General features: G+C 39.4%; 5 protein-coding genes across 11 annotated transcripts; 3 read left to right on the top strand and 2 right to left on the bottom strand.

The window, feature by feature from the left end:
• Positions 1-24,464: 24,464 nt before the first annotated feature.
• LOC107829605 (uncharacterized) lies at positions 24,465-29,818 on the bottom strand. Of its 4 annotated transcripts, none has more exons than XM_016657057.2 (5): positions 29,696-29,818; positions 28,244-28,348; positions 25,940-26,651; positions 25,759-25,845; positions 24,465-24,875 (listed from the first exon to the last, which is right to left on the bottom strand). In XM_016657057.2, exons 3-5 carry the CDS (start codon positions 26,649-26,651, stop codon positions 24,799-24,801), a joined length of 876 nt encoding a protein of 291 aa, XP_016512543.1. In that variant the 5' UTR covers positions 28,244-28,348; positions 29,696-29,818; the 3' UTR covers positions 24,465-24,798. The 4 variants fall into 4 exon arrangements, with proteins under 4 accessions (XP_016512543.1, XP_016512557.1, XP_016512550.1 ...); XM_016657071.2 differs by having other exon boundaries at positions 25,759-25,842; XM_016657064.2 differs by lacking the exon at positions 28,244-28,348 and having other exon boundaries at positions 29,696-29,809.
• Positions 29,819-31,524: 1,706 nt separating this feature from the next.
• LOC107829597 (uncharacterized) lies at positions 31,525-37,175 on the top strand. Its single transcript, XM_016657048.2, has 10 exons — positions 31,525-31,693; positions 31,803-31,861; positions 31,974-32,014; positions 32,641-32,672; positions 32,974-33,002; positions 33,162-33,198; positions 33,371-33,427; positions 35,750-35,826; positions 36,148-36,221; positions 36,875-37,175. Exons 1-10 carry the CDS (start codon positions 31,610-31,612, stop codon positions 36,892-36,894), a joined length of 510 nt encoding a protein of 169 aa, XP_016512534.1. The 5' UTR covers positions 31,525-31,609; the 3' UTR covers positions 36,895-37,175.
• A 1,126-nt stretch (positions 37,176-38,301) lies between these two features.
• On the bottom strand, positions 38,302-44,089 carry LOC107829590 (uncharacterized). 2 transcript variants are annotated; one of them, XM_075218244.1, is made up of 7 exons: positions 43,934-44,073; positions 42,673-43,830; positions 41,591-41,671; positions 40,443-40,571; positions 39,169-39,231; positions 38,934-39,058; positions 38,302-38,675 (listed from the first exon to the last, which is right to left on the bottom strand). In XM_075218244.1, the coding sequence occupies exons 2-7, from the start codon at positions 42,898-42,900 to the stop codon at positions 38,483-38,485; spliced, it is 819 nt and encodes a 272-aa protein (XP_075074345.1). In that variant the 5' UTR covers positions 42,901-43,830; positions 43,934-44,073; the 3' UTR covers positions 38,302-38,482. The 2 variants fall into 2 exon arrangements, with proteins under 2 accessions (XP_075074345.1, XP_016512525.1); XM_016657039.2 differs by lacking the exon at positions 42,673-43,830 and having other exon boundaries at positions 43,934-44,089.
• Positions 44,090-45,060: 971 nt separating this feature from the next.
• Positions 45,061-47,860, top strand: LOC107829581 (SEC1 family transport protein SLY1). The gene is made up of 3 exons (XM_016657029.2): positions 45,061-45,301; positions 45,412-45,750; positions 46,096-47,860. Exons 1-3 carry the CDS (start codon positions 45,271-45,273, stop codon positions 47,586-47,588), a joined length of 1,863 nt encoding a protein of 620 aa, XP_016512515.1. The 5' UTR covers positions 45,061-45,270; the 3' UTR covers positions 47,589-47,860.
• Positions 47,861-61,477: 13,617 nt separating this feature from the next.
• On the top strand, positions 61,478-65,292 carry LOC107829572 (putative flavin-containing monooxygenase 1). 3 transcript variants are annotated; one of them, XR_012693719.1, is made up of 7 exons: positions 61,479-62,136; positions 62,779-63,016; positions 63,117-63,292; positions 63,983-64,341; positions 64,458-64,846; positions 64,984-65,087; positions 65,208-65,292. XR_012693719.1 is itself a non-coding variant. In XM_016657022.2 (5 exons), exons 1-5 carry the CDS (start codon positions 61,681-61,683, stop codon positions 64,798-64,800), a joined length of 1,572 nt encoding a protein of 523 aa, XP_016512508.2. In that variant the 5' UTR covers positions 61,478-61,680; the 3' UTR covers positions 64,801-65,008. The 3 variants fall into 3 exon arrangements, 1 of the variants encoding a protein (XP_016512508.2); XR_012693718.1 differs by having other exon boundaries at positions 65,203-65,292; XM_016657022.2 differs by lacking the exon at positions 65,208-65,292 and having other exon boundaries at positions 61,478-62,136; positions 64,458-65,008.
• The last annotated feature ends 5,314 nt before the right edge of the window (positions 65,293-70,606 follow it).

Genomic DNA, 70,606 nt, shown 5'->3' with positions numbered 1-70,606 from the left:
GCCGGATCCCTAGTAGGAACGCTTATTTGCATCACGTTGCATTTGACTTAGGGGACTCAACACAGGGGTTGAGTCCGTCTAGGACTAGCAACCTGATATGAAAAAACCATCCTGATGCATCCTATTTGTTTTCTGTGCATTTATTTTGTCTCGCTGACCGGTGTTTGAATATTATGAATATTGTGAAATTGAAAAAAAAAGAAAAATAGCGGTTAGGGAAGTGATTGTTTATTTTGAATGAAACCAAATGCCCAAATACTGTCAAAACTCTGCCGAAATTTGAAGAAAATGAGAAAAAAAATGTTTAGTTTGTTTAATTAAAAGGAAAAATAGAAAAAAAAATCATCATTGTTCTATTTTGTTTTTCAAAAAAAAAAATAGTTTGTTTTTCCATGAAAATGAAAATGAAAAAGAGTCTTATTTTTTAAAATGTTTTTTTATTATTACTTATTTGTTTATGAAAATGCGAAAAAAAATAAAAAATAAAAGAGTCTTTCCTTATTTGTCACAAATATATATGTATATATATATAAATCTAAAAAGTTTTTTATTATTTTTCAAAAAAAAATATATATATGTCTTTATTTGTTGCAAAAATATTTGTCTTGCCAAAAAGTCTAGAAAAGTTTCTAGACCCCTCAATTTTCAAAACAAAAAAAAAATCTTAAAAATATTTTCCATTATTGACTTCTTTATAAAAGTCTTTCTAATTGTTTTAAAAAAAATAATAATAATAATAAAATAAAAAATAAAAAAAATAAAAATAAAAATCCGAAAATATTTTGATTCTTCTTTCAAAATTGAAAAGAAAATTCAAAATTCAAAAAAACATTTTGAGAAGCATTTCTTTTATTAAAGGTAAAATTCCGAAAAATATTTTCTTCTTCTCTTTAGAATAAAAAAAAAAGCAAATGAAAATTCAGAAATATATCTTAGAAGTGTTTCTTTTAAAAAGAAAATCAATCAAAAATCCAAAAAATACTTCCTTTCTTCTTTTAAAGTAGTTCTTTCACAAATTCACAAAAAAAAAAAAAAAGAGAAGAGAAGTTAGTTCATCTACTTATTCTTAGGCCCGAACTACGCGGATTTGATTCTCACCGGATGTGAGATACGTAGGCAACTCTCATCGGGTCCAACCCCCATTTTGCTAAAAAGCCAAAAAAAAAGGAAAAAACAAGTAATAATATATATATATATTAGAGTCATAAATAAATCAGGTGATGCTGTTCTGTCATAAATAGCCGAATGTTCCCGAAAGGGACACCGGAAGGCTGACTTTGCATAAACAGCCACCTTTGGGTCATTTTTTTTTAAAAAAATTTGGTCCAGTTGACCCACACACCCTTAAAAGTCTTCGTCCCTGAAGTGCTGAAAGGCCGTATATGAACAACCAAGTCCTCCATCTTCAAAAATCAAGAATAAATAGTTCTGTTTTGAGTCTAGTAAGAGCTTTCTTTAATTACCTTAATAAATGTGCAGGATGAGCACAAAGCAAAACGAACCGTTCTCGGCCCTCAGCGAGGTCCCTCTACAACTCCACATGTGGTGGAACGATTTGGAAGCCGACAACAAAGAGATAGTGGGAAGAGTATTGGGAGGTTTTGTCAATTTGCTGGGTATTAAGCCAAAGACAGATATTCTTGAAGCTCTAATACCATTTTGGGACCCAACCCGCAATGTATTCCGTTTTGTTGACTTCGAACTGTCACCGACACTAGAGGAAGTCGCCGGATATGCGGGATTGAATGGAAGGTTAAGAGGACAATACCTACTTTCGCCAAGGCCGGTATCTCCGCATGCATTCCTAGATTTGTTAAGCATCAGTCGGAAGGTACAACATGACGATTTATCGAGAGGATGTTGTGCTCTCCAATTCTTGTATCAACGGTATGGCACTCCGCAAGGTTTCGAGGAACCAAACCTTGGACTAACTCATGGCGGGAACAGAAACAAATGGGAAGCAAGACGTACTTTGGCTTTCATCACAGCATTCTTGGGAGTCATGGTCTGTCCACGGGAGGATAAAAAGATAGAGATAGGCCTTGTAGGGATGGCCGACGTTGCAATCAAAAGAACCGACAGTACTGTTGTTCCTTTGATTTTGTCCGAAATCTACCGAGCCTTGACGATATGCCGAGAAGGAGGCAAGTTCTTCCAGGGTTGCAATCTGTTACTTCGGCTATGGATGCAAGAGCACCTCCATCACCGAGTAGGATACATGAACCACGGGTTGACCGGGAGGAATTGTATCAGCGGCTTCGAGAAGCGCATGACAGGCGTCAGATTTCCTGAAGGTGTCGAAACATGGTTTACACGATTAAGGTCAACAATAGCTGACCAAATTGAATGGGCATTCGGCTGGTTGGTTGATACAGAGGTAATATACATGGCAGCTGAAGAATGTCATGTTCTCTTAATGGGACTTCGCAGCATCCAGCCATATGCTCCTCATCGGGTATTGCGCCAGCTGGGCAGGTTTCAAGTAATCCCTACTGATGAAGACCTGAGCAAGCACGCCATTGAGCTAAGCCCGGGAGTCATATTTCCCGAGGGAAAGATTAGAAAGCTGTGGCACGAATGTAGATTCTTGGAACCCAAGACCATGGTGCGAGAACTAGCTAAAGGTGAGGTAGACCCAAAGTACGATGCTTGGTTCGAAAGAAGATTCCAGATTCGGCAGAGACCTGCTAAAAGAGCTCACATCCAACAATTCACGGATGATTCACATGAGCAATGGGGATGGTTAAAAAGGGAGGAAGGTTACCGGGTTGAAATCGGGAGGCTAAAGCAACAAGTTGAAAGGCTTATATTTGAGAACAATGTGCAAATTGCCTCGGAGCAGAGCGAAAAGAACAAGCTAGCCCAAGAGAACCAGACACTAAAAGCCCGCCTACATCAAGCCAGCAAAAGTAACATTGACCGACAGAAACGTCGCTCCGACGAGAGGTTGATAGCAAGCTTGAAAAATCAGGTCGTCCAAAGCCAAGAAGAATTAGAACAATCAGAAGCTCGCGTAGCAAGGATGAAGGTCAGATGGGCAAGATGCACAATGGCCCGGAGGCAGCGTCTGCAACAGGTCATAAGGGATTATGAAATGAGCATCGGGATATTAAGGGAAACGAACTCCACTTTACATGATCGGATCATCAAACAAGCACGAGATGCCCAGGCCGACAGAAGACATTGTTACGATACGATGGCCTGCATGGAAAGACAAATGGAGTTGTTCCAGGATCGACTTGCCGACAATGCTCAGGCATTGGGATTGAAGAACCGACAAATCAGGCAATTGTTCATTGAAAGGGACAACATTCGAGGAAGGATTGACGAAATTGGGCATTACATCTACATGAAATTCCTAGCATGTGAGCGAATACCTCGAAAGACCCTCCTTGTTTCCATCATGGGCTGCGTCCACCGGATTATGAACGAGTTGAAGAGCTTGCAGAGGGACCTCACACCAAGGGTCGCGGAAAGGCCGAACGATGCCTCGCGGGCCCCTAAGTTGAAAAATTAATCTTTGGTCGAGTCCTATTTATTTGGCTTTGTTGCTTTCCCATATGTTGATTTCTTTGCTTTTAGTCAAATCGGGTTAAGAACTGTGGAGTCTGTACTATTGCTGTTCCTTGTTTGAAGTAATTTGTAATAGCAAAATTTTGAGAATGAATTTAATGATTCCAAAAGAATTTTGTGTTCCTTACTTTATGGCAGAACTACGCCCGGTCTGATTCGCGCGGGGACGTGATACGTAGGCAATCCCCATAAGATTCGACCGCCTTTAATAAAGAAAGAAAGAAAGAAAGAAAAAGAGAAGAAAATACAAAAATAAAATAAAATACAGGGTTTTCAAAGTACTTTAAAAAGGACAAATGAGTAAGCTGGGATGATGCATGTTGTTTGAAGCATAGCATGTTAGAAATGGTTAACTGCCTAGGAGCATTACATCCCCAAGGTGTTGTTATCAAATCTGTTGATCTCTAACGCTAACAAAGTTTGTTGTTGGCTGTTTCCGGACAGTTAGTTGTTAAAGAGTTTTGGCAACACACCCTTACCAAACCAGATCCAAAGGACCGGTTGCAGCAAGCATGACTACTTCAGAGAACAGTACCGAGGAGGAAAGGCCGATGAGCCAGTTGTTAAAGGAAGCGATGGAAAAGATTGAAAGGATGGGACTAGAGATGAATGCAATGCAGCTAGCCCTAGCCAAAGCACAAAAGAGCCCTGAGCCACTGGGGCACATGCCGGAATACCCTCACCCCGGCCCTTCAACAAGCCTCCTAAATACCCGTTATCATCAGGAGAGAAGCTCTCATGATTCCCAAGCTCCACCACCCCATCAACCTCTCCCAACACCAAATGTTCCCACCTTTGTGGGACCCACATCAGCCACCCTGCAAAGAACGACCAGCGAGTGATTATTTCATGCTCACGATACGCCATACTATCCCCCTGAGCCTACATTCCATGCCCCCGAACCACAGGCCTACAATCTGCACTTTGAGGTACCGGCAGAGATTGAAAAGCCGGTTAAAGCCCCTGAACAGGATGAGGTATTGAGGAAGTTCAAAAGCCTGGAGCAGTCCTTCAGGAACCTGCACGAATTGGGCAACCAAGTCAGCGTGGCTTACAAAGATCTATGCCCTTTCCTGGATGTCCAACTCCCGGCTGGTTTCAAGATGCCTAAGTTTGATTTATATGAAGGGCACGGTGATCCCATGGCACATTTGCGGGGATTCTGTAGCAAAATGAGAGGGGCAGGCGGCAAAGATGAGCTGTTGATAGCTTATTTCGGCCAAAGTCTGAGCGGATCCGCACTAGAATGGTATACCAGGCAGGATTCCAGTAGATGGTACACTTGGGATGATCTGGCGCAGGCTTTCGCGGGTCATTTCCAATACAACCTCGAGATAGTCCCTGACCGTCTCACGTTGTTGAGGATCGGGAAGAAGCCCGGGGAAAGTTTTCGTGAGTACGGGTTCCGTTGGAGAGAGCAAGCGGCCAGAGTCGATCCTCCCATGAGAGAGGGAGAGATGGTGAACTACTTCTTGCAAACATTGGATCCAACCTACTTTGGTCACTTGGTGACGACAGTTGGAAAATCCTTCAACGAGGTAGTGAAGATAAGGGTCATGATAGAAGAAGGTCTGAGGTCTGACAAAATCTTGAATTATTCGGCACTCAAGGCCACGACCCAGGCTATTCAGAGCGGCACGGGAGGTGCGCTGGGAAGAAGAAAGAAAGAAGAAATTGCCACGATCGAGGCAGGCAGTTGGTCCAGGGCTGGCAAGCCACACTACAACCAACCCAGACCTCACAGGCCAAACTACCCATATAACCCACCGCAACATTGCTATCCGCCTCAAGAACCACATTGCTCCGTACACCAGGCCCAGACATACACTCAGCCTCCGGTTCGCCCACAATGGCGCGCGCCGGCTCCCCAGAACACCTATACACCACCACAAAACACCTATCCTCCACCAAGGGCGTATAGAAACCCGCCAGGGGCAGGCTTTCGGGGAAATCCAGATGCTAGGAATGACAGGCTGCGGAAACACAGAACTTTCATGGAGTTGGGAGAAACCTACACCGCTTTGTTCCACAAATTGAGGCAACTGGGTTTGGTTAGTCCTGTCCAGACTCGAGAACCAAATCCCCCACCCCAGAATTTGGATCGATCAATAAGTTGTGAATACTGCTCAGGGATGCTGGGGCATGATATCGAAAAGTGTTGGAAACTAAGGCATGCCATACAGGATCTTATTGACACCAATAAGATCGAGGTCCAGACACCGGAGGCTCCTAACATCAACCAGAACTCACTGTCGGCGCACCACGAGACTCACATGATTGAGTTAGTGTATGAGGGAGGAGAGCTGAGAAAACCCTCACAGACAGTGATGATGATCCAGGCCGCCCCGAAAGAAGGATCAACCAATGGGGGAACGAGGGTACAGTCGCAGAGAGAAGGCGTCAAGCCAGTAGTGATATTGGGAAAGAGCCCGTCCGCCATAACAAGCAAACCCGAGCCAAACAAGTTGGTAATATCAGGGACTCCGCCCACACCTACAGTTGTGTTGAAGGGGGTATACAGAGAACTCGTCACCATAAAGCCTGTAGTCCAGCTACCTATGATTGATAGCAAGGCCGTGCCTTGGAAATACGAGAAGGCAGTGGTGATGTACAAGGGAAAACAAGTGGAGGAGGTTAGTTGTGAAGCGCAAGGGCTGACTCGATCAGGACGGTGTTTTGCTCCGGTGGAGCTGAGAAGAACCAACCCAGATGCAACCAAAAAACCTGTGTCCGAAGAAGAGGCTGAGGAGTTCCTGAGGAAAATGAAAGTGCAGGACTACTCCGTGGTCGAACAGCTGAGGAAAACACCGGCCCAGATCTCGCTGCTGTCATTACTAATCCATTCCGAGGAGCATCGTCGGGCCTTGATGAAGATATTAAACGAAGCTCACGTGCCCAACAAAATTTCGGTAAACCACCTGGAAACCATTGCCAACAAGATTTTCGAGGTGAACAGGGTAACATTCTCAGATGATGACCTACCGATGGAAGGTACAGAGCATAATAAAGCTCTCTACCTAACTGTCAAATGTGAAAACTCGGTAGTTACTCGGGTATTGGTGGATAACGGTTCAAGTGCCAATATTTGTCCATTATCCACTTTGAACCAGTTAAAAATCGACCACGAAAGAATCCACAAGAATAGCATCTGCGTCCGAGGGTTTGACGGAAACGGAACAGCCACTGTGGGGGATGTTGTGCTTGAATTGACCATCGGTCCAGTCCTGTTCACCATGGAGTTCCAGGTGTTGGATGCCACAGTATCTTATAACCTTCTGTTGGGACGACCGTGGATTCATGCAGCCAAAGCAGTGCCCTCCACCCTACATCAGATGGTGAAGTTCGAGTGGGATAGGCAGGAGGTCGTACTACACGGCGAGGACACGGCGTGCACCATGGGTGGCGCCATTGTGCCCTTCATAGAGACCGATGATGACAAAGGTTCGTGGATCTACCAGATTTTCGATGCAGTGTTGGCAAACAAAATTTCTGAAGGAGAAATCCTCCCGCACCCTAGGGTAGCTGCCGCAATAGTCGTGATGGTATCTGAAATGCTGGGTAATGGATTTGTGCCGGGAAAGGGCCTGGGAGTCGAGCTTCAGGGAATTGTCTAACCTGTCTCCCTGCCTAAAAATCTGGAAACTTTCGGATTGGGGTTCAAACCAACCGCGGCAGATAGGAAGCAAGCGCGAGTTTCGAGAGGCTATTCGCTGATGTCAGTATGGTAGAAGCTGGAGAAGGTTCCAGCAGAGCAGAGATACAGTTTGTGGGGCCTGAGGCCAAAACCAACAATTGGACAGTTACTCATCTTCCTATCCGAGGGGAGTCTTGGTAGTAGGCTTTGATTTATGTTTTGTTTGTTTTGTTTTGTTCGGATTATTCCAGGGTGTAATCAAAATTTTAATTTTGTTTTAGTGTGAACCCTTTTATCCCGCAAGTTTAATAAAGTTCTCTTCTATGTCTCATTTTAATTTTGTTTTGTTCTTTTTCTTTCTGAACAGTTCTCTTTTTACTGGTTCTAATGACATGGCATGCACAGCGGATCTTCGACCTAGTCTAATGAATCAATCTGAGCCCGACTTAATAATACGAGAGGTCGTTAGTGATGATGAACCTGAATATGACGAAGATAAGGCCTTCGAAGAGATAAACCGAGAACTGTGCCAATTTGAAGAGAAGCCCAAGCCTAACCTAAATGACACTGAGGCTGTGAATCTAGGAGACGCTGATAATGTCCAAGAAACCAAAATCAGCATCCACATTGAGCCGAATGTCAGGGAAGAATTGATCAAAACCCTCATGGAATTCAAAGATGTTTTTGCATGGTCATATGACGATATGCCGGGATTAAGCACCAATTTAGTGGTTCACAAATTGCCCACTGACCCGGCATACCCTCCAGTCAAGCAAAAGCTAAGGAAATTTAAAACAGAGATGAGTGTAAAGATCAAAGAAGAGGTGATCAAGCAGTTGCAGGCGAAGGTCATTCGGGTCACTCGATATCCCGAGTGGTTGGCCAATGTGGTACCAGGTCCAAAAAAGGATGGGAAAATCAGGGTGTGCGTCGACTACCGCAATCTCAACAAAGCAAGTCCCAAGGACAATTTTCCACTGCCCAACATCCATATCCTGATCGATAATTGCGCTGGACGCGAGATCGGATCCTTTGTAGATTGCTATGCGGGATATCATCAGGTCCTAATGGACGAGGAAGATGCGGAAAAGACAGCTTTTATTACGCCATGAGGAACTTACTGCTATCGGGTAATGTCGTTCGGATTAAAGAACGTCGGGGCAAAGTACATGCGAGCAATGACTGCTGTGTTTCACGACATGATACACAAAGAAATTGAGGTGTACGTAGATGATGTGATCATAAAATCTTGGCATCAGGAAGATCATGTAGCAGACCTAAGGAGATTTTTCCAAAGACTCCGAAGGTATGATATCAAGCTCAACCCGGCCAAATGCGCATTTGGGGTTCCATCAGAAAAGTTGTTAGGATTCATCGTCAGTCGACGGGGGATTGAGTTAGACCCATCCAAAATTGAATCCATCCGAGATTTGCCACCGCCAAAGAACAAAACAGAGGTAATGAGTCTGTTGGGTAGACTCAATTACATTAGCAGGTTCATCGCTCAACTCACAGCAACTTGTGAGCCCATATTTCGGCTGCTGAAAAAGGATGCTGCGGTAAGTTGGACGGCAGAATGTCAAGAGGCTTTCGACCAAATCAAAGAGTACTTGTCTAATCCACCCGTGTTGGTCCCGCCTAAACCAGGGAAGCCTTTGATCCTTTATCTGACGGTACTAGAAAATTCATTTGGTTGTGTGCTGGGTCAACATGATGACACAGGAAGGAAGGAGCAGGCCATTTACTATCTTAGCAAGAAGTTCATAGTATATGAGGTAAAGTACACCCAACTCGAGAAAACGTGATGCGCCCTAACCTGGGTGGCTCAGAAGATGAAGCACTACTTATCCTCGTACACTACTTATCTCATATCCCGTTTGGACCCCTTGAAGTACATCTTTCAGAAGCCTATGCCCACAGGAAGGTTGGCCAAATGGCAAATTCTGCTCACAGAGTTCGATATCGTCTATGTGACGAGGGCCGCCATGAAAGCCCAAGCGTTGGCCGACCATTTGGCAGAGAATCCCGTCGATGAAAAATACGAGCCTTTAAGAACGTATTTTCCCGACGAAGAAGTGATGCATAGAAATGAGCTGGAGTTACCCGAAGAACCGGATTGGAAGCTTTTCTTCGATGGAGCTGCGAACGCGAAAGGGGTTGGAATAGGGGCAGTACTCATTTCTGAAACAGGACGCCATTATCCTGTCACGGCTCAACTACGCTTCTATTGCACCAATAATATGGCCGAGTATGAAGCTTGCATTTTGGGTCTGCGATTAGCTGCAGACATGGATGTCCAAGACGTCTTGGTCTTGGGAGACTCGGACCTCTTGGTACATCAGATTCAGGGTGAATGGGAAACACAGGATCTGAAACTCATACCATATCGACAATGCTTGCACGATCTGAGCAAGCGATTTCGATCGGTGAAATTCAAACATATCCCGAGAGTTCATAACGAGGTTGCGGATACATTGGCCACTTTAGCATCAATGTTGCACCACCCTGAAAAAATGTATGTTGATCCTCTGCACATCCAGGTTCATGATCAACACGCTTATTGCAACGCGGTAGAAGAGGAAGCGGATGGCGAGCCTTGGTTTCATGATATCAAGGAGTACCTCAAAATGGGGGTATACCCAGAACAGGCCACTGGAGACCAGAAAAGAGCCCTCCGGCGTTTGTCGAATGGTTTCTTCCTCAGCGGAGGAGTGTTATACAGAAGAACCCCGGATTTGGGATTGTTAAGATGTATAGACGCCAGTCAAGCCACGACGGTTATGGTAGAGGTACATGCTGGAATTTGTGGGCCGCATATGAGCGGATATGTATCGGCAAGGAATATCCTTCGAGCAGGGTATTATTGGCTTACCATGGAGCATGACTGTATCGCTTTTGTGAGGAAATGCCATCAGTGTCAGATACGTGGAGATCTGATTCATTCTCCGCCGACAAAGTTACATACGATGTCAGCGCCCTGGCCGTTTGTGGCATGGGGCATGGATGTCATTGGACCCATCGAGCCGGCAGCATCCAACAGTCATGGGTTCATTCTAGTAACCATTGACTACTTCACCAAATGGGTTGAGGCTAAAACCTTCAAGTCGGTAACTAAAAAGGCAGTGGTGGATTTTGTGCACTCCCATATCATCTGCAGATTTGGGATCCCAAAAGTAATCATCACGGATAACGATGCAAATCTTAACAGCAGCCTGATGAGAGAGGTATGCCAACAATTCAAGATTACACACCGCAATTCCACCCCATATCGTCCCAAGGCGAATGGAGCGGTCGAAGCAGCCAATAAGAACATCAAGAAGATACTGCGGAAGATGGTGGAAGGGTCCAGACAATGGCACGAGAGATTACCCTTTGCTTTGTTGGGTTATCGCACTACCGTCCGGACTTCCATAGGTGCAACTCCTTATTCGTTGGTGTACGGAACTGAGGCCGTAATACCAGCGGAGGTCGAAATTCCATCCCTACGGATTGTTGCTAAAGCCGAGATTGATGATAATGAATGGGTCAAAGCTCGATTGGAACAGTTGAGCTTGATAGATGAGAAAAGATTGGCAGCAGTGTGCCATGGTCAGCTGTATCAGAAAAGAATGGCAAGAACATATAATAAGAAGGTACGCCCAAGGAAGTTTGAAGTAGGGCAACAGGTACTAAAAAGGATCCTCCCGCATCAGGTCGAGGCAAAAGGCAAGTTAGCCCCAAATTGGCAAGGGCCTTATATCGTGACCAGAGTATTGTCCAACGGTGCCTTGTGTTTGACGGATATCGAGGGAAGATGTGTTGACATGGCTATCAATTCGGATGCGGTCAAGAGATATTATGCGTAATTTCTTTGATTATGGCAATTATTGGTTCGTTTGTTTGTACTTGGTACTTATTGGATAATGAAATGACGGAGGCAATTCTTTCTTCTATCCAAACACTTTTTACCCTTGTTTCCCCCTTTTGAGCCTTAAGTTATTCTTTCATATCCCTCTTTTGGAATCACTAATAAAAAAAATAAAAAAATATATGAAAAAAAGAGAAGGAAAAAGAAAATTGTAAAAGAAAATGAAAAAAAGAGATAAAATCACAAGAAAAACAAAACCGGTAGGAACTACGTTTGACCTGATTCCTCAAAGAGGATACGTAGGCGCCTCACGGCTCGGTCATAGTGTTCATAGTGTTCATAGTGTGCATAATGTACATAAGTGTGCATAACAGGCACAGTGTGCGTAATACACATAGCTCAACATAAAAAAAAAAAAATCCCCCGAGCAAGAAAACTGGGGCAGAGGTTATGTTTTAAAGTTCCATCAAAGGATTGATTCCAAAAGTTGTAGTGGATCGCCCATCAAGTTATTTCATTTTTGATAGCCTTCCTTTTAGCCCCACACCATAACCAACATCGACGTCCAAAAGACCTCCCGATCTATATCCAAGAGGTGCCAAGTCATGCAAATAAAGCCGAGAATAATACACTGATCCCCGGCAAAGAAGAGGATCATGAAACTGGGAATGAATTGATAGTCCAAAGGGATCTCCAGAAGAGAGAGTCACATCGGCAGCACTCCAATTCTCCTTTGAAGAAATAAAATGAGAGAGTCTTGGCGGTGAAAACCTTCGCAGGCACCACAAGACGACGAAAGATGAGAGATATGAAATGAGAGAGTCTTATCGGTGAAAACCTTCACAGGCACCATAAGACGCCGGGAGCTGAGAGAAAAGAGAGAGTCTCATTAGTAAAAACCCCTCGAAGGGCACTATGAGACGACAAGACAGATCAACAAAAGGGTCCACGTTCGCAAAGAAAGGAACACCCGTTTATCCCCAGCAAGTAAGGTCATCGGGCAAGTTGATTGATACAAATAGACTGGGTCGGGAATCTATGGTGCAAGTCATGATCACAAGGACCAGTCATGTCATCCCGATAAGTTCTTCTGAATTCCTTTTTCCACCAAGTATTGGTTCAGAAAGATTTTTCTCCTTTTCTATCTTTTTCATTTTTCTTTCTAAAAATTTGTTTTGAAAAGGATTTTTCAAAGTTTACTACCAGAGACCGAAGGGAATTCATCCGAGGCGAGATAACCCCAACCATCCTAAAAGGCTAGCCCCAGGCGATGCATTGTTGTGCCTTGCAATTCTTAGGAGGAAGTAAACTCCTAAAGGGAGTGGTTTCGGGAGTAAAAGCAGACTCCCACAGTTGGTTCCGTAAAGAGAAAAGCAGAAAAGGGGGATAAATGGAAAACAATCCCCGTCAGATGGGTCGCCCCAGCAAGCAACTTTGTCCACTAACCAATTGTGGGGGCACAGAGCAAGAGAGAAAAACCATCGCCTACCGGAAAGACACCTCTTCCCACCATGATTAAAACTAACTAAATCCTTTTTGTCTGCTGCAGGAAAATAAAGGTTGATGATGGCAGTAGGGCGCGAAGCCAGGGAAATCACCAAAACCGGGGCAGAAAATTTTCTGCCGTTGTCAAAAAATTTCTCGGAATAACGAGGAAACAAACTCAATACATTCTGTTCTAGGTCGCCCACCAGTATAATGCGGGAATACTTTCTGTTCTAGGTCGCCCACCAGTATAATGCGGGAATACTTTCTGTTCTAGGTCGCCCACCAGTATAATGCGGGAATACTTTCTGTTCTAGGTCGCCCACCAGTATAATGCGGGAATACTTTCTGTTCTAGGTCGCCCACCAGTATAATGCGGGAATACATCCATGTTCTAGGTTGCCCACCAGTATAATGCGAGAATACTTTTTGTTCTAGGTCGCCCACCAGTATAATGCGGGAATACATTCATGTTCTAGGTCGCCCACCAGTATAATGCGGGAATACTTTCTGTTCTAGGTTGCCCACCAGTATAATGCGGGAATACATTCATGTTCTAGGTCGCCCACCAGTATAATGCGGGAATACTTTCTGTTCTAGGTCGCCCACCAGTATAATGCGGGCATACATTTCATATTTTTTCATTCAGGCGCCCACATGTATAACAAGAGGAATACTTTTTAGGCTTATATTGCAGATTTTGAAATCAGTAACCCCACCGGAAGGTAGAAGGTTACAACAGGAATCCCCAACAGGAAACAATAAAAATCCCCAGCACCGGGAAGCAAAAGGTTGCAGCGAGAGGTCCCAACACAAATTCAAGCGCCTGAGTCAAAAGGAAGAAAGGACGCGTTTTGAAAGAAGTGGCATGTGAACATTAAATCATGCCCAGCATAACAGATCTGATGAAGAGAGTCGTACCCCTAGAGGAACCGCCGAGAAGCTTAATGAAGAAAGCCATGTCCCCAGCGGACCAAACAAAATGACGAAAACTGGTATTCAGAAAAGCAAAGGGCCAGTATCATTCCCAAATTCAAGGAAGAAAAACACCAGAGGAAACACAAGCCGACAAGAAAGCAAGGCAACAAGAACAAATTTTCAGTCTAGCCTAGCTTCTTGTTTTCTTTTAAATACGGTGTAATAAGGAGATCGGTAAGCAGTGATAACAGCATGCAACAACAGTAACATTGCAGTCCCACGGTAGTCCCAGCTACCAAAAACTTCCCGAACTACATTAACCTGATTCCCCTTTAGCCAGGGATATGTAGGAAACCTTTGAAGCAGAGGTTCGGTTAAATCTTTTTCAAAGAAATGCTTCACACGGAGTACTCGGATGGGCAAAAATCGCTCGCTTTATCTTTGCGCGAAAACCCTTCGTGTCTTCGGGCAAAGAGGGGCAGCTGTAAGCACGTGATTTTTGCCCTATATGAGAAATACTCCCAAAAATGCAAAATAAACTGATTTTCCTTGGTGTGCAATTTTGAGTATTTTTGTGACATTTTTGGATAATTATTTGTATTTGTCTATGTTTGCTTATTTGTTAAATTAATAAAAAAATATAAAAATATGTCGCATTTTGCATGTAGAATTTAATTCTACAATTTTTAGTAATTAAATTAGTTTTACAAAAATGAAAACTACAAATATAGGCATCTTTTGCATTTTTAGCATTTAATGTCCAAATATACAATTTTATGCTTAATTATTACTTAATTGTGCGTTAATTGTTATGTGGAGTTAATTTGCGCTTTTATAACTTTATTTAGTTCTTAATAATAATTTAAGTATTTTTATAATTTAGTTTTAGAAAATAAAAGAAGAAAAGAGAACAAAAAATACAAAAGAAAATCGGATTGGGCCACTTCTTCAATTGTAAGCCAAAGGCCCAAAATATTGCCCAATCTTCTCCATGACCCAGTCCACTTCAGACCGGGTCGACCCGGTCCGCCCGATTGACCCACTAACCCAACAACCCCTCTTCATTTTTCATCCAACACAAAACAAAACAAAGCAAAAAACCATAAAAAAAGACCTAAGCCTACCCGCCACCCTCCATCTTCTTCCTCTCCAAAACTAAACCACCCCAAGCATCCATGGCTGCCCTTTACCTTCTTCTTCGACACACCCTAGTCGTCCAAACAACCCGCTGCTTCTGCTCTTTCACGTCCAAACAGCTGCTGCCCAAGCACTTCATCTCCTTCGTCCACCATGGTTGCTCCAGTTCGTCGTCGTTTGGTTGAGCTTCATCTTCTCCGTCAAAACAGTCCGTCGCCACCACCAGTTGCTTCTGCTTGCTGCATCTACCAGCCCGCTGTTTGCTCCTTCTATTGTTCGAGGCCCTGTCGCCGCTGCTTCGTCACGACCAAAACCTGCCGCGCCACCGCTGCTGCTGCCCCGACGCTGCTGTCCCAGCTTCGTCGAGGCTCATCGCCATGGCTGCCTTCCTCCGAGCTGCTTCTTCTGCCTTCATCTCCTCCATCCAAACAACCAAACGTGCCCCAGCTGCTTCACGTTCAAGGCCCAGGCGACGCTGCAGCAGCGACCACTGTGTCTCCGGGGTGCTGCTGCCTTCCGCTTCATCCATCTTCTTGTGACGGGTTGCCACGCTTCTTTGGTCGTCCTTTCTTCGGTCGTCTTCGACGTCAAGTTATCTTGGTACGAGAGTCATTTCCGAACAGATTGTTTCCACCCAGGTTCATCGTCATTCGTTCGATGCTTTGGTCGTCAAAATAGTCCGTACGTATGTTGTTCATCTCCGGTTAGTAATTTTTTAGTTTTATTTTGTCCGTATTTTGTTTTGATATTTTCGAATCTAAAATCGGCAAATGTTTGTTTTGTTCATGTCTATGGTTAGATATTTGATTTTTATTTTGTTCATGTTCATGTGTTTTTGTTGAATTAATTTTCAGATTTCAAATGGAAGTTAATTAGTTATTTTTCATGTTTATTTCATGTTTGTATTATTGTTTAAGTGAATATTTGTTAGTTTAATATTTGTTAGATTCAAATTGAAATTTAATTAATTATTTCTTCAATTTGTTTCATGTTGTTATGTATTTTCCAGAAAATATTAATGTTGTTTGAGTCATATTGAATCCGTCATGTTTGTTGTTCAAAAATATATTTAGGTCATGTTCATCTTTGTTTGAAGTTCATGTTTAAGTCCAGTGATTTAATGTGAGTTTATGTTTGTTTTTGATTTGTTAATTTAGTTTGAATCATGTATTTTGTTGTTTGTATTGTTGTATTCTTGCTCATACATTCATGGTCTAAATTAACCAGGATTGGTTCCCGATATGATTGATTCATTCCATTAATTTTGAGATTGTGTTGTTCATTATGTTCATATGATTTGTTGTTGAAGATTGTTGAGAAATTGGTCATCTTAGCTATCTTTTGGTTAAGTTACGATTAATTGAGTGTTTAGAGCTGATGAGGGTAGTTTGGTAAATTGCAATCCGTTCAGGGGTAAAATGGTAAATTGCAATAAGGTCGGAAGGGTAGTTTGGTAATTGAACATTATTTTGATTCTTTATGTTAAGCATGGGGACAAAATATAATGGGGTGGAGTTTTGATGTACTTGTTTAATATAATGGGGGACAAGACAAAACATAATGGAGAGGAATCTTGTACTTGTTTAATGTAGGCATGGGGGACATATTGTAATGGGTTGGGAATGTGGTATTTATTTAATGTAGGCATGGGGGACAAAGTTTAAAATAAAGAAAACATTTAATAGTGGGACAAAGCATGCCATTGGGGGAAGAATTTGGGGTTGGGAATTGAAGACTTGCCTTGCTATATATAGGGTCATTCTTGACTAGGGGAGGGGAGGAGAGTTGAACATTATTAAGGGGATTCTGGAGAGAGGTTTTAGAAAACTTGAACATTAAGAGGAAGACTTAGAGATTATTGGGAGAATATTTTCGAGAGTAATACATTCTGGAAAATTTCAAGAGTGTTAGAGAGTAAAAGAGAAAGACAACCTGAACTTCTACTTGAATAAATTCCGTTTGTCTTTTCTCGAGTGTTATTGAAAATCAGTAAACTATTGCATCTTGTATCAGTCTCTCTTCTGCTTTGACTACAATTGCACTTTGGTATTGCTGAGTTTTCAATCTGTTACTGGGGTTATTCTACTGGTTGTTACTGGTTTGCGGTGTTGCTGAACCTGCTGTTGCTGTAGTATTATTGCTGCTGACTCCTACTTCTTTTGTTCTTGTACTGCTGTTTCCAGGTACACATTTGTACAATCTCAGCTTGAAGCAAAAATGAAATATTAATCAGGCTTTGCTCCTGTTGAACTCCTCCTGTTTAGATTCGTGGTTGAATATAATTTTTCTTTCTTCATATAAATATGTAGTTGAATGATTCATGAATAATGAGGTTGCATATGTATACTTTCTTCATCTAATAATGTTAGTTTAAATTAATCGGAGAATAATTAATCTGTTTTTGATATTATGGTCAATCTCATGTTCTAGTATTATTGAATAACAGAATATAAAATGAAAGCAGTTTTTCTTTGCACAAACTCGATCGCAATTTTCCATTCGCATTAGCCGTAAACTAATAACTAATAAGTTACGTTTTTCAGCATGTAAATAATTAAGAGATTTTCTTTTATTTTAGAGACGAACTTAATAGAAAATATAGTCATTGTAGGTTTATCCTTTAAAATAAAAATGAGACGAGCCTCGCCAAATAAAACGTATAGATTGTGGGGCCCTCACAAAACGTATGGTTTAATTAGAGTTCGGAAGGACCGTTTAGCGAATTTCACGGTATTCCCAAAATAATAACGCGATAGTCTCTTTAGGCGCGTGCTTAATATTTTACTTTCTTAAGCCTGGGTGTGCATTTCATGCGACCCGAATCCAAATCCCAAAACATCAAATAAAACGTGTTCCGGATTGTGGGTGCATTTCATGTGACGCAGTCCAAAGACGTGTTTTAAGCGATGTTCACATTTCTTTTAAAAACAATAATAATAAAGCGGTTAAAAGATAAAATTTGCACATAAGTTCATATTTGTATTAAATCAGATAATCAAGCCGAATATAACAGTTGAGCGATCGTGCTAAAACCACGAAACTCGGGAATGCCTAACACCTTCTCCCGGGTTAACAAAATTCCTTATCCGGATTTCTGGTATGCAGACTGTAATATGGAGTCATTCTTTTCCTCGATTCGGGATTAAAATTGGTGACTTGGGACACCCTAAATCTCCCAAGTGACGACTCTGAAATAAACAAACCAATCCCGTTTCGATTGTCCTTTAATTGGAAAAAACTCCTTTGTACCCTCTCGGGTATGTAAAAAGGAGGTGTGACAACCCTCGCGCCGTCGTCGTCGCTCGCTCGGATTTGGATTTGTCAAATGATCGATCGATAAGATTATTTTTGGACAAAATTTATTTAATTATTTAATAATTAATTAAATGCCAAATCACTGCTGAACGTTCAGAGGGCCTCGCTGGCCGCGGTTCTGCCGCGACCGCGGTAGAATCGCGGCAGTCAGATTCAGAGAGGCTCTCTGGCCGCGGTTCGGCCGCGATCGCGGTAGAACCGCGGTAGGCCGCGTATTTTCTGAAAAGGCACCTTTCCAGACACATCTTCTGATATTTGCCTATAAATTCTGAGGCAAGGCTGCATCTTCCAAATACAAAAAACACTCTATAAGTTCTTTCTTTCTGAATATACTGCATCCTAATTCGCAGTCTCTCTCTCTCTCAAATTCGTAAGTGTGTTTTTGCTCCGTTCTTTGAGTTCGTTGGTATCCTGCAGTTTGTATTGCCACTGTTGTAGGAAGGTTTATTCCGTTTTATCCTGGGAGGATTTAATCCATTACCTTGGCAACGTGTGAGGGGGTTAAAATTCCTTAAGGACGCACAAGAAAATTGTGGACTCGGAATATTTCTGATTCTTTACTATTTTATATATTTCTTTATTCTTCTAATATTTTTCTGATTTTTGTTTCAACTCAGTAACGATCACAAGCTTAAGGAATTTTAATTTACTTACGTTTCTGTGTTGATTATTAAACTGTTTTCTTTATACTTTGTTGGAGACTAAAGCCTTGTTGCTTTCTACTCCTATAATTGTTTCTGTCCGGTTTAAAGTACATAAAAACTGTGTCGGAATAATAAACGTACGGGTTTGAAGTATATAAAAACTTCACCATTGTTATGTGTTGTATGGTTGGTTTGGTATTCAGTTTGAAGATATCAAAAACTTCACTGATTAACAAGTTCTGTATTGTTTTCAACTTTACAGAAATATGACGAATGAAAACCAAACTAATGGAAGTGTTGCGGGAACGGTTGCTGCTGTTACAAGCTGTTCTACTCCTGCTCATGCTATGGCACCGGCAGAAAAACCCGGAAAGTTTTCCGGTATTGACTTCAAACGTTGGCAAATGAAGATGTTCTTCTATCTTACTACGTTGAGTTTGCAACGTTTCATCAAGGAGGATCCTTCGGTCATAGCTGAAAATACTCCGGATGATGAACGACTTGTTGTAACTGAAGCATGGAAACATTCTGATTTCTTGTGCAAAAACTACATATTGAGTTGTTTGGAAGATGGCTTGTACAATGTCTATAGTGTCATAGAAACTTCAAAAGCATTATGGAATGCACTTGAGAAGAAGTACAAGACTGAGGATGTTGGACTTAAGAAATTCGTGGCTGCAAGGTTTTTGGATTTCAAGATGAATGACACTAGGTCCGTCATAACTCAAGTCCAAGAATTACAAGTCATTGTGCATGACCTCCTTGCTGAAGGTATGACCCGAATCAATAATTTTATTAATAAGATTTATCTTATTATTAATTATGAATTTGTTATTGAAGGTATGGTTATAAATGAGGCCTTTCAAGTAGCTGCTTTCATTGAAAAGCTACCTCCGTTGTGGAAGGATTTTATGAACTATCTTAAACACAAGCGGAAGGAGATGACACTAGAAGACTTGATTGTTCGTCTGAGGATAGAAGAAGACAACAAAAATGCTGAAAAGAAGTCACGTGGAAACTCGACAATAATGGGGGCAAACGTTGTTGAGGAGGCGCCACAAAATAAGAAGAGGAAGAAGGCTTCCGGACCAAAGAATTACCCAAGCAGGAAAAAGTTCAAGGGTAATTTCCACAACTGTGGAAGATCTAGGCATAAGGTCGTGGATTGTCGTGCGCCCAAGAATGATAAGAAGAAAAAGAATCAAGCTAACATGGTTGAAGATGAAATGGAGGACTTATGTGCCATGTTGTCTGAATGCAATTTGGTAGGAAATCCAAAAGAATGGTGGATAGATTCTGGAGCCACTCGCCATGTTTGTGCTAACAAGGAGTTATTTTCTTCTTATGCCCCCGCAGGACCCGACGAGACAATCTTCATGGGAAATTCATCTACGGCCAAAATTGAAGGAGTTGGCAAGATTGCGTTGAAGATGACGTCGGGAAAAATAGTGACTCTAAATCAAGTCCTCCATGTTCCAGAAATTCGCAAGAATCTTGTGTCTACCTCACTTCTTGTCGAGAATGGATTCAAATGTATTTTTGTTTCTAATAGTGTTGTACTTAGTAAGAACGATGTATATGTAGGAAAAGGTTACTTAAATGAGGGTCTTTTTAAGCTAAATGTAATAGCAGTTCCTATCAATAAAGTGAATGTTTCTTCTTACTTACTTGAGTCAAACACTTTATGGCATTCGCGTTTAGGTCACGTAAACTTCAAAACATTGCGGAAGATGATAAATCTAGAAGTATTGCCAAAATTTGATTGCATTAATTCCAAATGTCAAATATGTGTGGAATCAAAGTATGCTAAGCATCCTTATAAATCCGTTGAAAGGAATTCAAGTCCTTTAGACTTAATTCACACAGATATTTGCGACATGAAGTCAACACCATCTCGCGGTGGGAAAAAGTATTTTATTACTTTTATTGACGATAGCACGAGATGCTGCTATGTTTATTTACTTAATAGTAAAGATGAGGCAATTAATGCTTTCAAGCAATACAAGAGTGAAGTTGAAATGCAACTAAACAAAAAGATCAAAATGATAAGAAGTGATAGGGGTGGCGAATATGAATCTCCTTTTGAAGAAATTTGTTTGGAAAATGGCATTATTCACCAAACAACTGCCTCTTACTCTCCACAATCTAATGGAATTGCGGAGAGGAAGAATCAAACATTGAAGGAGATGATGAATGCATTGCTAATAAGTTCTGGCTTACCACAAAACTTGTGGGGGGAAGCTATACTTACAGCTAACCGGATAATCAACCGTGTACCTCATAGTAAAACACAGTCCATTCCTTATGAAAAGTGGAAAGGAAGGAAGCCTAGCTTGAAATACTTCAAAGTGTGGGGGTGTTTAGCTATGGTACAAGTTCCTAAACCTAAAAGGGTTAAGATAGGTCCAAAAACGGTTGATTGTGTGTTTATTGGATATGTAACCAATAGCAAGGCATATCGTTTTCTGGTTCATAAATCAGAAAATCCTGAGATTCACATTAATACAATAATAGAATCAGATAATGCTGAATTCTTTGAAACTATTTATCCGTATAAAAAGGAAAGTGAAGTGACCTGCCAAAAGTCAAAACGACCTCGGGAGGAAATAACAGATGGTATGCCTAATGAAGAAAATCCAAGAAGAAGTAAACGTCAAAGGATATCTACTTCATTCGGTCCAGATTTTCTGACTTTTCTGTTAGAAAATGAGCCTCGTACCTTCAAGGAAGCAATGTCTTCCTCAGAAGCACATTATTGGAAAGAAGTTATCAATAGTGAAATAGAATCCATATTGAGCAACCATACCTGGGAATTGGTTGATCTTCCTCCAGGTAACAAAACATTGGGTTCTAAATGGATTTTCAAGAAGAAAATGAAGGACGATGGTACTATTGACAAATACAAGGCAAGACTTGTTGTCAAAGGATTTAGACAACGAGAAGGTCTTGACTATTTTGACACATACTCGCCGGTAACAAGAATTACATCTATTCGGATGCTAATAGCGTTAGCCGCCTTGTATGATGATCTTCAAATCCATCAAATGGATGTAAAAACAGCCTTCTTAAATAGTGATCTTGAGGAAGAAATTTACATGAACCAACCTGAGGGGTTTGTGGTTCCGGGAAAAGAAAAGAAGGTGTGTAGACTTGTTAAGTCTCTTTATGGACTAAAACAAGCACCCAAGCAATGGCGTGCGAAATTTGACCAAACAATGTTGCCAAATGGTTTTAAGATTAATGAATGTGATAAATGTGTTTACATTAAGAACGTTCCAAATCATATAGTCATTGTTTGCTTATATGTTGATGATATGCTAATAATGAGCAAAGACATTGCCGACATTCAAGCTACTAAGCATATGCTTGCTAGTAAGTTTGATATGAAAGACTTAGGAGTTGCCGATGTAATTCTAGGAATTAAAATCCAGAGGACTCCTCAAGGTCTAGCTTTGTCTCAATCACATTACGTGAAAATGGTACTTGAAAAATTCAAATACTTGGAATTTAGAAGTGCAAGGACTCCAATTGACTTAAACCATCATCTTATGAAGAATAAAAGCGAAAGTACGTCTCAATTGGAGTATGCTCGTGTGTTGGGAAGTCTAATGTACATCATGAACTGTACACGACCCGATATAGCTTGTACAATAAGTAAACTTAGTCGATTCACAAGTAATCCCAACAAGCATCACTGGGTGGCTATGAAACGAGCTCTGGGATATTTGGAGTATACCCAAGACTACGCTTTATACTACAATAAATATCCTGCGGTTATTGAAGGATATAATGATGCTAATTGGATAACTGGCTCATCAGAAACAAAGTCCACAAGTGGATATGTGTTTATTGTTGGTGGAGGAGCAGTATCTTGGAAGTCTTCCAAACAGACATGTATTGCTCGCTCTACAATGGAATCAGAGTTTATAGCATTGGATAAAGCCGGTGAAGAAGCTGAATGGCTTCGGAATTTTTTAGAAGACATTCCGTTCTGGACGAAACCTGTGGCTCCTATTTGCATACATTGCGATAGTGAGGCTGCAATAGGATGGGCAGGGAGCGTTATGTATAACGGAAAGTCTCGTCATATACGACGAAGACATAATACCGTTAGACAACTACTTTCTAGTGGAATTATCACTATTGATTATGTAAGATCAAAGGATATGTTGCGGATCCACTTACAAAAGGCTTAACTAGAGAGGGAGTTGAGAAATCATCTAAGGGAATGAGACTATGGCCGAGGACAAGTCAACATGGCGGTAACTCTACCTAGAATTTTGGTTGTTCCGAGATCTAGGTTCAAAGAGCTCAAACAAAGTTATGATTGACCGGTTCAACATTGTCAAAATAAAAACTTTGGTCCATTCTCGTGATGAAGACAATGTTCAGTAACAAGGATAGAACTTTACACGTTCTTTAATGATTACCTAAGTTTGATGAGGTATTTATCAAATAGTGTCAATCTAAAGGATTACACGTTTAGGAATCACCTATGTAAGTGTGAAGTAGAAGCCGCTTCAATGAGAATTCTGTAAGGCCAATTCTCTACGCATTTATGAAACCAGGCGGTGTTCATGGCTAAAACGAACACAACAATGAGAACCAAAAGACGGTTAAGGGTTGGTTGTGTGACATATGGCTGTCTAGGTATACACTAAAGTTCGACGGTTCAAAGATATCAAATCTACCGATTGACCGAGTATATCCGATATATATTCACTACAGAAAGTTCAAAGGGAAACCTACTTATCCAGATGCAATAAATCCTTACTTGCAAAATCACATAGCTTTCATCTATGATCTTTCTTGATACAGCCATTCCCATTCATGTGGGGGATTGTTGGACTTTAAGCTATTGGGCTTTAAAAGAGAAGAAGTGTGAATTGGAAATGGAGGGAAAATGAAAATTTGAAGAAGTGAACTTTTGTCTTGCACTTTATCCCTCATTGGTGAGGGACAATCACATTTATGTGCTTATATATAGATTCACTTCTTAAAGCTCTTAAAAGGAGTTGAAGAGAATGAACCCTCGCACCGTCGTCGTCGCTCGCTCGGCTTTGGCTTTGGCTTTGGATTTGTCAAATGATCGATCGATTCACTTCTTAAAGCTCTTAAAAGGAGTTGAAGAGAATGAACCCTCGCGCCGTCGTCGTCGCTCGCTCGGCTCGGCTTTGGCTTTGGCTTTGGATTTGGATTTGTCAAATGATCGATCGATAAGATTATTTTTGAACAAAATTTATTTAATTATTTAATAATTAATTAAATGTCAAATCACTGCTGAACGTTCAGAGGGCCTTGCCGCGACCGCGGTAGAATCGCGGCAGTCAGATTCAGAGAGGCTCTCTGGCCGCGGTTCGGCCGCGATCGCGGTAGAACCGCGGCAGGCCACGTATTTTCTGAAAAGGCACCTTTCCAGACACATCTTCTGATATTTGCCTATAAATTCTGAGGCAAGGCTGCATCTTCCAAATACGAAAAACACTCTAGAAGTTCTTTCTTTCTGAATATACTGCATCCTAATTCACAGTCTCTCTCTCTCAAATTCGTAAGTGTGTTTTTGCTCAGTTCTTTGAGTTCGTTGGTATCCTGCAGTTTGTATTGCCACTGTTGCAGGAAGGTTTATTCCGTTTTATCCTGGGAGGATTTAATCCATTATCTTGGCAACGTGTGAGGGGGTTAAAATTCCTTAAGGACGCACAAGAAAATTGTGGACTCGGAATATTTCTGATTCTTTACTATTTTATATATTTCTTTATTCTTCTAACATTTTTCTGATTTTTGTTTCAACTCAGTAACGATCACAAGAACAATCAATCAACTACATCTCAATCCAATATTGGCTGGGGCTGATTATATGGCCAGGTATTCGCAAATTCATCATGAAAACAGATTGCAACCCCACAACAAATTTCTGCCAAAATCTTGTCCACATGTGAGTAACAGATTCTTTTTTCTTTTCGATTAAGTTCTAGAACTAAGCATAGATAAAAAGAGATTTACATGATACATAAAGCACAAGAATTCAATCTCAACTATTGTAGATGGACCTGAGGAATGCCATTACCATTTCCTCATTACAAGGCACTATAAGTTAGTATTAACAAAGAATAGTACAACACATTAACTGGCTAAGACCAGACAGAGACTCTAACTACGACACTAGTGAATATCAGGTTACAAAATGTACAAACTCTGTTTTACAGTACAGTCACATTTCCTTCCTTCGGAAGCTGTTCAGGACGTCAAGCTACAGAGCTATTGGGGTTCATTGGATATTTCCCCAAAACATCCGAGACTCTTACTCGTTGCACCTCTTTCGCTGAGAAATTTAAGAAGAAAACAAAAAAAAAGAAGGTGAAATTTAGAATCAATACCAGCACCAAAAAGGTCTTTAGGACTAATTGTGCTAAAATTCTATAGATTAGGAAATCCTCAATTTAATAAATTTTTTTCTGGGTTGAAAACTGCAAACATGAGACGATCTTTCTTTTTTTTCCTTTTCTATTCACCATCACACTGGAACAAAGAGGGGAGAGAGGAAACGAGTCAAAAGCACAATAATTAAAATTAGGTCCGGTATCAAATGTGGCCGTGATTCTCTTTCAGATGCCACAAGGAAGGACCTTGATTGCATTGGATTCAAACACCTAGTCCTATCATATAGCAGTCAATGCAACAATATTATATAACCACTCCAAACTTAAACCAAGAGTAACTAACAAAATGTTAATCCATACAATGCACCATTCATCCTCTTTTTAGGATTCAAATTTACCAAAACTTAGTCAGAGGCCATTCCCAGGACTGTGAGAATGGCTTACCCGAAAAGATTCTATAGAGAAAAATGCACAATTAGCTTGTAGTCCAATTCATAACTATCTTCTAGGTCATCCCTTTCATTAGAACCAAGGCAAATACAGACACAAGACTTTACGAGATATCAAACACCATCCTGTATCATTTCTTGCCAAGTAAAATACTAAACGGACAGGAGTCAATTCTTGAAGCAAAATGCATCTTATAAGATCAACCAGAAAAATCCAACTCATCAAAAAATGGAAAAAGATACTTCAAGGCAAATCCAAGAGTACAACAATAGAGTCTGCAGGTTTACTTACTTTTTCATTCAAATTTCTGTAGTAAAATTACACATATCTCTAGGGCTATAATAAAGCAACAATAAAAGCAAAATCACAAAGTACCTTCCTCCAATGCAAGCCGGATGGACCTCTTCTCCAGTTCAACAGCATGTTTGCTTAGGTCAACAGAGGACAGAGAACGAAGCACTGCTAGATGAGATTATATTTGAGCAAATGAGTGAGAAGAAGGATTACTACAAACAGATAATTCAGTGAACAAGCCTCAAGAAATTTGAATACATACTCTGGATATAATCCTCTTGCTTTGATTGCTCCAGTTTGTGCAATAAGTTCTGCAATTGGAAATACCGCTCTTCCCAATGCTTAAAATTAACCTTCTTGGGATTATCCAACAATAGGCTGGTAGAAGTTACTTGATAGTTGCTAACATTAACTGAAGCTAAATTGTTGTTGGACTCTCCTGTAGACGGAGGAACTGAAGGTTTCATGGACAAGGAGCCCCTCGAAGGAGTCCTTGACATTGATGAAACTTCTGGAACGTAATATCTAGCTTCTTTTATCTGGATTTCGGTCTGAGCTTTCTCATCATGTTGACTAAGCTTTTTCAGTTGTGAATAATCAGTAACACCACTTTGGTTGTTACTAGCAGCAGTCTTGCTTAACTCTCCGTCAGGTCTTCTACGAACATAGACAAGATGCCCGCTACCAGAATTGTTTGTTGAGCATCGGTTGAGTGGGTTCACTAGGCATTCAGGAGTAGGTCTTTTGGAGCCAGTTATATTAGAAACATTATTGACCATATTGTTCGCTTCAGGAAATAGTGGGCTTTCAATTGATTTGGAGGCTGCAACCACATTCTCGCTCTGCGAATCTTGTACTGCAGTACCCATTACAGCTTCTGGCACTGATAGCGGTTTATCATGCTTGGGTACACCAGATTTAGTATTAGCCTTCCCGTGGTCACTTGTTTTTGAATCTACTGTTTGTTGACCCATCTAAGAGAAGGTGTATGTTAGACAATTAAATAGATCTTGCCTTTTCTAGTAAATATGAACAAATCTTAAGTGTAAAAGTTAAAAAATGTCTTCTTTATCATATAACAGCAACCACTCCAAATCAATATGCTCTTCTGATACTCTCTAAATTCATCTACAATTTGGAAATGAGACAATAACTATAAGAAGACAATAAAAAGCATTACTACGTATACCTCATTTTTTTTTCTTTTTGCAAAAACACATTTAACGTGTTTTTCACTGTAGGGGTAAGGTTTGCGTACTATCTACCGTCCCCACACTCCACTTATGGGACTATACTGGGTTTGTTGTTGTTGTTTTACATTTAACGTGTTTTAAACAACGTTATTAAAAGTCTATCTCTTCTTCGCTTAAAAGGATGAGCAAGGTGAAGCGAGGGATTATCGCTTCATGAGTCTCACGCGCTTCAAACAATAATGCACAAAGTGATCCAAACACAAAGTTGTTGGTTCTTTGAATCTCAAATTTGAAGAGTTCGATTAATATCAGTATTACTGTATATTGGATGATGATAAAATTAATCTTGCAATTGCAATTTGATCATTATATAGTACTAAATTCATATATGTTTGGTAGCTTGTAATTTTCTGTAAGTTGTGCGCTTCATTTCTTGCTTTTCGCTTCAAACCCTGCACCTTGTTGCTTCTTTGCGCTTTTCTTTTAAAAATATTTGCTTTTAATATTAAAGCCCTGGCTTGCTATAATTCATTCACCATTCACGGAAAAAAAAGTGATACTCAACCATTAGAATACAACTCTTCAATCTTCACCATGATAAATTCAAAACCACTTTTTCTTATGCACTGATTATAATAGAAGGAACAAGCATATACTAATCAATAAGCTCCTTAAGTGGAACAAATCCATCAGCTCTAGAATTATCTCAGAGAAGGTAACTACTTCCAACAGATTTGCAACATCAAGTCCCAAACTATAAAAACTAGCACAAGTTAGGTGTAGATAGCAACCCTGCCACACTCAATGAGCGTGTTTAACTTTTGAAAGGTTCTTTTCAATTTTTTCTTTTGGAAAGCTGTGTCTTAATAACTGAAATCATTTTCTTTTCAGAATATTATAAGGAAAACCCGAAAAATTTAAAACAGAAGTTAAGAAGATAACCATTTTGAGCCGCAGTGTTGTAGAGGGACCAATTCATCCCAGCAGTTGTTCAACAAAGTAGTGGTACTTGGGAGATAATCAGATAATTCTAGTTTTACACATCTAGGAGAGGCCAAAGAAAGATACTCTAGGGTGTTGGGGCTTCATAGGTAGCAGTGATCTTGACCCTATTCGAGATTAATGTAGGATTTTATTTCAAATGTTCACAGCAAGGAGTGGTGTAGGGAAAAATAAATAGGACATGATTTACATAAAACAATTGCATGGATGAAAAGAAACTTGATAAATAATGAATTTAGAACAAATGCAATGTATGCCTACATTTGATTGTCAAGTACATATGTATGTCCTAAGCAAAGAAATCATGCAGAAAATGGACTAAATGTATCTCATGTGTGATGGAGTCGGGAATATTACTCTCACAGTCTCACCTCATAGGCTCACCGCGTCGAGATGATGGAGCATGACATGAGAAGAAGAAAATGTTCCATTCGAGGTGGTTCCATTCCAAGACATAATGAAAATTATCTGCAGCTCTGAAAAGAAGCAGCAACTCAGATGAGAACATATTCCCAGTTCAGCATTTTTCACCAAACAAAGAGCAAAAGGGAAGAGGATCCAACAAAATTTACTAAACTGAGATAAATAAAATAAGTTCTGCTAAAATTGGTTTGAATGTGTCCACTTAATCTGCATGGTTTAGAGAAGCACTTTTGCAGATACTACTAATAGAATGATTCGTCTCGGAAATTTGAGCAATGACAGGTTTACAGAAAAATAACCAAGTCATTTGATACAAGAGAATAGAGCTGAGGTAACAAGCTAGCTGAGCTGAGGTAACAAGCTAGCTGGTCATTTGGCAGACTTAGCCTTCATTTGTGGAGCTGGACACCAAAGAAAGGGCATTTTGAATTTGGATAAGCTACAGTGACCATCGTTGAGAACCAAAGCAGTGAAGGGAAGAAAACAGTGACATTCTATACCATGAAGAGTTTCATTAGCAGATGGTGGCGGATGATGGGGCAATGGTTCTATTCTGTGGCATTCGGATACTTCAAGGTGGAAAGCAGCTTGCACAAAATGAAATCGTTGGCAGTGTGGACACTTCATTTCTTTCGAGCATTTTATTATTTTGTTCGATGTGAGTTCATCTTGGAATATTATATAAATTCAAAGATGACATTAGATAGTTTCATTATTTCATTAGACATGGTTTGTTTTCATTGTAATAGTGTACACTCGTTCTGCACTCAATTTGGAATCTTTATTAATAAAATTAGCCACTAGGTAACCTCCGTGGTGGTATATTAGCTTAAAAAAAGAGAACAGAGCTGAGGAAGTTTGTAAACTATAGTTTAATGTATTAAGCTAATAAAAGCAGTTCTCTCTCTCTATCTATCTCAGCGTATTCGTTTGGTGATTAAGCTTAGAAAAGATAATGGATATGGCAAAAAATATGGGGCAGTTTAAAATGGGTTAAGTAGAAGAATTGGTCATAACCTGATCTTCCCGTAAGCCTATTCATTAATCTTTCCTGGACAACAGAATCACCTTTGAATTACAATGTTCATAGCTAAAATTAGGAAGCTTTTTTCTTTTAGAGCAATGCAATACAGTGATACCAAACTCTCAATAAAGAAAACAGAGATCCCTTTCTCCAGCAATAGTAGTATAGTGCAATCCGTGTAACAGCGGATACAGAAATTCTTTTGAATATATTTAAAATCCAACTTAGCAGAAGCTTTATACCATGAATCAATAAACCAACAATAATGAGCTATAAAATTGCTTACAGTATCAAATATCAATTCGACAGAATTGGATTGCATAACTATAATCTAACATATCAAAAAATAAATTGAGAAAATAAATGAAATAAGTACCTTAATATGTACACGGATATGCTGCCAATTTCTTCAGAAGGTGGAAGGTAATCACAACGACGGAGGAATAGCGGGCACAAACAACCAGTGGCCCTCAAATTGTTGATCGTGCCTGTCTGGTGTGTGCTAAGAGGAGAATCATTGGTTATTATTGTGACCCGTTTCGGCCCAATTCTCATGTGGCCCATTTGGGATGTGGTCCAATTAGACCCAAATTTTCTAATTTTCAGGCCCAACCAACAAATGAATTAGATGTTTATTTTATTTTTATATATTTCAAATTGGGAATCTGATTGAAATGTCCCAAAAAATTTCCACTTACCAACCTCTGGCCATTAATCATAGACCTACCAAAACTCGCCAAGTACATATAAAAATTGAAAACACAAAGAAATAAGGTTTTTTCTTTCCAAAAATCACATACAAAGAGCTCCTTACATATTTTCAAGCGTGATTAGCAACACTAGATGCAAGATGGGAAAGAAACTTCATGGACGAGGTAGCAAATAAGGTGATTAAATATAGGAAAAAATATATATACAAGATTCCAAAAATCTAAGCAAAAAAGGACTTTTTTCAATGGGTATGGTTGAGATTCATTGAAACATATTGATAAGTCAATATATAAAATTTGAGGAAGATTGGAGGTGATTTGGACTGAATTGGTATCAAAATTCGTAGTTAAAATCGAGTTCAAAAAGTTCTTCTGTGACACATGTATCAAACATGTATCACGCATATATCCCACACGCAGTTATACATGGATGTACATGTGATACACATTTGATACAAATATGATACATATCTGATACACAAGTGATCTACAGTGTGATACACATATCATTTTTTCATATTCATCTTCTACTTCGAATTTTCAATTCAAACTACCTCAAAACTCCACCAAATCATCCCAAAACTGAGATTCAAGCTTCTTGAGATGTGTCCAATTTATTCTAATAATACCCACTCAAAAGAAAGCAACAATTTGATTTTTTTTTTTACTACAAATAGTTAATTGGCTAATATTAGTAATATTTTATGATTTAACTAATTTTTATAATAAGCTACTTATAAATGGACATAACTAGTATTTTCATTTAGCAATTATTTTTACAATCAATCGTAGAATTTAAAATGAAACTAACTCAAACTCAACTTGTGACAAATGCTCTTCTAAAGTAAATTAACCTAATTTTAGTGCAAATAGTCGATATACGTATGAACGTTTTTTATTCCCTCAACAATTAACCTAATTCTTATTAAGCTTAAAGCTTAAGATAATTGCATGAACATACATGTTAACCCATTACCGATTTTAATTGCATTAATACTTTCATTACTCTCGCCCTCCTAGTATTAATAGTAATCATAATCATCTACATATCATCATAAATATGAATTGTAATTGATAAATCAATGTGATGTAATTTTAATTTTGATATTTTATGCTATTAAGTACTTACATTGTCCACTTTGTAAGATAATAAAATAAATAAATTTTACAACAACTTATAAGCCAAAGTGATTTATAAAATATTTGCACTTCAAGGGTCAATATGCTTCGTGTAAGGTTAAACGCATCGTCTCATGCCTTCGCCTTTTAAACATTGTCTTATTTGTTTAACTCAATAAATGTATGAATATGAATCATTTTAATTTTAAAAATATATTTATTTTTTAGTTTGCAATAAGGCAATACAAATATAATTATAAAAAAACAATCTAAATAGTACTTCAACGGGTGAAAAAACACATATCATTTTAATTTAATGGAGTAGAACTATATATAGTGAAATATTATATAGGAAGTAAATTAAAATTTACAAATAGATGAAGGATCAAAAGTGCAATTAATAAAAGGACATTGGTGAGCAAGAAGTACGATTGCGGAGCGGAGGGAAGCAGTAGAAGAAAATGGAAAGCTCGGCGATTCTGAGAGAGTGGTTCGATCGGGTCGACTCGGAGAAAATCGGCAGTATCACTGCTATTCAACTCAAGGTCTGTTTTGGTTTTGTAGATTTAAGCCTTCTGTTTTACGTATTCCGATACTGAACTTGACGCCTTCCTTTTATACTGCGCGGCCCTGTTTGGGATCGTTACTTTTCAGAGTGCTTTTGCAATTGGAAATTTAGAATTTCCTATCTCTGTTGTCCAGCAAATGATCAGGTTTTCTTTTTCCATCTTTGTATTAAGTTACGAGACAATAACATCCAAATAATTACTACACAGGTTTTTACCAATTGTTATTTTATTTCTTCCATTTTATATCAATTTTCAGGATGTATGATTTTGACAAGAATGGAACTATGAGTTTTGAAGGTGAGGATGATCTCTTGCTGATTGTCTCTCTACTCTCATTAATAGAGTTTCGTGAGTTTTGTGCTTTTTGTTTAATTATAGAAATCTTCTCAATCACAGTGATGTAATCTCAAATAAGATCGTTATAAAACTTGGACGTCTCGAAGTAACAATGAAAGAGAAAAAGAGAAAAGCAAACACATATGTGCTTTGAGCTAGGAGAGTGGGAATGTCTACAAGGAAAATGAAATCAATATAAGATGCTGCCCTTCCCTGGACCTCGCGCATAGCGAGAGCTTAGTGCACTGGGCTGCCATTTTTTTTATAAGGTAGACTAGGAAGGAGATATTTCAAAAGACATTATGAGCATATATGAAATGTTAGCTTAACCTTAACATAGAATTCCCTTTTTCTTACTTTTATATATAATGAGAGAGAAAGAGAGGGACAGACTGTTAATAGAAGCTACTGCTTCCGACTCTCCGGGCATGAGATATATCAAAGCATTGTCTAGATCCCCAGTGCTAAGCTGCTGTTCAGTCTACTTTAGGCCCTCCTTTACTTTATTTTGGTGCAATTGGGTTTATGCTTAATAATTGTTCCGTTGAGATTCTTATACTGTTATTAATCTTATCTTTGTTTGCCAGAGTTTGTTGAACTTAACAAGTTTCTGCTGAAGGTCAGCTTTCTTCCCAAGTTATATTTTTGTATATGTTTTTTTTTCAATAACATTATCTGGTCTTTCTGTATGCAATTTGCATGTGATTTGAGTGGCACCTTGCTGTGTTTTCTCATACACAGAATTTGGCAATAGTTGCACAACCTCATCTTGGCAGCACTAGAATGAAATCCTTAGTGTTGCATGAATTCAATGGTGTCTTTCTTCTTTTCCTATAGATGGTTCTCATTTTCCTAAGTTGTGTTCTTTCAAATGTTTTCAATTGTTTGATTTATATGAACCATCAATCTATCATTTGTAGGTGCAACATGTGTTCTCAGACTTGGAGAGGTGAATTTATTTTTTGGTAAAGCATTCCCATTTGTTGCTTGCTTTCTTTTGTTAATATGGTACACTTTGAGTCCCCTAATACTTCATCATGTCATTGGTTGGAATTTGAAATATATTTTTAGGAAGTTAATCCTTATATTATTTTGGTTATTGAATTAGGGGTCGTGGATTCCTTGTCCCAGATGATGTTTACGAGGCAAGAAATTCCTTAATCTCAAACTCCTTCTGCCTTATTGTGTTTGCTTATTAGTACATTTCAGACCTTCTGATGGCGAGGAAAGAATGCTTGGGCTGCCGAATGGTCTTTAACAGCCTGCTTATTTGCAATGGACAATAATCTATCAATGAAATTGTTGCATCATTTGCAGGCGTTGATAAAAATAGGATTCCACCTCGACTCTCCTGCATTATACACTGTGTGCGAGGTATTATAATTGTTATAGAATTCATTATGGTTATGAGATTCAGTAGTTATTGTTCTTTGTGAAGTGGTATGCAGAAATATACTCATTCAATGGACTTAATGTGTGTTATGAGAAGGTTGATGTACTTCCTTGAGACCTACACTAATATGTAGTATCTTATTCTCAAAGCACCAATGAAACTGAAAAGGCTGTTCATTTTACCTACATTGCATATTTTCTCTTGTAGCTCATATCTTTGTTTCATCATCAAAACAAAAGCTAATGAAGTTGTTAGTGTCAAAATAAAATTCGACAACCAAATGACATATATCAGAAAAAGCATTATTTATTCTATGTTCCTTTTGTTATTCCTTTAGTTGTTTATACTGTATTTCATAGAAGAGAAGGAAAAGTTCGTAAATAACTGGTCTTGACAACCAAATGACATAATTTGAAAAAAGCATTAAAATTGTTCAAGTACTCTTGGTTACCCGTTTTAGTTTTTTAAACCATATTCATAGAAGAGAAGAAAAAAGTATAGGCATGGAGTTCCTATTGACATGTATGTGGTTAAACTATATTTTAATGGCAGAATACATAGTTTACCCCCTGGCCTTGAGGTCAAATCCCTATGACACACTCTTTCAATACGGGCAACCTTTTAAAAGTGTGTCTAAAACACACCACTTTTGCTCACCTGGTATCGTGTGATTTACACCCAATAGAAGCGAATGAGCATTAACTTTTTTGTGTATGGAGCTATAAATTGACACCATGTGTCCAGTTATTTTCATTTTTTTTTTTTTTATCTGTCTTCTGTTTTCATCAAATTTTTTAAAATCTTAAATTTATTTTTTAAAAACATTCTTTAGCCCCCATCTTCACCATTCCTTCATCGATGCTCCGCCGCCATCCTCCATTGTTGCCGCCAACATCACCTACCTCAATCTATGCACACCATAGTTTTTTTCCATTTACGTTGTTCAAAAATAAAACCCATAAACTACAAAGGAAAAAAGCCACTACTTTACCACCAATTCAATGAAACCCATTTCAAATTCTTTATCACAATCCCCAATGTTCTAATTTTCAAGCACTGTCAATGTAGCAAAAGCTCAAAATAAGAGCTTCGAATGCTAAGGGATTAAGGAGTTAAATGAAGAGACTTCAAATAATGAGCACATGATTCAAAATGGAATTTTCCAACTCCAAATTATAACAATTTTTTTTGAGAAAGAAAGCACCTACAAATAAATATTGCCCATATGGTCAACATAATCTAGTTTTAAATTCGTTCCAAAGCTGATAGCCACGCTGGATTGTTGGTTTTCGCCTTTTAAATTATTTGAGGAAGAAGAAACTTTGGGATTTTTGTTGTTTAGAGCCATTTTTAGGGATGTATTTTGGCTAAAATGGTGTCTTGGGTAGATTAAGAAGATGAGGGAGCTTTTCTATTTCTTTTTTCCTTTTTTAAGAAGATGGAGATTTTTAAACGTAATTTTCTTTTTTTCTTTTAATAGTTAATGACACGTGTCACGATATTAATGGTGTGTGTGAATTACACTTGCTGGGAAGAAAGTGGTCAAGCACCGAGCAGGTGTGTCTTAGACACACTTTTAAAAGGTTGCATGTATAAAAGGTTGCCTGTTCTGAAGGAGTGTGTCACAGGGATTTGACCTCAAGGTCAGGGGGGTAAACTATGTATTCTGCCATATTTTAATTGAAGCTAGCAGTATGGATTAGAAGAAATTGCCCTTGGCTTTTCACTTAAAGCCCAAGGATCTTTTTTTTAATTTAAATTTCTTTTGTATTTATAATGACCTGGTGGTATTCTAAACATGTTAAAAGAATAAAAGGTATGTGAAAAGGTGATAGTTAATGGCTTGCTATAGCTAGCAAACCATAGTCATAGCGCTGATTGTGATGATTATGGTGAAGGTTGTGGCAGATAGTCAGAATGAGCAATCAGATACTCACGAACTTTATTAAATTGTTATTCTGCTTTTTCTTTTTTTTGTGGTTCATGAAAGCTGGATGATAAAATGCTACGATAAAACATAGCTTAATTCGCTGCCTTTACTGATCAGGGGAAAAAATAACAACAGCTTAATGATTTCATTACTACACCTTTTGTATTACCATGCAGTCACGGGTACTCAATTGGTTGTCCGCGTGGAGGGTTACTCGCAGGATGACATTTAGTTAATTAGTTATTTTAACTAAGATACGCATTTGGAATGTCATGTGATACATTGTATGTTAATTGGTTTGAGGGTGAAAAAAGTTCTTTCTGGTCCTCTGCTTTTGAACTGATATAGTTCCTTTTCTGGGTAAATTCTGCAGAGTTTTGATAGGAACAAGAATGGAAAATTCAGGCTTGATGACTTCATATCTCTTTGTATCTTTGTACAGTCTGCACGGTGAGTAGATCTTTATTTACATGAGATGGTTGTCGCTTGCATTTATAATATTCATGATCGATGTATATGATGAGGGCCACTTGTTTTATATCTGGCACTTTGAAATTGAGTCACTGACATCTTCCTTAGAACTTAGGAAGGATTCTTGGTTAAGACACGTCAATTAGTGTTTGAGATAGACATTCATTTCAACTACAAAGATTTGTAGGTCTTGATGAGGCTAAATGTGATTCAGTGGAGCTGCAATTCCAATAGTTCTCAGATGTTAGTTCAGTTTGAACTTCTTAGCAAAAACTTTAATAATATTCTTGATCTTTGCAGGAACCTTTTTGATTCATTTGATACAGGCAAGCAAGGCCGAGTGACTCTTGATATCAACCAATTTATCTACTGCAGTGAGTCATTTCATTATCTTCTTGTCTTTGTGATACTGCCTTTCATTTTGCATTCCGCCAATTGGTATCTGTAGTAGAGATGGGAGGGATTCCCATCGAAAGTCCATTCAGAGGTTCTTCAGAAAAGGTGGCTTCTGGTAGCATTTACTCATCCTCTGAGTGGTGAACCCATAAACCCCACTTATTGTCTGTGCTGGAAGTCTTCCCATTTAATAGTCTGCTTGAAGCCACAAAATGGTAAAGCTCACTTGTTACTGAAGATTGTGTTATTCATTCGGATGACCGTAGTTATCTGGATGTCTGCCCTTCCAAACTGTTACGCTTGTCTCGCATGCCAATGGAGTTAATCACCATCCCTATCCTTGACGGATATGTATGATGCTCTTTTCCCGTTGGCATGCAAGGAGAAGGAACAATAGAACGGAAATGATTCCTTTAGGGATTTGGGAAATGTTCAACATTTACCTTTAGTTATGGGGTGAGATTATTGAAATAAATATAAGACTTATATAACCCTGTTTGCATCTATCCCACCGGTATCAGTGGTTGTCATCCATTTTTGGTCAAGATTTTTTGTTTGCTTTATGAATACAATGTAGCATGCTTCGTTTTATAACAGCAGTCTTTTTCCCTTCCTCTTTTCTTATTTGCAGCTGCTAATTGTAGAATCTAAGGCCGTCATCTCACTATCCAGTTTCCAGTTGCTGAGTATGACCTTAGCCTCACTGCTATTAGCATTGGTGACTTGAAAGTAAGGTGCTTTGTGCGATTTTCTGTAAAATGCAATGATTTAAGAAGAGGCTAGAGCAACCGGTGTATGGTTGGAGTACCAAGGATTCTTTTTGTTCGTGCACAAGTTATACCAGGATTGTAATGCATGGATTGATATACAATGTACATTTAAAACTTGTACCTTAGCGCATATTAATTGCTTTATCAAACTTGTTGGTTTTATTGTTGTGTGAATAAAATAATATTTAGAATCATCCATTTTTAATTATGTCAAACAAGCAATATTTTTAAGATGAAAATTACAGTGAGTTATACTATAATATGAGGCAAAAAATAAAAGTTAGTTAACAAGTCATGCATTTCTCCTTTGTTTTTCTTTGTTAAGATTCTTTAGTGATTATAGAATCAATAATATAAACACTTTCAAAAAGCAAAAGAAACATAATTAAAGATGATTAACTAAACAAGTAATAGTTTCAAGGGGCATCTGGTAATCTAATACATGTGTTGCTGAAAAATCTCTTGCTATTTTGCATTGAATTTAACATAGTTAATTGGTTGTTGAATAGTAAGTAATGCAAGGATTATAAATACAGAGATAAAAATCGCAATCAGACATAGTATTACTGATGATGAATTTAATATAGTCAATAAATCATCTAACCTAACGTTTCTGCATATCGGGAAAAGCAAAGCAGATTTGCTGTAATTGCCGATTTGCTCTCGTACGGAAACAGCGTCCAGTATTTTGAAGCATGACTCTAGCATGTAAATAGAGAATAGGTGATTCAAGTGATTCTTTGGTAGCAAAACATGGCATTTCAGGTAGAGAAATTTAAACAGCGCTATATAAGCGCCTAACCATTTTTATTTTGGACACAAAGTCCCTCCCTCCCTCTGTGTGTGTGTGTGTGTGTATAACTTCAAGGATCAGTTGGCAATAACCTGAACATTAGCCTCTAATCCGGTAAGATTGTGGCAAATAAGACATGGAAGAGTCTGTTCTGCCTTAATCTCCATCTTTATCACCCTAACTTTCACAATCATTAAGGACGAAAAGCCATTATTGGAACAGGAAGCAATTGGTTTAATACATAAAGGTCATCTGGCCAAGAGTTGGGAGTATAAATCTTGAATGGAGAAGTAGATCTTCTGACTTCTTTCTTAACATGTTTATCATCCATAGGCTAACATAGAACTAAGAGGTTAAAAGTATAAATTTCCCCTCATATTGACTCGGTACTCTTCCGGGATGGGGTGGGGAGAACCAAAAAGATTCCAGAAGCCCATTAGAAAAGCTCTCCAGTGGATGTACTCATACAGCAGCTCACCTCCCTAGCAAAGGAGATTGCAAACTGAATATTCTGCTGTTCCTTATTCGATTTATACTTCATTAGTTTCAAATATTTGTTAAAACCAAATTATTATCCCTAGACACAGATAAATTAGAAAGGGGATTCAGAATGTATAGAGAAGAATAACAGCATGAGCTGACAGAATGTTTCAGAATGTGCAGTTCAAGCTGTGGATTATACTACTGAGCGCAATTCTCCTGTTTGTAGAGCAAACCTCCGGTGCTGCGACAGAACAGAAGGGATTTTGACTGCTTGTATTCTTGATGTCAAGTCATTTTCACAGGATCCTTTGTAATCCGTAGCTGCATTTAGTACCGTCTGGAAAATTTGCAGAGGGTCGCCATGGCTGACCACCAACACTGTGCATCTGCAATTGCAGTGTTCCAGACCACAATCGTTATTTATAAGTCCATCAGATATCATGAAAATGCAATTAAAGGCTTATGGTCTCCTCATTAGCGGGAATATGTGAAACACTAGGAGAATCTTGAATTTAAGCATGAACTGTGATTCTATTGCCATGCAAAATTTCCTTCACTTGTTAAAAAGAATAAGCAAACCTCATTAGCACTAAAAAACTTCCTACTCTACATGATTAATGTTGGAGTTAAAAGCACAACATTACCCTCGAAATTGTGACTCCATGTTAATCAATGCACTTGTGAGTCTAGACACTACATCTGCAACACTTTCTCCCCCTTCAGGCTGCATGAATGGATCCTTCTCATCTAGAGCCCATATATCTGGATACTGAAATCAGAAATAATTAATCAGTCTGAGAGACACAAACCAAGTGCAAATGCTTATAAATGTTGAGGATCCACTTGATTTTGAAATGCAGAGAACAAATAACAACTCACTTTATCATGAGACTTAAGTTCATATGAAGGACCAAAGAAACGCTCCCGAAGATCTTCTAGAACCTGTAATAACAAAATTGTCTGAACTCAGAGCTTATCAGCAGAATCTACTCGTCTTAAAGCCAAAATCATAACATACCAATCGATCAATTGTTTTAGCTTAGAAGCATCTCACCGTGACAGGAAAGGCAGGGGGGAAAAGGAAATGGAGCTTTACCTTATGTAACACTCAAAAAGCTTTTTAGGCTTAGTGTTGATTGGATCGAGGGCATCAGGCAAAAAATGATATAAAAGATGAAAAGTTATGCAGCTAAATCAAATTCATCACCAGAAGGAAAAGTACATAGCAATTCAGTTTAAGCATATAAATCTAGAAATGTGCATTTAAGGAAGACACGATGCCAGGTGAAAAAGAGATATTGCCCGAAAAAGAGATATAGACCAAACAGTTCATCCTTGTTATTTACATGAGCATTTCTCAACTGAATGGCTTATATCAATAGGACAAAACGAGATCTCAGCCTATGAAATGACTTTGTTGCTATAGGTCCTTGCTACTTTTACTCTCTATTCATGTCATGGGTTCTAATAACAGTGATCAGAGCTTTATGAATTGATTATCTCAAGCTAAGTTGCTCGGACAAGGGTGCGGGTGTCTGACACGGGTGCGGATCTTTCGAGATGTTAATTCTATGATTCGGCGATACGAATCCTAATATGAATACGGGTGCGGGGATCCGGCTAAAATTAATTCAGAAAAATAAAAATATAAAAATATCTCTAAATTATGAGAAATTTTGTGGAATACTTACGCATAGCTTGTAAAGTTTGGATTTCTTTTTTTATTCTCAAGCTGTAGATAAGTAAAAGGTTGATTTCCTAAATAAGGTATGCTATTTTCTTCAAATTTACCCTAGTTTTGGTTTTGATTTTGGGAATCAAATGGTATCTCGTCTCGAATTTTTCCTTCCATCGTGGTCAAAGTACCCAAAATTGTTTGAACAAATCCAGTACGGATCCTATACTCACACCCATACTAGTGTCGTGTCGACACGGGTGCGGCACTTAAACTGCCATGTCGGAGCAACTTAGATCTCAAGTACCTCTGCAAACAAAAGTACCATGATAACACTTACAAAACCTTTTTTTAACTTATTAATAAGCCAAAAATTACTTGAATACAACCTTGCAACAAAATAAGCAAATAATAAAAATATACAAAAAGAGGTTACAAGAGGGCCTATATGTCCCTGTGACGGACGGATAAGACTTACCATACATTGCGGTCCTTCAAAAGAAATATCTAGAACTGATGCAACCACTTGTGCAGTATGAGTGGTCCTCGAGAAGGGAGAGTAGCAGATTCGAACATTTTCAAGTGGTACTTCATCTTCTTTCAGTGCCTGTTATCAGAAAACAGATTGCCTGTAAATACCATTGAACTAAGCTTATAGAGAAGGGATAGACCCTTTTTAGCTCAAAAAAAGTAACTAATATGTAATTACTCAGAATCAGGAACGATACGACAGTCTGTCTTTACCTGTCTTCAACTGAAGGGCAGCAAACAGAAATACATACATCAAGGTGCTAATCACCAGGAGACTCTGTTAGTAGCCATAAAGTATGGAGATAAACTGGCTGTTTCAACTCTAAGCCTCTAGGGAAACATGATTTCACAACTGGAGAAAGCATTTAGTTTGACAAAAGGTGAGCCTCCACATGATAATGTTTAAGGGGATAGAAGCCCATACATGGTCCTTTCAGAAAACACTTTTCTCTTCCCGCTCTTCTACTTAGACAGTTTTGGTTAAAACTTTTTCTTTTGCTTATGTGAATCATGTTATCGCTGAAGATAGAACTCATCATTTACTTGTAATGAGCACTTGCTTGGTAATACTAGTTCACTTTCTCTGAGTTGCTTAGATTTTTCTTTCAACCACTACATACCCTCCAACTTTATCCAAGATTTGACACTGAAAAAGAAACAGATTGTTCACATGTGACCTGAGTTTCCGGTTGTTTAACATGTCACCATCTCCTTATCCTCATTATACTGTCTACCTTGGATGAGGAAGTGTTGCTAACTTGAAAACTATGACATCACAATGATTGTTCTTATAATGAGAAATGGACATGGATCTAGCATCCAAACTTTTTAGAAAAGAGGCATTGTAAAATCCCAAGGGATTTCACTGGAATATAATAAGTTTCTGAGCATCAAAAAGAGGTAGGTGATAGGATTCCAGGACATACAACACCATACATAGTCAAATGTTTAAAAATAACTAGGGAAAGCAATGGCCGACAGCAATTATGGTGCACGTAACTCCATACCTATATAGGTGGAACATCTGAATCATGAAATGTCTGCCGCGGACTACTCTGGGAAACCAAAAATTGAGAATTCAATGGGAATACCAACCTTTAGGAATGACTCTCCAGCCAATTCAGCCTGTTTGATTCCTTCAGGAGCCAACTTATATTGTTCAAGTTCTCCATTTTCCTGTAAAGATAATGGCTCTTTTCAGTAACTGAGATTGCCAAGAAAAATATAGTAACAAGGGAAAAAATATCATTTCAGCCAACTCTCAAACAGTCAAATGTTGTATTGTTCCGACTTTTAAAGGTCTGTGCATTCCCGCTGCTAGGTAAACCATCTATCCCAATTAACGTTAGTTGATTGAACTGTGTTAATAATAGAAAGAAGGTCTGTCTGTCTTATTATTTGGAACTAAGTGATTAATGCGATCACGCTGTACAATGTGTCAATTACTTAAAGCAAGTATTCCAATCTAAGTAGAGCGCCACGGGGCAGGAAGAGGAAGATCATTGTGTTGATGGGTTAGTGGAACATAGCCAGAGAGGAGGTTGCCTTTTTTTAATTATGTATTCAAAAGCTGCAAACTTTACCAGTTGTTAGGGCAAACCGTGGACTACCAAATGAATGTCAAATGTGCAATGGCATTTAGTCAAAGTTGGTTACTTTATAAGGAAAATTCAAAAAAGACAAGCAGAAAGCAAGCTCAGTCCTTTAGAACACTAGCTAAAATGTACTGTTAACTGTAAAAAAAAAACATTATTAAAGAAAATACTCCAGTAAAGAGACAACAACAACAACCCAGTGTAATCCCACAAGTGGGGTCTGAGGAGGGTAATATGTACGCAGACCTTACCTCTACCCCGAGGGGCAGAGAGGCTGTTTCCAGGAGACCCTCGGCTCAAGAAGGCAACAAGAGACACTATATTAGTACTATCAATAGACTCATAATAAAATAACATACAATACCATAAAATCCATAACATAACATAAATACCATAAAATAACAAAATAACAGCAATATAAGAGATATAGGAAATACGAGAAAGATGTAAGGTATACTAATAAACAGCAGATAAAGCCCATCATCAGTAGCTGATCAATAGCATCCTAAGACTAATTCCTAACTGGCTAGTCTCACTCTAGTGCGCTGTAAAAAGAAATCACAATTTCCCCTAACCTACAACCTTAATGCTCGATCTCCATAATTCTCTGTTAAGGGCTATGTCTTCAGTAACCCTAAGTCGCGCCATATTCTGCCTGATCACCTCTCCCCAATACTTCTTAGGTCTCCCTCTACCTCTCCTCGTACCCACCACAGCCAGTCGCTCACACCTTCTCACCGGTGCATCAGTGTTCCTCCTCTGAATGTGCCCGAACCATCTGAGTCTTGCTTCCCGCATCTTGTCCTCCATGGAAGCCACACCCACCTTCTCTCAAATATCTTCATTTCTAATCTTATCCTTCCTTGTATGCCCACACATCCACCTCAACATCCTCATCTCTGCAACTTTCATCCTCTGGATGTGTGAGATCTTCACCGGCCAACACTCGGTCCCATACAACATAGCAGGCCTAACCACTGCCCTATAAAATTTACCTTTCAGTAACGGTGGCACTTTCTTGTCACACAGGACTCCCGTCGCTAACCTCCATTTCATCCACCCCACCCCTATACGGTGTGTGACATCCTCGTCGATCTCCCCGGTCCCCTGAATAAACGACCCCAGGTACTTGAAACTACCCCTCTTAGGGATGACTTGAGAATCAAGCCTCACTTCCACTCCCGCTTCCGTCGGCTCTGCCCCAAATTTGCACACTCAAGGTATTCCGTCTTCGTCCTGCTCGACCTGAAACCTTTGGACTCAAGGGCATATCTTCAAACCTCTAACCTCTCGCTGACGCCGCATCGTGTCTCGTCGATTAGGACTATGTCATCAGCAAATAGCATGCACCATGGTACCTCCCCTTGAATATGATGCGTTATAGCATCCATCACCAGGGCAAATAGGAAAGGGCTGAACGCAGACCCTTGGTGCAACCCCGTAATAACCGGAAAATAATCGGAATCGCCTCCTGCTGTCCTAACCCGAGTCTTAGCTCCATCATACATGTCCTTAATCGCCCTAATGTAGGCAACCGGGACCCCTTTAGCCTCTAAGCATCTCCATAAGACCTCCCTAGGAACCTTGTCGTACGCTTTCTCTAGATCGATAAACACCATGTGGAGATTCTTCTTCTTATCCTGTATTGTTCCACCATCCTCCTAATAAGGTGGATAGCTTCATCATACTCCAGTAAAGAGAATTAACCCAAATTAAAATTTTGATTTTGGAGCCGATTAACTGACAGATAAACATTACAGAATAGTATCAGGAGCGAAATAACACAGGAAGTGAAAAGTTGTTTTAGCATATAATGAAGTAGAGAAAAAAGAAATGGACGGACCATGGAGGAAACAATGAGGCCCATTTCGTTGGGAATGCTTTTGCCATGCCTCAGCACCCAATATCTGTTCCCCACAAACCTAACGCCGCCTTCTGCCATTCTTTAACTCTCCACTCTTCTGTGCTGTTCCTTTATTCGCTACGCATGTCAGCCAATCCGGGGCGGTAGTTATAGGCTGCTCCACGACGTCGTTTTACTTTTTTATTTAATTTTTGACTGTAGTGACCGAAGAACAACAACAACAACCCAGTATAATCCCACTTAGTGGGGTCTGAGAAGGGTAGTGTGTACGCAGACCTTACCCTTGCCCTGAGGTAAAAAGTCTGTTTCCAAATAGACCCCCGGTATCCTTCCCTCCAAAAACTTCCCACCTTGCTCTTGGGGAGACTCGAACTCACAACCTCAGTTTACAATTGAAAAATAAAGGGCAAATTGAAAAATAGCCATACTTACAATTGGTAATTAAAAAATAGCCACAGTTTTAAAAGTAACGAATTTAGCTACTTTTTATGTAAGGATAAATTTGAATGAAAACATTGTTCAAAATTCAAAAATATTTCAGCATAATATACTGGAGTTCGAATATTTTACATGTGAATTTCCAGCATAATATGCTGGAGTTTCAGCATAATATACTGGAGTTCCAGCATAATATGCTGGAAGTTCATACACAGGTGCATCAATCTCCAGTTTATTATGCTGAAATTTTTCATGTTGCACCAAAGTAGTAACTATTTTTTAATAGACTATTTTTAATTACTCCCTCTGTTCCAGTTTATGTGAACTTATTTCCTTTTTGGTCTGTTTCAAAAAGAATGGCCCCTTTCTAAATTTAGAAACAATTTAGTTTAAGCTTCTAATTCTATCCTTAATGAGAAGTTTTTATAACCACACAAATATTCTGGACTCCTTTTTGACTTGGTGTAAGACCACAAATTCAAAAAGTCTTCATTTTTTCTTAAATTTCGTGACCAGTCAAACATGTTCACATAGATTGGAACAGAGGGAGTACAAGTCTGAAAACCAACTAGACTGTGCTATTTTAAGGAAGAATAAAGGTACAATATATTAGGCACAATGAACAACGAGTCGCCTTTATTCATTAAGCAGGTAGCCGGATCCGGGTCAGTCCATTTTTTTTGCGGTTGTAGTGACCCGGAAAGATTAAGCAGAGAGAGAGAGAGAGAGAGTACAGCTAGTTAGGCACAAGGAACAAGCTACGAGATCTCATCCATCGTCTACAAACCCCAAAACACCATCGTCCTCGTCCCCATAGTCTTCCTCTTTGTCAGAGAACTGACAAGTAAACTGATAATTCGTTTGAAGCTTGACAAATTATGGCGCTAAATCTTCGTCAAAAGCAAACCGGTAACTGGATTTTCTCTCTCTCTGTTGTATAGATTTATTTCTGCTCTCTCCACACTTATTTTTTATGAATCTAATAATTTGGAATTTTATACACTTTTGTGGAATTGCAGAGTGCATTACGCGGATGTTAAATCTGAACCAGCCGGTGAATGCGGGTGGCACAGCGAATGAGGAGGTATACAAGATCCTGATTTACGATCGCTTTTGCCAAGACATTTTATCCCCTTTGATTCACGTCAAGGACCTCCGGAAACACGGCGTCACCCTCTACTTCCTCATTGACAAGGATCGCAAACCGGTCCACGATGTTCCAGCTGTCTATTTCGTCCAACCCACCCATCCTAATATACAGCGTATAGTTGCCGATGCCTCCAAGTCTCTTTACGATTCTTTCCATCTGAACTTCTCCTCTTCTATACCCAGGCCCTTGCTCGAAGATCTCGCTTCAGGTGCACCCTACGCCTTCTCCTTTCATCATTATTAATTTTTTTCTTTTTGTTGAATTTTATGCTTGAAATGCTAGCTAGTATTGGAATGAATACTGTTTTATTCACCCAGCTCGTCCAATTTTTCCACCTAGTGGATAAGGGATTAAAAGATCTACTTTAATTTTCGTTTAGATAGATAATTTTGCATACAACTGTATAAAGGGGGCACGGATCTACGGAGAGAAGAGGCAACAGCTTGATTGACTGATTGATTTAAACTCGAAACACTTAATGGTTAATACAATTTCTGGGTGGTGCTGGGTGAAGATTTGAAATATTAACTCCTACGACTTGTTTTTGATCCAGGAACGATTAATTCTGAATCGATTGAAAGGATCTCAAAAGTGCATGATCAGTATTTGGAGTTTGTCACGCTTGAGGATAATTTGTTCTCACTTGCCTACAAGAACTGTTATCTTCAGCTGAATGATCCCTCTGCTGGGGATAAAGAAATTGAAGAGATCATTGAAAAGATTGTCAGTGGCTTATTTTGTGTGTTGGCTACTCTTTCTGTTGTCCCTATCATTAGGTGTCCCCGTGGTGGGCCTGCTGAGATGGTGGCATCCCTGTTGGATCAGCGATTGCGAGACCATCTGTTGGCTAAAAACAATTTATTTTCTGAGGGTGGGAATTTCACTAGCTCATTTCAGAGGCCAATTTTGTGTTTATTCGATAGAAACTTTGAGTTGTCGGTAGCTATACAGCATGATTTTAGGTATAGACCACTTGTTCATGATGTGCTTGGTTTGAGATTGAACAGGTTGAGTGTGCAGGGAGAGAAAGGTGGGATGAAATCATATGAGTTGGACAGATCTGATCCATTCTGGACGGCAAATTGGTCATTGGAGTTTCCAGAGGTTGCTGTGGAGATAGAGTCTCAGTTGAACAAGTACAAGAAGGATGTTGAGGAGGTAAATAAAAGAACTGGTGGGAACGCAGGGGCTGAGTTTGATGGGACAGACTTGATTGGAAATACCAAGCACTTGATGAATGCTGTAAATTCCCTGCCTGAGTTGACAGAGAGAAAGCAAGTCATTGATAAGCACACAAATATTGCTACTGTATTGTTAGGCGAGATCAAGGAGAGGTCCCTTGATTCATATGCCAAAAACGAGAGTGATATGATGGTAAGAGGTGCCATTGATCGCAGTGAGCTCATTGGAGCTCTCAGGGGAAAAGGGACTAAGGTGGATAAGCTGCGGTTTGCTATCATGTATCTTATCTCGACTGAAACCTTACCTCAATCAGAAGTTGAAATGATTGAAACAGCACTTAGGGAGTCTGAGGTCGATACCACTGCATTTCAGTATGTAAAGAAGATAAAATCATTGAATGTCTCTTTAGCATCAGCAAATTCTGCAAGTAGGAGCAACATCGTCGATTGGGCTGAAAAACTATATGGGCAGTCAATCAGTGCTGTAACTGCAGGTGTGAAAAACCTATTATCCAGTGATCATCAATTGGCTTTGTCAAGAACAGTAGAAGCACTAATGGAGGGGAAACCCAACCCCGAGATTGATTCTTATCTTGTTTTTGATCCTCGTGCACCTAAATCAAGCTCCGGGATGAGTAGCAGTCATCTGAAAGGACCATTTAAAGAAGCTATTGTCTTCATGATAGGTGGTGGTAACTATGTGGAGTATGGAAGCTTACAAGAGCTTGCCAGTCGTCAGCAGCCAGTTAAGCATGTCATATATGGGACGACAGAAATTCTTTCAGGAGGTGAGTTCATTGAGCAGCTTGCACTACTAGGGAAGAAGATGGGATTGGGAACTAGTGGTGCAGCACCAGCCCATTAATGCAGATTAGTTTTGTGTACAATCCCCAAAAGAAACCTTTTGTTGTTCAATATCGACTGTGTGCACTTTATCAGGGTTTTGTTGAGTAATTGGAGAAGGATTTATTGACCATATTCTTCATAGTGCTCCTAGATTGTGACATTTGACGATGATGCATAGTAATCTTTAAAGTATGAGGAATTCATATATTTTGTTTATAACAGCTGTTCTGTAGTTGATATACCTGGAACTGTTTGCGTACCATCGCACAGTAAACACTCAAAGTTGGTTTCTGTGGATTCTTATATTCTTTATTTCCTATAGTGTGTGGTAGTTTAAGTTGCTTTTCTCGTTCCAACTATTGTTTATTATTTTGCAATAAAAATTTGTATTTTCCCGCTCTGTAAAGCTCGATGCTTTGCATAGCTTGACTTGAAAACTTAAATATGCATGCATTGCTGGCATTTCAAGATCAGCATTCTGGGAAGAGCCACATACGATGAAGAACAGCTTAAATGCAGTCATTCCGCTCCGCCACAATATCATTAAGCTGGAAGCCCCATTAAGAGAATAGATTCCAGCTGTCTATTTGACTGTTTACTAATCGCAATTTATTTTGGGTGAACAAGAACGCAGTTCGTTTTAACCGGCTTCTTTTCATATGTAAAATGCATTCATAACTATTTAATTACTATCTTTATTAGCATGACCTCATTATTACTTAATTTTCCTCCATTTTGATTTTCCCGTTATATTTTGCTGTAATACTGTTTGAGCAAAAAGTATAAGACTCTTTCGTCAAACTGATTATTGATAATAATGATGGTAAATCTTAGCCAAACATAATTAATTCGAGATCTAAGCATATAAAGTACGAAATAAAAGAGGAGTAAGAATGTAGAGAAGAAGATGAGCCAAGTTGGAGATGTCGCCGGTGTTTGACTCAAAAGATGTTAAAACCTTTTGAACAAATCAATCGAAGATGAAGGGGTAAACCTAGCTGAAGATAATAATCTCTAGAATGAATAATAATAGATAAAGAGAAGATGGTTGTTAAGTTTCTTTTCATTCAAGAATAGTAAGTTTCCCAGAGTATCGATGCCCTATTACAAGGTTTTTGTCCCCCTTATATACTAGAGAGAAACTATTCTCTTTTGTAAAAAATAAAATACAAGGAATATTCTTAATGTCCCCTAATGGGCTTACGAAACTGCAGGGGTTGTACAGTTTCTTCTTTTGCCCTAAGGCCGTCTCCCTCGGGACGTCGACTCGAAGATACCCGGTCGTTTGTCGTACTCGTTGTAGGTCGTGGTCGGTCAAATTTGGACCCATACAGTTAGTCCCTCCGCTCATTGGGGTTACGACCGGATGCGTCCTCGATGAGCGGACTTCATGCATTCTTTTGGAGAAATTTGACATGTTAAAACGTTACGACGTGGCCAACGGGAGATGGTCATCATGTTCAGCAAAACACCGAGTGGTACACTTTACCGAGAAGTGATGTCAGCTTTACGTGCGTCATCATTACACAGGTTTTCAAGGCAGGGATTGACGGCTTGGTGCTTCGATTCTTGTGCGCTGCTTTGAGACCTGCCGCCTCGATTCTGGCGCCACCCAACCCTATAAATAGGTGAAGGATTTGATTTTCCGAAAAACTTTAAACATTTCTCTCTTGATAACCTCTTTCACTCTTTCTCATTTGCTCTCATATATTTCTGTTTCTTCTTTCGTTCCTCGCGTGAAGCTTCTTCTTCCTTCCTCCTTTTGTGTTGATATTCCTTTGAACGATATCATGACGAGGTCTCGTCGTTCTCGTGAAGAGGTTCCTGAAGCCACCCCGTCATCCACGGTGCCTCCTTCTGACGGCAGAGATATGGTGGTAGAAGATGGTGACAGCCCTCCTACGGTGGAGGAGTTACTACCGAGACACTCCTTATCCCGGAGTGACTTCCTCAAAGATCCCCCTCCTACCCCGAACCCTGTATTTTCTAAGACGAAGCAAGTCCATATCGATGCCCTTCGTGTAAAGTATGGCATTCCTGCTCATATAGAAATAGTTCCGGCAGGGAGAGATTACGTGGATGTCCACAGACCTGGGTACTGCGCTTTCTATGAATACCCTTTTATGATCGGCTATACTCTTCTTCTCTTCCCCTTAGCGGAAGAATTTTATAGATTCTACCAAGTTTGCCCAGCACAACTTTCGCCATATACTCGAGGTGCTTCTGTTATTGACCAAGTATGCAGGGTTGGCGGAATATAGCGTTTCTGTCCACCACCTTTTGCACCTGTTCACGCCTGGCTTCCTCAGGGGTACCATGGTGCATTTGAGGCTTCGTGGCACGAAAGGGCTGGTGGTCGGGACGGATGACCGGGCAAGCCGCAAGTTTTGGCACAAATACTTCTTTGTCAAGACCGAGCACGTCGTTTCTGACTTCGCCAGATTTCTAGAGCGGTGGAACGAGGCTTGTAAGTGTCGTCACTCGTTTTGTTCCCCTTTCTTCTGTATTCATTGTAAGGTTTATTTTTCTTGCCATTTTGAAGCTATGGGCCGTCCGCCTCGCCATATTGCGGATATTAGGGATTGGGTAGCCAGTCTGTTGCCTAATGCAGCAGAAACTCGAACTTGGCCCGCCTTCGTGAAGCGTTACGACCCTAAAGTTCCCTCTAGTAAATGTCTTACTGCTTCGTTGTCCATGCGACCTTATTTAATGGTACGACCCTTTGTGATGATAGGTCGAGTAGCTTCCAGGCGAAGGGCGCCAGTCCCCGCCTTTCGACAAGCCGTTGCTACTACAGATATGTAGTTTGTCTTGAGTGAGTCTATTCAAGAGGGTCGTCCTCAACCTATTCAATTGGGAGATCTGTCTCGAGTCGTGGCCGCGAGGGAAGAGGCTTCTTCGGTACCGGCCTCACATCCTTTGGATGAATCCTCTAACGGGCACGAGTCGTTGTCGAGGAAAAGAAGGAGGCTGGAGCTTGGGAAGGGCGTGGCTATGGACGCTGATAGAAGCAGGGCATCCCGAACAGTCCCTGTGCCCGTATTCATGGCCGACACCATTTTGTCGGGGAGATCTCCCCAAGTGGAAGGAGTTTGCCCAGGAGCTGGTTCAGTGTGCTCTATTGAGGGTGGTGCGTTGTCCAACGTTGGAGGGCATCGTGTTGAGGGTGGCGGCTCAAGTTCGAATATCGACACAGAGGATGTTAATGAGTTCGTGGGTCGCCATACCCTTGTGGAGGTTAGGATGGACGGATCTGACCGTCATGTGGTCGTTCCGGGGGACTACAACTTGCTGCTGAACAACGAGCAAGTGGCGTCAGCCCTAGCTCCTCTATGTGCCGCTCCTGAAAGCGAGACGCTTAGGGCGATGAGTGACGTGGAGTTGTCTCAGAAGGTCGTTGGTATGGCCCTGCAGGTAGGTGCCTTTCCTTCCCTTTTCGTCATTGGGTTTGTGCTGTAATCGTCGTTCTGTATTTTATTTCTAACTTCTGCCCTTCTCTTTTTTGTCAGACCCTCGTCATAGAGGTTGAGAGAGAGCGTCGAGAGAGGAGAAGGACGTGCCTTTATGAGAAAATGTCATCCAAATATCAGCATTATCGTGCTAAGCATCGGGCGATGGCTGACATTTATCATCAAGACCCCGAGTTTCAGTTGTTTCGCGAGGGGCTCAAACAGCGGGAGGACCAATTAGAGCGTAATATTGAAGAGTTAAGGGAGCGGGATGAGCAACTCATGAAAACTGTCACTCGTAATAGCGAGCTCGAGGCTTCCCTCAAAGTGAAGGACGACGAGCTTGAGTTGAGTAGGGGGTGATAGCCGAAAATGCCAACTTGTAGGCAAAGGTGGCCGATTTGACCGTTGAGCTGAATACGAAAGCAACAAAGGTAGAGGGGCTTAAGGGCGAGATGAGCGTCGACACTGATAAATTGGCGGCAGCTATTTCTGAATCGGTATCTTTGGAAGATGCCCTCCGTATTTCTAGGTCGGAGTTGACTGAAGAGAAGGAAGCCTCTGGTCGTCAGGTTATCAGGGCTCGTAGGTCGTGTTAATGAGCTGGAGGCGGAGCTGGTTGCACTAAATGGACAAATGGCCTCACTGAGGGCGGAGGATGTGAATCGACATTCTCAGCCTTCTATGTCTCGTGCCTCAGCCGATCCAGTCGTGTCCCATAGTTTATACGAGTTGTGGGTCCACGCGGAGGCTCGACTTGATGTGTAGAAGGCTTTTCATGTCGAGGGACGGGCTACTAAGGCGGAGGTTCAGGCTGTGCACGCTGAGGCTCGTGCAGCTCGTGAGGCATACGGGGTACGACCCTCTCACACCTGACGGGGATGATATCAACTCTGATGATGCGAACCGCCTTGCTTCAGATTCGTGGTACGAAGATGCTTACCCCACTGAGGATGATGTGTAGTTTTTGTTTGTACTTGCTTTTGTTTAGGGTTTTTTGCACGGGGCATCCTTGAGCCCGTTTGTAGGGGTAAGTGTAAATAATATTTTGCTGTAATGTAAAATTTACTTTATCGACTTGTTCTTTCTTGCATTTATCGAACCCATGATATTATTGACACCCTTGGCTATCAGGATGTTTCTTCGAACTGTCGTCGAAGAGGGATCCCGTCGTAGTTCGAACGAGGTCGGACATATATTTTTGTCGATGGCCTTGGCCATTGGGATGTTGCTTCGAACTGTCCTCGAAGTAGAATCCCATCGTAGTCCGAACGAGGTTGAACCTATATTGTCGTCGATGGCCTTGGCCATTGGGATGTTGCTTCGAACTGTCGTCAAAGTAGAATCCCGTCGTAGTTCGAACGAGGTCGAACCTATATTGTCGTCGATGGCCTTGGCTATTGGGATCTTGCTTTGAACTATCATCGAAGTAGAATCCCTTCGTAGTTCAAGCGAGGTCGAACCTATATTGTCGTCGATGGCCTTGGCCATTAGGATGTTGCTTCGATTTGTCGTCAAAGTAGGATCCCGTCGTAGTTCGAACGAGGTCGAACCTATATTTTTATCGATGACCTTGGCCATTGGGATGTTTCTTTGATCTGTCGTCGAAGTAGGATCCCGTCGTAGTTCGAACGAGGTCGAACCTATATTGTCGTCGATGGCCTTGGCCATTGGGATATTGCTTCGATCTGTCGTTGAAGTAGGATCCCGTCGTAGTTCGAACGAGGTCGAACTCATATTTTTTGCCGATGGCCTTGGCCATTGGGATGTTGCTTCGATCTGTCGTCGAAGTAGTATCCCGTCGTAGTTCAAACGAGTTCGAACCTATATTTTCGTTGATGGCCTTGGCCATTGGGATGTTGCTTTGATCTGTCGTCGAAGTAGGATCCCTTCGTAGTTCGAAGACGCCGAACTCATATTTTTCGTTGATGGCCTTGGCCATTGGGATGTTACTTCGATCTGTTGTCGAAGTAGGATCCCGTCATAGTTCGAACGAGGTCGAACCTATATTTTTATCGATGATCTTGGCCATTGGGATGTTTCTTTGATCTGTCGTCGAAGTAGGATCCCGTCATAGTTCGAACGAGGTCGAACCTATATTGTCGTCGATGGCCTTGGCCATTGGGATATTGCTTCGATCTGTCGTCGAAGTAGGATCCCGTCGTAGTTCGAACGAGGTCGAACTCATATTTTTTGCCGATGGCCTTGGCCATTGGGATGTTGCTTCGATCTGTCGTCGAAGTAGTATCCCGTCGTAGTTCAAACGAGTTCGAACCTATATTTGCGTTGATGGCCTTGGCCATTGGGATGTTGCTTCGATCCGTCATCGGAGTAGGATCTCTTTGTATTTCGAACGAGGTCGAACCTATATTTCCGTCGATGGCCTTGGCCATTGGGATGTTGCTTCGATCTGTCGTCGAAGTAGGATCTCGTCGTAGTTCGAATGAGGTCGAACTCATATTTTTCGTTGATGGCCTTGGCCATTTCTTCTTGTAGATTTTGATCGTATTCTCGTAGGAATACATGACTTTGTTTATGCAATGGAGGTTTAATTATATACTTGTAAGGATCACATGTCGACTCTGCACATACAATGGAGATTTGACTAAATTCTTGTGAGAATCACATGTCGACTTTGCACATACAATGGATATTTGATTAAATTCGTGAGAATCACATGTCGACTCTACACATTCAATGGAGATTCGACTGTCTATATCCAGTCCCTTCATTACTTCGTTTCGAAGACCATGTCGATGGGTCGAGGTAATGAACAACACTTCGATCCTTGAGGCGTCTCTCTCGCTGCCTCGTTAAAAACCTCCCCGAGAAAACCCGATTGGGAAAAAACCCGGGTGAGGGAAAAAGAGTACGACTTAGGTAACGCCTTATTTTAAGAAGTGGAAGTACTTGAGGTGGGCGACATTCCAGTTGTTTTGGAGTAATTTTCCCTCCATTGTTTTTAACTGGAATGCTCCTTTGTTTGTTGCAGCTACGATTTTTTTGGGTCCATCCCAGTTCGTTCCCAATTTTCCCTCATTTGGGATTTTTAATGCTTGTGTTTTGGCCTTGAGGACGTAGTCTCCAACTTTGAGTGGTCGCACATTGGCTCTCTTGTTGTAATTTCTTTCTACCTGATATTTCTGGGCTACCATTCTTATATGGGCCATGTCTCTCCGTTCTTCGACTTCATCCAGATCTTGTAGCCTACTTTCGTTATTGCTTGGTCCGCTCTCGTTGGAGTATCTCAAACTGGGTTCTCCGATTTTGACGGGTATAACTGTGTCAGTCCCGTAGACCAGTGAATATGGCGTTTCTCCTGTGCTGGTTTTTGGCATAGTACGGTATGCCCATAATACTTCCGGTAGTAGTTCAGGCCATAGCCCTTTAACATCCTCAAGCTTCTTTTTCAATATATTCAGTATTACTTTGTTGGAGGATTCGGCTTGACCATTGGTGGAAGGGTGATATGGTGTGGAGAGTATTCGTTTGATGTGCCATTTTTCGAAAAACTCACTCTTCTTTTCCCGACGAACTGAGGTCCGTTGTCGCAGCTAATTTCTTTAGGGATGCCGAAACGACATAAAATGTTTTTCCATATGAACGCGATGACCTCATGCTCACGTATCTGAGTGTATGCACCTGCTTCCACCCATTTAGAAAAATAGTCAGTTAAAACCAAAAGGAAGCGTACCTTACCTCGTCCTGCTGGGAGGGGGCCGACTATGCCCATTCCCCACTTTATGAATGGCTATGGCGAAGTGACAGAATGAAGGAGTTCCCCTGCTTGATGTATCATAGGGGCATACTTTTGACATTGCTCGCATCTCCGGACATAGTCCGCGACTTCTTTTTTCATGGTAGGCCAGTAGTCGGCGCGGATAAGGCATCAGACGAGGGCGCGGTTTCCTGTGTGGGCGCTGCAGTGCCCTTCGTGTGCTTCTTCCAGTACTCGTCTTGTTTGATGTGGTCCAAGACATTTGGCTAGGAGGCCACCGAACGTTCTTTTGTAGAGATTACCGTTTACTAGGCTGTATCGGGCTGCCTGTACCCGGAGTTTTTTGGCTTCTTTTTTATCTTACGGGAGCGTACCATCCTGCAAATAGGCTACAAAGCGGTTACGCCAGTCCCAAGTTAAGTTTATGAAATGTACCTCGACGTGGTCTATTGCGGAATGAAGGAGGGTGACCACGTTTTCCTTGTTGATATTCTTGGTAGCCGCAGCTAGTTTAGCGAGGCCATCTGCTTCAATATTCTATGCCCTAGGTATTTGGTCGAGGCGGCATTCGTCGAATTCTGGCAGCCGTTTGTAGATTTCTGACTAGTACCTTTATAGTCTATGCTCTTTGATTTGGAAAGTCCTGGTGACTTGATTCACTACGAGTTGAGAGTCACAGTGGAGGACGAGTTGTTAAGCGCCATATTTGAGGGCTAACTTTAAACTTGCAATCACAGCTTCATACTCGGCCTCGTTGTTAGTCATCTCGAGGCATCGTATGGACTAGCAAATTACATCGCCTGTAGGGACCTCGAGGACGAGTCCCAGTCTCGATCCCGAGGTATTAGAGGCACCGTAGGTGTAGAGGACCCAGAGGTCGGTATGCGTGGAAGTACGGAGTGTTTTCTGTTCTACCTCGGGCAATATTTCCGTGCTGAAATCAGTGACGAAGTCGGCGAGCACCTGCGACTTAATGGCAGTTCACGGTTGGTACGTTATGTCGTGCTCACTTAGTTCTATGGACCATTTGGCATGTCTACCCATAGTTCGGGTTTGTGTAGGATACCCCTTAGTGGGAAGGTTGTTACCACTTTTATGGGGTGACATTGAAAGTACGGTCTAAGCTTCCGTGAAGCCACGACCAATGCTAGAGCTAGCTTTTCAAGGTGATGGTACCTCATCTCGGCATCGATTAAAGTTTTGCTGATATAGTAAATCGGAGATTACATACCTTTATTTTCACAGACCAAGACTGCGCTTACCGCAACTTCGGAAACTGCTAGATACACAAGTAGACATTCACCTAGGTCCGCTTTGACGAGTAATGGTGGCGAGGATAGATACGTTTTTAATTTTCTCAGGGCATCGATACATTCTTCGTTCCATTGCAGACCGTGGTCTTTTCTCAGCACATTGAAGAATTTGTGGCATCTATCCGAGGATCGTGAAATGAACCTTAATAGGGCGGCTATTCGCCCTGTTAGCTTTTGCACCTGCTTTTTGCTGGTCAGTATCTCTGGTATTTCGTCGATGGCCCTGATTTGATCCGGGTTGACTTTGATTCCCCTTTGTGACACGAGGAAACCAAGGAATTTTCCTGAAGTTACACCGAAGGCGCACTTTTCGGGATTCAACTTCATCCCGTATTGCCTTAATATCTTGAAGGCTTCCTTCAGATGGCCAACGTGATCCTCTTTCTTTGTCGACATTACTATCATGTCGTCAATGTAAACCTCCATGGTCTTACCGAGCTGTTCTTTGAACATTTTGGTGACTAACCTCTAGTACGTGGCCCCTGCATTCTTGAGGATGCTAAATATCCCCCATGGGGTGGGAAATTTGATTACTTGATAAAAACTGGACAGGACGACTCACATGGCGTGTATCCATGGTCACCCTATGATGGCGTTGTAGGCTGTTTTCTAATTCACGACGTGGAATGTCGTCTCCAGAGTAACCCCTCCTGCTAGGACGGGTAGCACTATTTCTCCAGATGTTCGCTCTACTGCATTATTAAAACCCGTTAGTGTTATGTAACACGATATTATTTTATTCTCGAGCCTCATTTGCATGAGAACTTGCGGGTGAACAATACACGCGCCACTTCCGTCATCCACCATGATTATTTTTACATCGATATCAATGATGTGTAAAGTTATAACCAAAGCATCATAGTGAGGGAAAGACAAACCGTCGATATCTGACTTATCGAAGATGATACTATTTTTGAGGTTGTCATAACGTTCGTGTGCGACTGTCCATTTGGGTTTATGCATGGTGGTGAACTTCACATGGTTGATTGTCGTGTTGTCACCGCTGCCAATGATCATTTGTATGGTACGAGCTGGTGATGGTGGCTTTGGAGGTCCTTAAGGTGGGTCGCGCTCTCGAGCGAAGTTGGCCCGTCCTTTATCGCTTAGCAGTTCTTTCAGGTACCTCTGGTTTAACATCCTAACTACTTCATGTCGCAGACCTATGCAATCTTCGGTCTTATGTCCTCTTTCTTGGTGGAATTCACATGGGATGTTTGACCTCTTTGTGCTCGGGTACGATTTCATCTTTTGCGGCCACTACACCTTAGTGCCGAACTTCTCCAGTGCATACACTATTTTTGAAGGGGAAATACAAAAGTTATGAGCAGATAGTAGTGGAGGCATACCTCTTTCGTTTCGGGAGGGTGTGGTATGTCGAGGCGCGATATCTGCATGTCGTGGAGGTGGAGGATAGGATGCTCGGATATAGGGCTGGTGTCTTTCTCGATTGAAGCGTGGTAGTTGCTCCCTTCGCCCATCATGGCAGCGATCTCTCCTGGTTTCAATCTGGAATGATGTCAATTACTGAAGCGGGCCATTCAGTTCATCCTCGTCTACCCTCACTTCGGCGCAATAGGCATTATAGATTTCTTCCCATGTGGTAGGAAGGTACTTCATGAGTCTGCTGAGTAACGTTTTGATTGCTTTCGACCCGTTTTTGTTTAGCCCATTTTGAAAGGCTGCTACTACCATCCCTTCAAACGCGTTTGGTAGGCTCATCCTTACTCTGTTGAATCGGGCTAGGAAATCCCGAAGTCCCTCGCTCATCGTTTGCCTGACGACGAAGATATCATTGACCTAGCTTCTGCCTTTTTCGCTCCCGCGTGCGCGGTTGCGAACTTATCTGCAATTTCTTTGAATGTGGATATCGATCGTACTGGTAGCTGAGAGTACCATATCAGCGCTCCTCCTGTCAGAGTTTCGCCGAACATTTTCAGCAGCACAGATAGCACATGTTCCTTTTATAAATTGTTACCCTTTACTGCGGTAACGTAGTGGATTAGGTGATCTTCTGGGTCTGTAGTACCATCATATATTTTTAAATATGGCGACATTTTGAAGGTCTTTTAATAGAATGGGGAGTTTCCCTTCGCTATATGGCTATTCAACGAACCGGCCTACGTTGCGTTTTGGTAACAGCTTCGGAGCGCCTGGTATTTTGTCGACCCTTTCCTGATGTTCCTTCATCTAGTCGCAGAGTGTTTTATTCTCATCCTCCATCTCTTCCATTTTCTTTAAGATGTACATAAGGGCATCGTCACCTGCATCAGTAACAGTGTGGGTATTACCTGTTCATGTAGCACTTGGCTCATCGGCAGCGGTTGCGATTTCTGTGGGTAGCGCGTCTTCGACGCCTCCCTGAATGGGTTTCTCGAGCATGTTGCTCAAGGCACTCGTTAACCATTCTTCTAGTAGCCTTTTGACAGCTGGTGGCGCTTCTCCTGCTGAGGATGTTGAGGTTCCTCTCTCGCGTAAGATCATTAGATCTCCGTGCGGAGGAGGTGAGATCTCACCCTCAGGTATAACACTTGGTGTCGCATTTTCAGTGTGTTCTCCACTGGCCTCGTTGAGGGAATTCAGAAAGTTATTTATGACACCCTCTATTGCCTTTAACCTTGCTTCTCCCTTTCCGCCATCGTCAATTTTTATGGAGCTGACGAGAGATGACCGTTTCTTTCAAGGATCTAGATGAAAACTACGATTTCAGCTATAGAAATCCCCAGAGACGGCGCCAAATTATTTGGCTCAAAAGATGTTAAAACCTTTTGAACAAATCAATCTAAGATGAAGGGGTAAATCCTAGCTGAAGATAATAATCTCTAGAATGAATAATAATAGATAAAGAGAAGATGGTTGTTAGTTTCTTTTCATTCAAGAATGGTAAGCTTCCCAGAGTATCGATGCCTTATTACATGGTTTTTGTCCCCCTCATATACTAGAGAGAAACTCTTTTCTTTTGTAAGAAACAAAATACAAGGAATATTCGACGGAATATTCTTAATGTCCCCTAATGGGCTTACTCTACTGCAGGGGTCGTATAATTTCTTCTTTTGCCCTAAGGTAGTCTCTCTCGGGACGTCGACTCGAAGATACCTGGTCATTTGTCATACTCGTTGTAGGTCGTGATCGATCAAATTTGGACCCATACAGTCAGAACTAGAAAAATGGAAACAAATAGTCTTCAGTTTGGTTCAAAGCTTGCGCTTGGATGCCCAAAATGTCATTAAAATTATTTATTTGTCATATTGTGAGACTGGTATTCGTGTTTTAGGTGGTGAAATAATTCATTCCAAATATATTTAAAAGGGTAAAAGAACACTCGTTTAGTTTAGGTGTTCAAACCTATTTTTTAAACAAGTTTAATGGTATCTTTATATATTTGGCCTTCTTAATTTAGTAACTTTTTAAATCTAACTATCTATATGACCGTTTAATGCCACAAAGTTCAAAAGATTTTTTTGTACATTACATGTTACTTTAGTTTAAAATCACAAGATTTTAAGGTCTCCCTTAAATTTTGTGCTGGTCAAACTAAGACACTTAAATTAAAATACGACATTAATAATCACAATATAATGTACTCATGCCGTCTCATATTAACAGGTTACTAAAAATAGTTATCTCAAATTATTTGTCACTTTAAAAGTTCAAGACAAAATAGATTATCTTTTTTATTTTTTATTTTTAGTAGTAATTATCTTTGAAGACTGCAAACACCTCAATTATGATAACTTTGTTCAAATATTAATAAAAAAATTAAATATTAAAATATAAATAAAGATAAAATAGTCGAAATCTCGTCCTAATTAATTTTTCTTAAAGAGTCTGTATAAGGCCTCATTTGTTTTTATTAAGAGTAAGACGTCTGAATCTGAATACACATCTGAATATGAAGATGTGTATTAAGATCAAGACATCTGAATCTGAATACACAACTGAATAATTAATATGATCTCTCTCTCTCTCTCTCTCTCTCTCTCTCTATATATATATATATATATATATATATATATATATATATATATGTGTGTGTGTGTGTGTGTGTGTGTGTATGTGTGTTTGTGTGTTTGTGTATACACAATTCGAACAATAGTAATTAAACATTATGTCAAAATTCTAGTGTTCAAACATTAAAAACATAATTCTAATAACAAAAATATGAAACTATCAATTATTTCCTCTTCTTTGCATTAGCTGAAGTGCAAGTGCTTCACGCATATTGTTCATAAACTGTGAATCTTCAGTTGTCCAGCTAGGTCCATTTGTTTCATCTAATACTTGTTCATGTTCTCCTTCTTCCTCAAATATTACTTGAGGTAAATCATATTGATTAAACAAGTCATCATTTAGACGCTCTTTTCTGATAAAATTATGGACAACAAAACATGTAATAACAACATCTCTTTGGACATCAATAGGATATAGAGCCATCTTGTCCAATATTGGAAATCTTGCTTTTAAAACTCCATAAGCACGTTCAATAACATTTCTGAGTTGTGCATGAGCATGGTTATACTTTTCCTCCTTTTTATGGCCCGTCTACGATGATAATCTCCTAACTAATACTAGGAACATGGACGCAACCAATGTCTTGGGAAAATTTTATTTTGTGTCTCACACAACTTTTTTGTCTCACAACTGTGTGGTCCCAAAATTTTGTGGACCCAGATGTGTAAGATATGGGTCCACAAATATGTGAGATAAAAAGAGGTCTCACACAACTAGTGTAAGTTGTGTGAGACACAAAATAAAATCACTCAATATCTTGACACTTCCTATATGTTGCAGGCAGGGGAAATAACAACGTGATAAAAAATTGCTATGATAATAGTAAAACAATAGAGACAACTATTTTGAACAAGCATTAGCAACCTCGGCATTTTTGAACATGGCCTAACAATGCCATACCTACTCAACTTTTATCAAACATTTGATATTCAAAATATAAGCAGCTGCTAAATATTCCAGCATACAGGGAAAATATAGGCAACAATTTGGACAGACGAAACCATTTGTTAAAGTACTAGGAAGCATGCCAGATGTGCACTAGAACCAGATGTGCACGCAATCCTCTATCAGTGGCTTTTCCCAAGTCCCTCCCTGATTTTTTTACATCTCTTCGTCTCCACGTGATTGATTTTTTGTTGAAAATATCAGTGTCAATATCTTTATATTGGCATCAAAGTTAGAAACGTTTGTAAAACGGTTATATAATACTGATAGCTACATTTGTCTTGACAATGATATGTCCTAGGAGGACATGGGCCATACAATTGAATAACATTGCCCTTATTAAGTAATGCAATCTGTTTAAGTACCTAATCCTGATTAGCATCAAAATCTGGTAATACTGGGACCTTGGAAAGCGACATTACCATGTTTGGCGCCAGCAATTTATTAATAATATTACTTATGCTCACTAGGAATATAATACTTCTTGTCGTGCAGTGTATTGTATAACTCAGATATTTTTATGGTTTAGATATTAATTAAATGCTATAGTGCTGGGGTAATTAAGAATTTTAAATCATACAAGAGGAAAGGTAGATCAACTACCAATAAATTAATACTTATAGGACTATCAAAGTTTGTCCAGAAATCAAGTTATTCATTCTATCGCATGCAATAACAATGGCAACTAATACTCACGGAAAGAAGCAGGTGATTGCAATAATCGGAGCTGGTATAAGCGGCCTATTGGCCTGCAAATACAGCCTTTCAAAAGGTTTCGATCCCATTGTGTTTGAGTCCGAGGGTAGCATTGGAGGTGTGTGGACTAAGACTATTGGGAGTACCAAGCTGCAGACACCAAGACCTGTTTACCAGTTCTCTGATTTTCCATGGCCTGATTCTGTAACCGATGTGTTTCCCGACCAACAAACTGTGCTGGAGTACATTGAATCATATGCTCATCACTTTAATTTGCTCCGTCACATTCAGTTCAATAGCAAAGTGTTGAGCCTCAGTTATGAATCTGGTGGCGGCTCTGATGGAGAATGGAATTTGTGGGGCGGCACAGGCGAGCCTTTTAGCTCTAAGGGGAAATGGAACGTAACTGTACAGGACACTCGAACCCCCTCCCCGCAGGTAATTAGTTAACTAACCACCCCCTTATAGCAAATCCATTACTATGCTACTTTCTTTATCTCCTATTTTAAAATGTTCTCAGACATTCGAGATTCATGTCGGTGTCAACGTCCGGTCCGATGATGACATTTGAGTAGTATCGTCTAAGATTCTGAAATATACTTATTCTGTTTAGGTTGTTTGGCATCATACTTTTTGGGTCAATTAGTAGTATTTACATAACAACAACTAGAGCAACGCAACTTGGCATTCTCTAGCATATACTAGCTAGTACTGGAATACATTAACGCATTGTATCTAACCGAGCTTGTCCTATATATTGATCACCAGGCCAATACTTAATTAGTAAGAGTAGTGGAGCTGACAAGCTAGTATTAAATTACTAACACTGTTCTAATATAATTCCCCAGTAATTACTAGAATAGCTAATCTAATGCAGTGTGTATAATGATTGTTTGTAACCCAATGAGAGCTGCATAAACGGCAGAGTGCCATTTCAAAAACTTCTACAAATTATTTTTACAAGTTCAATTCAGTATGTATTAGTATTATCTGAGTCGACTCCTGCTTGATATCTATCTGCATAAAGTTGATTTTTACAATCAAATGGAGGATAAGCTGGCATATCTCTCATGGCTGCAGGTATACCAAGTGGATTTTGTAGTAGTTTGCGTGGGAAGATTCAGCCAAGTTCCAAATATCCCTCAATTCCCTCCAAACAAAGGCCCCCAAGCTTTTCAAGGTGAAGTAATCCATTCAATGGACTATTCCAAAATGGACTCAACAACTGCAACCAACTTTGTCAAAGGAAAAAATGTAGCTGTCATTGGGTCCCAGAAATCAGGAATGGACATTGCCATGGAGTGCTCCACAGTTAATGGTAAGTACTGCTACTGATCTTCCATATACCTTCATTCCCTGGACCTCTTTATTGTTTGTTTATAAACATCAGCTTGATTCTGTTTGCACTAATTTTGCAGGGATTGAACGTCCATGCACAGTATTAACTAGGACGCCGCATTGGAACATTCCCGATTATTTTCCATGGGGATTCCCTTTGGCATATCTCTACCTAAGTCGATTCTCCGAACTTATGGTGCATAAACCAGGCGAAGGCCTTCTTCTAAGTCTCCTGGCGACAACTCTTTCACCTTTGGTAATTGTTTTCTTCCTGACTAATTAAACTTATAAAAAAAATCAACTATGTGCAGCAACAATTAGTCATACATTCTCATTGAAACTAACAAATGCATCTGCAAACAAAGCCAAATACTTTGAGATTGACTAATGTTCATTTCTGGCTGTGGACTGTACATGTCGCTCAAAACTTAACCATTGTAGAGAAACTAAGCTACATATAAGTTATATACCTGAATTTCAATAACCAAAGACTGAGAATCTGAGTAGTTTTGTAAATTGGAAAGATGTTGAATTTGGAAATGAAAAGTTATTCCACCAACTGTTATAAAAAAATGCAAAAAAGCAAAGAAAAACTCTTTACATGACACCACTTTGGAACCCAAAAGGATAAAATAAGTAAACAAGTGGAGTTTAGCATAAGAATCAAAATACATGACTGTTACGTAACACAGATACATGCAAGTGTGCAAGTTAAGTGAAGAAACAAGAAAAATAAGTATTATTGCTGCTGAAGCAACAACGGAGCAGCAACCGTCGACAAAGTTAACTACTATTCCTTCTCAAAATATCAGAATCCATCCCAAAGTTACTAGAAGTCATCTTAAAGTTACTACCCATATGCTCGAAGTTACAAGAATGTGATTTCTATTCTTCCTCTCACAAAACTAACATGCAGTACTAATAGAAATCACTCATATTTTTACAGAGGTGGGCCTTCTCAAAATTTGTAGAAAGTCATATACAACACAAACTCGGGCTTGCAAAACATGGAATAGTGCCAGAGCATAGTTTCTTAAACGAATTGAGTTCATGTTTAATTTCTTTAGTGCCTGAAGAATTCTACGATAGAGTTGGGGAAGGAAGTATCAAGCTGAAGAAAGCGAAGAGCTTTGGATTCTCGAAAGAAGGTATCGTTCTTGAGGGTCAGGCTGAACCAATAAAATCCGACTTAGTCATACTCGCTACTGGCTTCAAGGGAATTGATAAGCTCAAACACATTTTTGAATCACCAAGATTTCAGGACTTCATTGCAGGCACAGATGACTCTGCAGTTCCTCTCTATAGGTGAGTATTAAAAGCTTTGTGTAGTGGTGGGAATTCTTTTGCATACGTTCATCAGAGTTATCTATGTGTATAACCTCATCTTGTGTGAAAGTAATGTCATTCCGGATGATTTTCAGGGAATGCATTCATCCTCGAATTCCACATCTGGCAATAATTGGATTCTCGGAAAGCATAGCAAATCTATACACCTCGGAAATAAGATGCCGATGGCTGGCAGAACTTCTGGATGGAAAATTTAAGCTACCTAGCATCAAGATCATGGAAGAAGACATAGCAGAGTGGGATAAATACAAGAAGAGATATTCATATTTGAAGAACTACAGGAGATCATGCATCGGCGCATTGCATATTTGGTACAATGACCAACTGTGCAAGGACATGGGATGGAATCCTAAAAGGAAAAAGGGTCGTTTGTCTGAGTGGTTCGATCCTTATGGACCAATGGATTACACCGGCTAACGAGTTTAAGAGTATCATCAGGTCCTCTTCTGCCAGCTTCAGAAAGGTCTCCTTTCCTCTGTTCTCGCTTGTATTCAAAATTCTATTGTATTTTTCTTATTTTTCTTCATGTTGATGGCCGGGTGCCTTAGCATTCGCACAATAAGCTTGTGATCCACCTTTGGAAACCCTGATTTATACTAGCTTGACGATCATGCATGCTGGCTCAGCTTTATGAATCTCTACTGAATGACAAACAGTTTGTGTTGACTCAATGGCACAAGAATATCAGAGGGATCTTCGAAACGGTGTGTTATATTGTTGTTCATTAACCTTGAACAATAAGGCTAGCATTTTAAATTTGCTATATTGTTTTCCTTCCATTTCTGGTCAATCTAAACAGTGTTCATTTTGTTGAAAAAGGGAAGTGTTCATTTTCCTTGAGACATCCAATACAATGAACCAAGGGAAAAAGGTATGCAAGATCCTCTTTCTCAGTATATCGTTTCCAAACTGTAGTCAATGTATGATCGCAAATGCTCCCAGCACAATTACTACTGACAATTTACATTTATAACTCATCTAAGAGCCCATTTGGCCAAACTGCCAAAAATTGGGGAATTTAAATATCTTGAAAAAATTATTTTTCTGCTTCTGCATTTTGGGAAAATCTAGAATACGTACCTTCTTCCATAAAGCAGAAAAACTGCTTCTGTTGATTCTCAAAAACACTTCTCCGTCTTGGTCAAACACTTCAATTTCTTAAAAAAATTATATTTTGTGAAAAAAATTACTTTTAGCCTTCCAAAAACTTGACCAAACAAGTTATAAATAGTCTTGTCCATGTATGGCCGTGCTGCTGGCTGATCCTCCTACCAAGTTTGTTGAAATAAAATTCTTGACCTATTATGGTATCATTCTACTGGATATATGAAGTTTAATTTAAAATGTTACTTATTTGGTTTTGTTATGTATATTAGAAAGAGGGGTAAATATTTGATTTTGTTATGTATATAAGAACAAAACTGTTGGTCAATTAACCCAGTGTGTATTAAGATTAGCACGGCACCTGTCCTCTGCAAGACTTATACATACGTCCCTAGTTATAATATACTAGTTTCTATGTACATGCGTTGCACGTAAATTTTTAATTAATTATTTATATAGTACAATAAATTAAATCTTTAAAGTACTATATACAAGTAGAATGATTGACAACCTATATCTTGTTTATTTGCTTGGCATATTCATTTCTATTAGCTAAAATAACTTTTCAATCATGTATTTTGAATAACTTATACTATTATTTAATAATAAAAATATATCTTTTATTAAGCAATTTTCAATACTACTATTACCATCGGGCATGAAACCAATTGATCTAGAGAAGGACCAAGTCATCTCTAATTGTATGTTCATATCAATTTGAAGGCCTAAACTCATTATATGTTGAATTTATTCTTGCTCGCATACTTTTTTAGCCGTTATTTAATACTATAAATTTGATTTTACCAAGATAGCATTTAGAGTCTATATTCTCCAATTTTGAAATTAATGGTAGTAATTACTGAAAAATCACCTTGAAAAATTATGTTTTTCGGTCGAATGGTTCATCAACGTATATTTATATTTAGAAAGCTCATGACAACTATTTTGATCATGTGATGCTTTACTACTGGTGCTTCACCCCAAATTATTAATTTGATTGTCTTGTCAATTTAGTATCATCACTCTGCTTTTACATATTTGTGAGTTATTAAAAAGATTTATCAAATCTTGAGTGAGTCGTACAACCCCTCGTAAAACTGCTATTGTTAAATTACTTGTTGATATCGCTAACGCTATCATACCTCTTGATTTTGCAAGTAAAGCACAATGTAGGAATATTTTTTAGTTTCTTCAAGTCATCGACAAAGAACAAGCTTACTCTGATAGAGTCAACTTTTTACAATAATCTTGAAAACTTACTCTTGATAAGAGTTTAGTTTGGATTGTGCACTGAATTTTTTCGCATGTACGTTTATGAACTTTTTTTTAAGTTTATTTTTCTATATTCTGATGAAATATATCATTCAGCCCCTGATCGAGTTTAGGTGTATCATATTTTTCTACTCTATTGCTCGTACTCTCTAAGAAATGTTTGATGCCTTTTACCATGCATTAAATTATAAATTAATTATTAGATGAATTGTATCCTTTTAATTTCTAACGTCGTTTTAATATGTTTTCATAATATGTTCCCACAACTTTCTAACATCGGTTCATCTAAGTATTCTAAAATGCTATTATCTGATTCTATTACCCATCTTTCTTTTGCAGTTTTTTTTTTTTGAATGTTCTTAAATTGTATTCTATTAATAATAAGTAAGTCTTTAACTTAAAAGGGAATAGTAGCTTAAATTTAAAAATAATACAGTAATGATACCCTCAGTGAGCATGGTTCGACTTATACTATGTGATGTCAAATAATTTATCAAAATTTTAATATTTTGTTAGAATTATATATGTATTACGTAATGAGTAATATAGTAAAAATTGACTATTGAATATAAATATTTTACCCAATTATTAATTCAATCTCAAGATTTGTAATGAAAAATTAATATTGGAATACTGCACTCTATTTTAACAATCTTTGTTAATCTAAGAAGATGATTTCTCATTTTATAATTTCAATCTTCTCCTTTTCTTTCCTTAGAATTAACAATCTATCGGTGGTTTCAAATAATATTTTTTCTTTTAGTAAATGGTATATATCTTTTTCTTTTTTTTTCCATCCATTTTTTCGCATTTTGTGCTTACTAACAATCTTATATTCTCTTGACAAATCTATTGTTATTATCTAAACATCTCCAAATACCATACCATCTAAAAAGAAGCAAGATAAACCTAGGGGAGACTTACCTCTAATATTTTTCCCCAATTAAAAGAGAAACGCAGAAAGAAAAAAAGTCTTTGAAATCTAAATAACACTGCCATATTCAGAGTTGCCACGTTGGTCTAAGGAAAATTTGTATATTTATTACACTAAATATTGTCACACCCCTTTTTACCTCTCCAAAAGATAACGTGGGTTATGGATTGTGGGTTAAAGAGTTTTTCCAATTAAAGTGACAATTTTGAAATAGGGATTATTTTATTTACAGAGTCGCCACTTGGAATTAATTTTTGTCGGTGTTCCAAGTCGCCTTTTATTTGAATCCCAATTCAAAGGAAGGTTTGACTCTTTTACTATTGGTCCGCGAAAACAAAGTCCGGATAAGGAATTCTGTTGACCGGGGAGAAGGTGTACGGCATTCGCCGAGTCCCGTGGTTCTAGCACGATCGCTTTATTGACTACATTTGGCTTGAATTAAACTTGGATAAACGGTGATTTATTTGATTTTTATGCTTTTCTTATGTCCGCTTTTACTTATTTGATAAAATAATAATAATAATAAAATGTCATAATCATACTACGCTAACGAATGTGTAATCTAGACAAAATTTATTGGCTTAGTCATAACAGTAGTAGACTAAGCGAATCCACAGTCATGACAAAGAATTATTAACACGTTATTATTTTCAGAAAAATTACTATATTTGCGCATTGAAAAAATTATTTATTAAGAGTTACTATCGCGCTATGCAAGCGAATCCGCGAGTTTAGCAAAGAGTTTATTAAATTAGAAAATAATTAAAGCTAATAGAAATAGTATGAGATTACTGAATTAAAATATTAAGAGTTAATATCACGTTACGCAAGCGAGTCCGTGAAATAATAATAATAATAAAAAGTTGAAACGGACCTACTGGTTGCCTAGCGTTTAAATTAATTGAAGGTACTTAAGTTATTGGATTATTATTACACATCATGAAAATTAACTAATTCTTAATAAGTCTATTCAACTAATCTAGTAAGTATTATTTTGAAGATAGATCATATTATTTATTGAGAAAGTGGGCCAATTTGCTTACTTAGTTATGGCATTGGGCTTCTATGAAATAAGTAGACAAAATATTTATAGACTTCTTAAAAGCATTGGGCCTATTGGATAGAATCTGTCTTGGCCAATTATTGGGCTCCGAAATGGGCACAAGCTGAAAGCCCAATAGATTTCAAATGCTGGTTTACTACGACAGCCCACCTGAGCTAAATTGCGAGTCTGGCCTCTTTTGCTCTAAGCCATTAACCCTTATTTTTAACTAGCAATTTCAAAACCTATTTAGGATCTAGCCACTTTCTACCAAAAAAAATAATCTAAAATCCCAGCAGAGATGGTCACATATAAAATCTGTAAAAATAAATAAAGGTTTCAAGCATGTCTCTTTTGTTATTTTTCATAAACTGGCCAGAACTGCAAAGGCGCAAAAGGAGTCTTTAAGCACATTGCAACCTACTTGGAACATCTCAATTTTATATGCATCAATACTATAATAGATAGTAAAAATAAATAACACATGAATAAAAAAGTGTTTGATCAACCAAGGATTTATTTTACATATGAACTACAACAAGATATATTTAAACAATAAAGAAATTTAGCTAAGCACTCATTTATTTAAATAGACATGCTCCCAACAATCAAGATGAGTTCACATTTTCTTGTTAATGTGAAAACATCTGCAACATAAGATTAAAGAGCTACCTGAGTCGTAGAATAATAAATACAACAACAAAGAATGGAAGCTCAACAACTAAAGCAACATAAAAATAGCAGCACAACAACAGCAAAACCAACAACAAATCCGTGTTAAAACAACTCGAAAACTCAGAGAAGAAACCCAGAAGCAAACTCTAAAGAGGACTTATACTTTTCTAAAAAAAAAAAGTTTGCACTTTAAGATTTACTCTTAAGACTTAAAATTTCAACTTACTAAAGGATGCTTCAGCTGCTAATTTTTTTTTGTTGTTGTATGTTCAAAAGCAGAAAATGATCCCCTCCAAAATGTGATGGAGTCCCCTCTATATATCAACACAACCAGCTATTTCAAAAAATTAAAAATCTTTTTTTTTTGACAGATTTTTCTACAAAATATGCTCTTAAAATTCAAAAAAGCAAGATTTTCTAGTTCAAGTCTTGTCAAGTATTTCAAACAAAATCTGCTCTCCACTATTCAAAGATAGACTTTATTCAAATAATGTCCAAAGGTCTACATTTTCTTACCAAACAATTTGACTTTTGAGTGTTGTACTCAAAGAGTCTTGAAGCAGTAAACAAACAACCAAACAAGTACCATATACTCTTAAGTATTTTTCACTACCTCACTTTTATCAACACAAAACTATTTTACTACTTCAACAAGTGTAAAAACAGAAAATTTAACATTTCAAACTTCAAAAACTAATGCTAAAATAATTAATAATAGACAAAAATAAAATCTAAAAAATAAAAATAATAGCCATGAAAAAGAATAGTATTTTACCATTTTACATATCAAAAGGCCGAAAAAAATGGTGGTATGCCAAAGAGGGTATTCCGGGAGGTCGCCATAATTAGGCCGGATTTTGGTCGCCGGATTTTTGGGGTAGAATTGACATCAATAGCTAGGTCTTGAGGAGCTCTATCCATTGATGTATGTATTTTGGGGTAGTAGTGGTTGGAGCTTCAAAAATTTGGGCAAAAAAGTGACGGGAAAGTTTCCTAGATCTAAGATTCAAGGAGTTTGAGGGATATTTTTAGGATTTGGTTTGGAGATATGGAAAGAGGAAGTTGTGGAGATTACGTGGCGTGAATTTGGAGGTGTTTGGAGGTGGTCCGCCGTCGCCGGTGATTTCCGGCAGGCGGCGGTGGGCGGAGCTGGGAGGCGTAGAGAGAGTGAAGAGAGAGAGAAGAGAGAAGAAGAA

Source organism: Nicotiana tabacum, chromosome 7 (genome assembly GCF_000715075.1).
Source record: "Nicotiana tabacum cultivar K326 chromosome 7, ASM71507v2, whole genome shotgun sequence".
NCBI lineage: Eukaryota > Viridiplantae > Streptophyta > Magnoliopsida > Solanales > Solanaceae > Nicotiana > Nicotiana tabacum.
This window is presented reverse-complemented; position numbering and strand designations above follow the sequence as displayed.

Excerpts from the sequence above, each read along its gene's own strand:
- LOC107829597 (XM_016657048.2), top strand. The coding sequence starts at position 31,610 with ATGGAAAGCTCGGCGATTCTGAGAGAGTGGTTCGATCGGGTCGACTCG. Across the intron at positions 33,003-33,161 it reads GTGTTCTCAGACTTGGAGAG|GGGTCGTGGATTCCTTGTCC; the intron begins GTGAATTTATTT and ends TTATTGAATTAG. Across the intron at positions 35,827-36,147 it reads ATCTTTGTACAGTCTGCACG|GAACCTTTTTGATTCATTTG; the intron begins GTGAGTAGATCT and ends TGATCTTTGCAG.
- LOC107829581 (XM_016657029.2), top strand. The coding sequence starts at position 45,271 with ATGGCGCTAAATCTTCGTCAAAAGCAAACCG. Across the intron at positions 45,302-45,411 it reads TCTTCGTCAAAAGCAAACCG|AGTGCATTACGCGGATGTTA; the intron begins GTAACTGGATTT and ends GTGGAATTGCAG. Across the intron at positions 45,751-46,095 it reads GCTCGAAGATCTCGCTTCAG|GAACGATTAATTCTGAATCG; the intron begins GTGCACCCTACG and ends TTTTTGATCCAG.
- LOC107829590 (XM_075218244.1), bottom strand. The coding sequence starts at position 42,900 with ATGGAGGACAAGATGCGGGAAGCAAGACTCAGATGGTTCGGGCACATT. Across the intron at positions 41,672-42,672 it reads TATGGAGATCGAGCATTAAG|GAAAATGGAGAACTTGAACA; the intron begins GTTGTAGGTTAG and ends TTATCTTTACAG. Across the intron at positions 39,232-40,442 it reads TTGAAGGACCGCAATGTATG|GTTCTAGAAGATCTTCGGGA; the intron begins GTAAGTCTTATC and ends TTGTTATTACAG.
- LOC107829605 (XM_016657057.2), bottom strand. The coding sequence starts at position 26,651 with ATGGGTCAACAAACAGTAGATTCAAAAACAAGTGACCACGGGAAGGCT. Across the intron at positions 25,846-25,939 it reads GCAAGAGGATTATATCCAGA|CAGTGCTTCGTTCTCTGTCC; the intron begins GTATGTATTCAA and ends AATCTCATCTAG. Across the intron at positions 24,876-25,758 it reads CCGGCTTGCATTGGAGGAAG|CGAAAGAGGTGCAACGAGTA; the intron begins GTACTTTGTGAT and ends TAAATTTCTCAG.
- LOC107829572 (XM_016657022.2), top strand. The coding sequence starts at position 61,681 with ATGGCAACTAATACTCACGGAAAGAAGCAGGTGATTGCAATAATCGGA. Across the intron at positions 63,017-63,116 it reads GGAGTGCTCCACAGTTAATG|GGATTGAACGTCCATGCACA; the intron begins GTAAGTACTGCT and ends CTAATTTTGCAG. Across the intron at positions 63,293-63,982 it reads CGACAACTCTTTCACCTTTG|AGGTGGGCCTTCTCAAAATT; the intron begins GTAATTGTTTTC and ends ATATTTTTACAG.